Below are 72089 nucleotides of genomic sequence, written 5' to 3'. Positions count from 1 at the left end.
CTTTTTAAATGTATCTCCATATCTTTATTTCTACCAGTAGATATTTTAGCAAAATATGTGTCTGAAACTAAACAATGTTATTATATATAAGTAGCTCTGTACATCTTTACTTATGAAGTATTCCTTATTACATTAAAGGCAGCCCTTACCCTGTAGTCCATAGAATCATCTCTCTTGGTTGTAAAAGAGTGTCTCTGGTGTGTGTGCCTGTGCGTTTGCGTGTGTGTGTGTCTGTGTGTTGTCAGATGCCATGCCGGCTGACCACGAGCAGTACTACGGCTTCACTAAGTTTGCTATGGAGCTCAATGAACTGGACCCTTCACTGAAACTACTGCTGCTACACCCGGCTACGGCTCGACCAGAGGTGAGAGGCAGAGAGTGTTACTGTAAGACTCCATTGTCAAATAGTGTGACAACTCTGTCTGCACTGAGGGACGAGCATGGCGTAGGAATGTAGGAATGTGCGTTATACAGTTATGTATTACTGCGTCACATGACCATTGTTACACCAAACACAGTGATGTATTACTGAGTCACATGACCATTGTTACACCATACACAGTGATGTATTACTGCGTCACATGACCATTGTTACACCAAACACAGTGATGTATTACTGCGTCACATGACCATTGTTACACCTTACACAGTTGGGTTTGCTTTATTGTGTATCCAAATGAATCCAAATGTCCCTCTCTGTGTGTGCCTGTGTGTGCCTGTGTGTGTGTGTGTGTGTGTGTGTGTGTGTGTGTGTGTGTGTGTGTGTGTGTGTGTGTGTGTGTGTGTGTGTGTGTGTGTGTGTGTGTGTGTGTGTGTGTGTGTGTGTGTGTGTGTGTGTGTGTGTGTGTGTGTGTGTGTGTGTGTGTGTGTGTGTGTGCCCGTGTGTGTATATATGTGTGTGTATTTACTCCTGAGTGGCGCAGTGGTCTAAGGCACTGCATCGCAGTGCTAACTGTGCCACTAGATCCTGGTTCGAATCCAGGCTCTGTCGCAGCCGGCCGCGACCGGGAGACTCATGGGCGGCGCACAATTGGCCCAGCGTCGTCCAGGGTAGGGGAGGGAATGGCCGGCAGGGATGTAGCTCAGTTGATAGAGCATGGCGTTTGCAATGCCAGGGTTGTGGGTTCGATTCCCACGGGGGACCAGTATAAAAAATTATGTATTCACTAACTGTAAGTCGCTCTGGATAAGAGCGTCTGCTAAATGACTAAAATGTAAAATGTAAAATGTATCAGGCTGCTAGAGGAGGGCAACGTAGAGGCAGCAGAGGAACAGAAACAGAAGGTAGAACAGCAGCAGAGAGACAGACGCAGAGTCCTGGATGAAAACAGCATGACACATGAACCCAGATTCTTCAGGTGAACTCCTAGAGCTGGATAGAGGGTGATGCCTAAGCCGTCACAGAAGTGGCCACTGGATACACAAGAGATGAGCTCTCTAGTACAGGGGTTCCCAATCTAGGGGTTGCCAAAGTTTTCCTGGGGGGTCGCGGGACCTTCGATGATTTGAGGGGTCTTTTTTAAATAATATATAGTGTATTCGTTTATTTTACAAATTCGCAATCTATAACCGATCTATAACGACTCATAACTTCACAATGCTAGAAACAAGTGATAAACTCCCAGAGGAAGACTCTGATGCACATCAAGGATGATCAATGGAAACAGGATGCACCTGAGCTCAATTTCGAGTCATTTATTTTTAATAGATTAGCAAAAATTTCTACAAACCTGTTTTCGCTTTGTCATTATGGGGTATTGTATGTAGATTGATGAGGGGGGAAAAATACGTCCAACCGGCCTCACAACCGCAGACCACGTGTAACCAATCCAGCCCAGGACCTCCAAATCTGGTTTCTTCAACTTCAGGATCGTCTGAGGTCAGCCGCCCAGTGAGCTGATGAAACTGTTGGTTTGCACAACCAAAGAAGTTCTGCACAAACTGTCAGAAACAGTCTCCGGGAAGCTCATCTGCGTGCTCATCGTCCACACCAGAGTCTTGACCTGACTGCAGTTCAGCGTCGTAACCGACTTCAGTGGGCAAATGCTCGATAGCCACTGGCACACTGGAGAAGTGTGCTCTTCATAGATGAATCCCGGTTTCAACTGTACCGGGCAGAAGGCAGACATTGTATATGGCGTTGTGTGGGCGAGCGGTTTGCTGATGTCAACTTTGTGAACAGAGTGCCCTATGGTGGCGGTGGGGTTAAGGTATGGGCAGGCATAAGCTGCGGACAACGGACACAAGTGCACCGAGATACCGTGACAAGATTCTGAGGCCCATTGTCGTGCCATTCATCCGCCGCCATCACCTCATGTTTCAGCGTGGTAATACACAGCCCCATGTCGCAAGGATCTGTACACAATTCCTGGAAGCTGAAAATGTCCCAATTCTTCCATGGCCTGCATACTCACCAGACATGTCACCCATTGAGCATGTTTGGGATGCTCTGGATCAACATGTACGACAGCGTGTTCCAGTTCCCGCCAATATCCAGCAACTTCGTACAGACATTGAAGAGGAGTGGGACAACATTCCACAGGTCACAATCAACAGCCTGATCAACTCTATGCGAAGGAGATGTGTCACGCTGCACGAGGCAAATGGTGGTCACACCAGATACTGACTGGTTTTCTGGTCCATGCCCCTACCTTTCTTTTAAGGTATCTGTGGCCAACAGATGCACATCTGTATTCACAGTGATGTGAAATCCATAGATTGGGGCCTAATTTATTTCAATTTACTGATTTCCTAATATGAACTGTAAGCTCCATAACGATTTAATTAGCTTACACGTCTTTTTAAAAAGAAATACACTACTGGTCAAAAGTTTTAGAACACCTACTCATTCAAGGGTTTTTCTTTATTTTAAAAATGTTCTACATTGTAGAATAATAGTGAAGACATCAAAACTATGAAATAACACATATGGAATCATGTAACCAAAGAAGTGTTAAACAAATCAAAATATATTTGAGATTTGAGATTCTTCAAATAGCCACCCTTTGCCTTGATGACAGCTTTTCACACTCTTGGCATTCTCTCAACCAGCTTCACCTGGAATGCTTTTCCAACAGTCTTGAAGGAGTTCCCACATGTGCTGAGCATTTGTTGGTTGCTTTTCCTTCACTCTGCCGTCCGACTCATCCCAAACCATCTCAATTGGGTTGAGGTCGGGGGATTGTGGAGGCCAGGTCATCTGATGCAGCATTCCATCACTCTCCTTCTTGGTAAAATAGCCCATACACAGCCTGGAGGTGTGTTGGGTCATTGTCCTGTTAAAAAACAAATGATAGTCCCACTAAGCCCAAACCAGATGGAATGGCGTATCGCTGCAGAATGCTGTGGTAGCCATGCTGTTTAAGTGTGCCTTGAATAAAATAAAAAAATCACAGACAGTGAACAGAAAATCTCCAATTTGGACTCCAGACCAAAGGACACATTTCCACCGGTCTAATAATGTCCATTGCTCGTGTTTCTTAGCCCAAGCAGGTCTCTTCTTCTTATTGGTGTCCTTTAGTTGTGGTTTCTTTGCAGGAATTCGACCATGAAGGCCTGATTCACACAGACCCCTCTGAACAGTTGATGTTGAGATGTGTCTGTGACTTGAACTCTGTGAAGCATTTATTTGGGCTGTAATTTCTGAGGATGGTAACTCTAATGAACTTATCCTCTGCAGCAGAGGTAACTCTGGGTCTTCCATTCCTGTGGCGGTCCTCATGAGAGCCAGTTTCAGCATAGCGCTTGATGGTTTTAGCGACTGCACTTGAAGAAACTTTCAGTTCTTGAAATGTTCCGTATTGACTGACCTTCATGTCTTAAAGTAATGATGGACTGTCATTTCTCTTTGCTTATTTGAGCTGTCCTTGCCATAATATGGACTTGATCTTTTACCAAATAGGGCTATCTTCTGTATACCCCCTCCTACCATGTCACAACACAACTGATTGGCTCAAACGCATTAAGAATGAAATAAATTCCACAAATTCACTTTTAAGAAGGCACACCTGTTAATTGAAATGCCTTCCAGGTGACTACCTCATGAAGCTGGTTGAGAGAATTCCAAGAGTGTGCAAAGCTGTCATCAAGGCAAAGGGTGGCTACTTTGAAGAATTTCAAATATAAAATATATTTTGATTTGTTTAACACTTTTTTGGTTACTACATGATTCCATATGTGTTATTTCATAGTTTTGATGTCCTCACTATTATTCTACAATGTAAAACCAAAACCAAACACTGCATTCCACAGTAAGAACATCATACCAAAGGTCAAGCATGGTGGTGGTGGTGTGATGGTTTGGGGATGCTTTGCTGCCTCAGGACCTGGACGACTTGCCTTAATAGAAGGAACCATGAATTCTGCTCTGTATCAGAGAATTCTACAGGAGAATGTCAGACTATCCGTCTGTGAGCTGAAGCTGAAGCGCAGCTGGGTCATGCAGCAAGACAATGATCCAAAACACACAATGATCCAAAACAACAAATTGGAAGTTTTGGAATGGCCTAGTCAATGTCCAGACCTAATCCCAATTGAGATGTTGTGGCAGGACTTGAAAGGAGCAGTTCATACTTGAAAACCCACACGTCACTGAGTTAAAGCAGTTCTGCATGGAAGAGTGGGCCAAAATTCAGCGGCGTGAGAGACTGATCAACAACTACAGGAAGCATTTGGTTGGAGTCATTGCAGCTAAAGGTGGCACAACCAGTTATTGAGTGTAAGGGGGCAATTACTTTTTCACACAGGGGAATTGGGTGTAGCATAACTTTGTTTATGACATAAATATGTAATTGTTGTGTTATTTGTTCACTTATGTTCCCTTTATCTAATATTAGGTTTTGGTTGAAGATCTGATAACATTCAGTATCACAAATATGCAAAAGTAGAGAAAATTAGAAAGGGGGAAAATACATTTTCATAGCACTGTAAGAACGACTCCCCAACACTGCTTCACTGCCATGAGGATGGCAACACTTAACGAAGCTAAACCACATTATGCTTCCCTGTAACTTGGCATGTACCAAAGACATAACAATGGATGACAGACTGCTCTTAAACACAAAACAATACGGCATGTTGCTCATTGAGTTCTGCCTGCTTCGCGTGAAGTTATTTTCTCATAAAATAAAACAGAAGTGAAGAGCAGGTGTGGAAGAGGAAAGTTCCCCAAGGAGGAGATAAGATAGAGACTCCTCCTACTACTATGTAATGAACTCTTAGCTAATGCATTTCAGACATACTAGTATCTCATTCTTAAGAGCAAATCTCCACAACCTGTCAGAGTCATAAGGACCCAGAGGAAGAATTGGTGAGAACCTGGTATTGAAGCTCTTGCAGATTGTTGAAATGAAAACAATTTAGGAAAATATACAGCATGCTTTGGATAGTCTTGAATGATACACAACCAACATTTTGGTGTATTTCCTGTTTGCTACTCTGATCTGATAAACTATTTTTCACTGGAAAGTGAACCTTTCAAAAAGATTGTGTTTGCATTTTTGAGTGTCTTGCCATCTTTCATGTGTGTGAAATGTGTTTTGAATGCTCCTCAGAAGCTGTTGTATTGAATGAGTGTTCATGTTTTAAACCTAGTTTTGTTTATTAAATGTATTTCTCATTTGTGTCTGCTGCAGCCAGAAACACGATCCACAACCATCTCTCAGATGTTTTCCAAAGCCACAAAAGCCTTCGTGAAGGACACAGATCATGATGGACGCCTTATCCCTGTGTCCAGTCTGAACGACACAGACAAACTGAATCTCCGATCACTCATTGTCAAGACCAGGCCCAGATGCTTCTGGCAGAAACCCAAATACCAGTCCCCTGGCTTTACCCTCAGTGATGTCCTGAAGCCAAGAGAGCCTGGAGACTCACCTTTAAGCCCAAGTAAGCACCAGAGCAGCCCATTAGTGAAGAATAACTATGGGTTGTTGTTGTTCTAAGATATCTGACCATTGATTTTCATTATTTATCCTACTCTTGTCTTTCTGAATAGATTATGAAAATGATCGGGTTGTGGATGTAGCTGTTATATATATATATGTGTTGTGGTATAATAGCATAGAAGAGTCCTTTCTAATGTTGAATGTTCCTTCAGCTGTCAAGGAGTGTGACTTTGTGGACTACAGTGGGACATTTGGTGACAAGAAAGAAATGAACGCAGACGGAAACGTGCAGGCAAAGGTGGCTGGTTTCAAACATACCGTGGGAGGGAAATGGTTCACCAAACAGAAGCTGTCCCTTGGCAGCCTGAACAAAGAGAAGGTTGATGTGAAGGAGTTATATAACTACTCAAAAGACAGGTGAGTTACCCTATACTGGACGTATGTTCAATACAGTCATATACAGTCATAATACATCATACAGTTCACCTTCCCAAGGAGTCAATTTTTAGACCCAAGACCAGCGGGCAACAATGGTTGCAATGACATCAGACAAGTATATTTTATGTAAAAATGACATTTTCTGGTTGAAGTACTTTCAGATAACAAATAAGTGGAACTGTACTGGTTTAACAACTTCCTTAAAGTTGTTAAACTTTAAGGAAGTTAACTGAAAACGAACTGTTTTCACTATTAGTTTAGCTTAAAGGAACAATCTGTTATTGGTACATCAATTTTTTTACTTTTAAAGTATCTTTCCAGTGTTTCTAGATTTCTATGAAATCTGACGTACTGTATAATGGGTCCCTCCTGCAGAGTTCTGGACATGTCACATCCTGTGATCAAGCAGACCCGTGTAAATCCCAGGGCAGTGTTAGGCGTCTTGACAGAGAGGATTATGACATCACAACCTTGCCCGGTCACAACCAAAGTCCGGAAGCGCGGCAATGTAGGAGCCAACGTGAGCACCTGTGTGGCCCTGAGCGGGAAGGTAGGAGGAAAGATTAACAAGCGTTCTACTGAAGTGAATGATGTTTTCATCATATTTTCATGAGTGGAAAAACATAATAATGTATAACTGACAACTCAGATTTAGATGATCTCTGTTGTAAAATAGATTTTAAATCTCAATAATCTCACTTTATGATAGCTAGGCCTACATAAATAATGTAGATGTCAAGACCATATTGACAGATCACAGATGTCTGTTCAATAGTGATAATACCCACAGATGTCTGTTCAATAGTGGTAATACTCACAGTCTGTTTAGTAGTGATAATACCCACAGATGTCTGTTCAGTAGTGATAATACCCACAGATGTCTGTTCAGTAGTGATAATACCCACAGATGTCTGTTCAGTAGTGGTAATACTCACAGATGTCTGTTCAGTAGTGATAATACCCACAGATGTCTGTTCAATAGTGGTAATACTCACAGATGTCTGTTTAGTAGTGATAATACCCACAGATGTCTGTTCAGTAGTGATAATACCCACAGATGTCTGTTCAGTAGTGATAATACCCACAGATGTCTGTTCAGTAGTGGTAATACTCACAGATGTCTGTTCAGTAGTGATAATACCTACAGATGTCTGTTCAGTAGTGGTAATAGTCACAGATGTCTGTTCAGTAGTGGTAATAGTCACAGATGTCTGTCCAGTAGTGGTAATAGTCACAGATGTCTGTTCAGTAGTGGTAATACTCACAGATGTCTGTTCAGTAGTGGTAATACTCACAGATGTCTGTTCAGTAGTGGTAATACTCACAGATGTCTGTTCAGTAGTGGTAAATGCTGTAGCCCTGGTTTCCCACATAGATCATTTCCTGTTTTTGTCATTAGATCTACTTCCTGAAAATGAAATGGTGTAGTAGAGGTGACTGTCTGGGTTAGAATCTGGGTCGTCTGTGCACCAAACGTCTCTGACTGATTTGACATTTTCTCCACAGGCCTCTATGAAGCAGAGCGGCAGTACTCAGACAGAGAGTGATGTGTCACTGGTTATTCCTGCAAATACTGTCATGGCCTACAGTCTGATTGAACTCTTTGTCAAATGCAATGGACAGTTTGGTGAGGAAGTGTATGGTTTTTCAATTGCAATGTCCCAGGTATAGCTGCATGGTTAAGTACCATGGTAAAGTACACCGCCAGCTTCTATGTTCCTCAGTGTATTTAGTACAGCCACTGTATCTGTCTGTGTGTGACTGGTTATGGCTGTTGTCTGCTCTTGTCCACAGAGCTGTGCCTCATCTGCAACAAAGGGGGCTTTGAAATGGATAAGACAAAGGATGGGTTTGAAGTAGATGGAATTATGGACCTGGTATGTGACTTTGATGCCAACAGCCCCCTAAATCTGAAGAAAGGTAATAATGCCAATGGAGGCTAATGTCTCCTGTCTAGTGGTCAACATGCAGTCTACTGAATGGAACGTTTGGTCAACATGTAATGTAGTCTACTGAATGGAACGTTTGGTCAACATGTAATGTAGTCTACTGAATGGAACGTCTGGTCAACATGTAATGTAGTCTACTGAATGGAACGTCTGGTCAACATGTAATGTAGTCTACTGAATGGAACGTCTGGTCAACATGTAATGTAGTCTACTGAATGGAACGTCTGGTCAACATGTAATGTAGTCTACTGAATGGATCATCTGGTCAACATGTAATGTAGTCTACTGAATGGAACGTTTGGTCAACATGTAATGTAGTCTACTGAATGGAACGTCTGGTCAACATTTAATGTAGTCTACTGAATGGATCATCTGGTCAACATGTAATGTAGTCTACTGAATGGATCATCTGGTCAACATGTAATGTAGTCTACTGAATGGAACGTCTGGTCAACATGTAATGTAGTCTACTGAATGGAACGTTTGGTCAACATGTAATGTAGTCTACTGAATGGATCATCTGGTCAACATGTAATGTAGTCTACTTAATGGAACGTCTGGTCAACATGTAATGTAGTCTACTGAATGGAACGTCTGGTCAACATGTAATGTAGTCTACTGAATGGATCATCTGGTCAACATGTAATGTAGTCTACTGAATGGAACGTCTGGTCAACATGTAATGTAGTCTACTGAATGGAACGTCTGGTCAACATGTAATGTAGTCTACTGAATGGAACGTCTGGTCAACATGTAATGTAGTCTACTGAATGGAACGTCTGGTCAACATGTAATGTAGTCTACTGAATGGAACGTTTGGTCAACATGTAATGTAGTCTACTGAATGGAACGTCTGGTCAACATGTAGTCTACTGAATGGAATGTTCAACATTTCTCTTTGATTAGTAATTACAAAGTTACCACACTTTTGTAATATATAACAATTAATTGATTTCTTGCATGAAAATACCACACTTTGACAAAATGGTCTCTATGTTGTTTTTGTGTTGACAGAACTGGAGAAACTGAGTAGTCATTTCCAGCTGCTGTCAGCCCTGCCAGCGGCCAAACGTTCCTCTCTGCTGCAGCTCCTCAAGACAACCATGGAGGATGGAGAGGCAGTCAGTGTGCTGGAGAGTGTGGTGAGTGGGACGTACAGAAACACGGGCCAAACACAGACACACACAACTAATGGCAGGAATGAATATATCAACCAGAATATCTGTAACACACTCTCTGTTTTAAATATACTCTCTCTCTTGGCATGGGAAACATATGTTTACATTGTCAAAGCAAGTGAAATAGATAATAAACAAAAGTGAAATAAACAATAAAAAATGAACAGTAAACATTACGCTCACAAAAGTTTCAAAATAATAAAGACATTTCAAACGTATATACAGTATTGTAATGATGTGCAAATAGTTAAAGTACAAAAGGGAAAATAAATAAACATAAATATGGTGATTGTTCTTCACTGGTTGCCCTTTTCTTGTGGCAACAGGTCACAAATATTGCTCCTATGATTGCACACTGTGGTATTTTACCCAATAAATATGGGAGTTTATCCAAATTGGATTTGTTTTCGAATTCTTTGTGGGTCTGTGTAATCTGAGGGAAGTATGTGTCTCTAATTTGGTCATACATTTGGCAGGAGTTTAGGAAGTGCAGCTCAGTTTCCACCTCATTTTGTGGGCAGTGTGCACATAGCCTGTCTTCTCTTGAGAGCCAGGCCTGCCTTCGGGTGGCCTTTCTCAATAGCAGGGCTATGCTCACTGAGTCTGTACACAGTCAAAGCTTTCCTTAATTTTGTGTCAGTCACAGTGGTTAAATATTCAGCCACTGTGTACTCTCTATTTAGGGCCGAATAGCATTCTAGTCTTTTTGTTAATTCTTTCCATCGAGTTAAGTAATTATATTTTTGTTTTCTCATGATTTGGTTGGGTCTAATTATGTTGCTGTCCTGGGGCTCTGTGGGGTCTGTTTGTGTTTGTGAACAGAGCCCCAGGACCAGCTTACTTAGGGGACTCTTCTCCAGGTTAATCTCTCTGTAGGTGATGGCTTTGTTATGGAAGGTTTGGGAATCGCTTCCTTTTAGGTGGTTGAATTTAACGGCTCTTTTCTGGATTTTGATAATTAGCGGGTATCGGCATGATATTTTTGCAGAATTCTGCATGCAGAGTCTCAGTTTGTCCCATTTTGTGAATTCTTGGTTGGTGAGGTGGACCTCAGACCTCATAACCATAAAGGGCAATGGGTTCTATAACTGATTCAAGAGTTTTTAGCCAGATCCTAATTGGTATGTCGAATTTTATGTTCCTTTTGATGGCATAGAAGGCCCTTCTTGCCTTGTCCCTTCTTGCCCTTCTCTCTCTCTCTCTCTCTCTCTCTCTCTCTCTCTCTCTCTCTCTCTCTCTCTCTCTCTCTCTCTCTCTCTCTCCTCTCTCTCTCTCTCTCTCTCTCTCTCTCTCTCTCTCTCTCTCTCTCTCTCTCTTTCTCTCTCTCTCTCTCTCTCTCTCTCTCTCTCTCTCTCTCTCTCTCCTCTCTCTCTCTCTCCCTCTCCCCTATCTCTGTCTCTCTCTCTCTCTCTCTGGTCACAGCTGGATCAGACGTCTGATGGTGAGACTCCTGACCTGGGTGATCTGGAAGAGTCTGAGAGGGAGACAGTCCAGGCCATACTGGATGTTGTAGACCAATGTGTTGGGGAGGATGAGATCAGATCCTCACTTCTCACTGCCATCCACCTCATTGTCAGTGCCATGGACGGTGAGATAGAGAGCAGTTTCCACAGGATTCTGTGTTATTATTTGATCAGGTACTGGGAAACTAGGTTCACTACTGTGGTTTTATATGTGTGCATATTTATTTCTTCAGGAATGACAGATGAGGGTCTCTCTGTGTTGGGATCCTGTTGCAGTCCTCCAATCTTACAGGCCCTGCAGATCCTGGTGAGTTCACACCTGCTTGATTGAGCCTCTAGTCCTGTATGGCCATTTATAAAAGAGTGCATGTAAGCTTCTTCCTGTGCTGCTTGTCCTCCAGGTGCAGCATTTGGCAGCAGGGAGTGGGGAGACCCTCTCTCTGAGAGATGCAGGTCTGGCTGTTCTGACTGAGGAGGAGGTGTTTGGGAGGACAGAGAGTCTCTTTGCCCTCTCCAATGTGGAACTTGCAAGATTGAACACGGACGCAGAGTTCACAATGACTTCAATTATCTCTCCTGGACAACTTCCTCTTGTCACGAGTATCGCTGTGAACGGCTTGGCCTCTTTAGGATAGATTTAGCTGAATAAAACTATTCCTTGTGCTGCATAGGGGATATAGGAACTGCACCGCCAGGGGTGAATTTCAGAAATGTCACATTTTATAACATATTGTTGACGATTGCAAAGAGACTTGGAGCAGGAGTAAAAAATATCAAAAATAAGATAGTCTGTGAAGAAAAATGTATATAACAATATGAATAAACCAATGCATAAATTCCCACTACTGTACATTAATTAATGACACATTCCTATGTCATACTTCCGTGTTAATGGCTTTTCATCAAAACGCAGTTGTATTTACTGCTGCCATATGTCTTTCATGAAGTTACTGCGCTGAAGACCATTGCCCTACGTTTTGGCCCATTGAAGACCACTGTGCTATGTTTTGGCCCATTGAAGACCATTGTGCTATGTTTTGGCCCATTGAAGACCATTCAAAAAGCTTACAAAATTCAAAAATGACAAGGCTATTTGCTGAGTCACTTGCATAGCTTATTGTTGTATTAATGTTTTTTTTATGTAGTGTTAGGAAACCTATAACCAGCCTACAGATATTGTTGCACTGTCTTTGTCTAGGGGTCTTAGTCCTAGTTACCTGGTCTATAACCTGACTCATTATGTCTAGGGGGTCTTAGTCCTAGTTACATGGTCTATAACCTGACTCATTATGTCTAGGGGGTCTTAGTCCTGGCTACATGGTCTGTAACCTGACTCATTATGTCTAGGGGGTCTTAGTCCTGGTTACATGGTCTATAACCTGACTCATTATGTCTAGGGGGTCTTAGTCCTAGTTACCTGGTCTATAACCTGACTCATTATGTCTAGGGGGTCTTAGGCCTAGTTACATGGTCTGGAACCTGACTCATTATGTCTAGGGGTCTTAGTCCTAGTTACCTGGTCTATAACCTGACTCATTATGTCTAGGGGGTCTTAGTCCTGGTTACATGGTCTATAACCTGACTCATTATGTCTAGGGGGTCTTAGTCCTAGTTACATGGTCTATAACCTGACTCATTATGTCTAGGGGCCTTAGTCCTGGTTACATGGTCTGTAACCTGACTCATTATGTCTAGGGGTCTTAGTCCTAGTTACATGGTCTATAACCTGACTCATTATGTCTAGGGGGTCTTAGTCCTGGTTACCTGGTCTATAACCTGACTCATTATGTCTAGGGGGTCTTAGTCCTGGTTACATGGTCTATAACCTGACTCATTATGTCTAGGGGGTCTTAGTCCTGGTTACCTGGTCTATAACCTGACTCATTATGTCTAGGGGCCTTAGTCCTGGTTACATGGTCTGGAACCTGACTCATTATGTCTAGGGGCCTTAGTCCTGGTTACATGGTCTGGAACCTGACTCATTATGTCTAGGGGCCTTAGTCCTAGTTACATGGTCTGGAACCTGACTCATTATGTCTAGGGGCCTTAGTCCTAGTTACATGGTCTGTAACCTGAATGAATGTGTGCATTTATTTGAGAAATTAGCGTTTGAGGACAATGTTGGATGCACATTTGCCCAGGAGACAGCGACTTACAGAGTTCAGGGCCATCTCAGTCTTGACCACTTGGTCTGCCAGTCCAAGTGCATCATTATTTTTTTCATATGGTGATGAAACATAAATATGTCCACCAAACAAACCCAGCAGCCTCACGGCTTGCCACCTGGGACACGGACTGACAAGCACCTTAATTGGCAGCACCATGATGTGCTTATCAACCAGGCTCAGCACTTGGACAAAGTTGCAGCTCAAAGATGAGGGAACACTGGGAGAGAAACGCCCGGCTGGTTCCTGACTCTGGAATCCTTCCAGAAGACCTCTAAGGAACTCCACGTCTCCCAATGGTGGCTCCTTGGAACTCAGGATCAGGATCAGAACTCAGGATAAGACCCAGGTTGCAGACAGTTTGAATCACAGAAGTTTATTTACAAAACAGGGGGCAAGCAAACGACAAGGTCAAGGGCATGCAGAGGTCGGTAATCCAGGGCAGTGTCAAAAGGTACAGCATGGCAGGCAGGCTCAGGTTCAGGGCAGAATGGTCAAAACTAGAACTAGAAAACAGGGACTAAAGAGAACAGGGACTGAAGAGAAAAAAAAAAAATTGATTTGATTTGAATATAGCCTACGGGTAGCGGCTGATACAGTGAATTATGAATGCATAGACGTCTGAATGTTTACGAATAAGAACCACAGTATTTTTGAAGAGAACAGGGACTAAAGAGAACAGCAGTATGGAAAAACACGCTGGTAGTTTGACGAGACAAGACGAACTGACAACAAACAAACAGAAAACACAGGTATAAATGCACGGGGGATAATGGGGAAAATGGGCAACACTTGGAGGGGGTGGAGACAAGCACAAGACAGGTGAAACAAATCTGGGTGTGACATGAATAAGAAATGGAACACTAGTCACTTTAATAATGTTTACAGTCACTTTAATAATGTTTACATATCTTGCACTACTCATCTCATACGTATATACTGCATTCTATTCTATAATATTCTACTGTATCTTAGTCCATGCCGCTCTGTCATTGCTTGTCCATATATGTATATTTTCTTAAATTCCATTCCTTACTAGTTTTGTGTGTATTGGGTTTATGTTGTGAAATTGTTAGATATTACTTGTTAGATATTACTGCACTGTCGGAGCTAAAAGCACAAGCATTTCGCTACACCCGCTATAACATCTGCTAAACACGTGTATGTGACAAATCAAATTTGATTTGAATACAGCCTACGGGTAGCGGCTGATACAGTGAATTATGAATGCATAGACGTCTGAACGTTTACGAATAAGAACCACAGTATTTTTGATTAGTCTGTATAGCTAGGCTCCTAGCCCTGATTTCTGAACCTATCCAGTGTGCAACTCAGGTCATTAGCTATGGCTTTAACGTGTACTTGTTTATATATATGTTTTTGTATTTTTCATCTGATGTTCTTGTCGTATTTGTGTTATCAGTTGCAAACAGAGACATCATCCTCGACCATTTCTGTGTCTGTCTCCCATTGACGATGTTTGTTATGATGATGTTTGCTGATAATGATGGGAGCCTGATCCCTGTGTCCAGTCTGATTGACTCAGACAAACTGGTCCCCCTCTCATTGGTTGTCAAACGCAAGCGTTTCTGGATCTGGCAGAAACCCATATACCTGCCCACTTACTTTACTCTCAGTGATGTGCTGACTGGAGACATACCGACCGTTAACCCCAGGTAAACACCTCAGTTAAAATGATAGGCTGCTGCAGGTTGCACACCAGAGGGGTATCCTACGAAGCAAGCTAGTTCTACTCAGGGTTTTCTAAAGCTAACCAGCTTCAGTTAGCTTCACATTCCAGCTCAGGCTTCATTTGTACTATGACAGTGCATATTGCTCGTCCACCTGCTGCTAACTCTAGCAGGCTTGTATCTGTGATTGCATGTTGCACATGGCTAGTCTCTCCAATAGCATGTGATTGTTGCAATTTGGGGCGTTCCTGCATGTGGGCATCCCATGTGGGCTCGCCCCCCCCCCCTCAAGCATCCCATTGGTTCCTTCATGTGGCGTTTGGTTCCTGCAGATGCAGGAATGCCCACATGGAGGAATGCCCCGTTTTGCGGACTGCAATTGCACCCTTCTCAGTCAAACACCAAACTCTTCACTGTGCGTGAAGTTTCAAATGCATTCTAAATGCAAATGTATTACAAATAAAAAACTGAAATATCACATTTACATAGGAATTCAGACCCTTTACTCAGTACTTTGTTGAAGCACCTTTGGCAATGATTATAGCCTTGAGTCTCCTTGGGTATGACGCTACAAGCTTGGCACACCTGTATTTGGGGAGTTTCTCCCATTCTTCTCTGCAGATCCTCTTAAGCTCTGTCCAGAGATGTTCAATTGGGTTCAAGTCCGGTCTCTGGCTGGGCCACTCAAGGACATTCAGAGACTTGTCCCGAAGCCACTCCTGTGTTGTCTTGGCTGTGTGCTTAGGATCGTTGTCCTCTTGGAAGGTGAACCTTCACCCCAGTCTGAGGTCCTGAGCAGGTTTTCATCAAGGATCTCTCTGTACTTTGCTCCGTTAATCTTTCCCTCAACCCTGACTACTCTCCCAGTCCCTGCCTTCAGAGGTGACGCTTGGTATTCAGGCCAAAGAGTTCAATGTTGGTTTCGTCAGACCAAAGAACCTTGTTTCACATGGTCTGAGAGTCTTTTAGGTGCCTTTTGGCAAACTCCAAGCGGGCTGTCATGTGCCTTTTACTGAGGAGTGGCTTCCGTCTGGCCATTCTACCATAAAGGCCTGATTGGTGGAGTGCTGCAGAGATGGTTGTCCTTCTGGAAGGTTCTCCCATCTCCACAGAGGAACTCTGGAGCTCGGTCAGAGTGAACATCGGGTTCTTGGTCACCTCCCTGACCAAGGCCCTTCTCCCCCAATTGCTCAGTTTGTTCGGGAGGCCAGTTCTAGGAAGAGTCTTGGTGGTTCCAAACTTCTTCCATTTAAGAATGATGAAGGCCACTGTGTTCTTGGGGACCTTCAATGCTGCAGAAATGTTTTGGTACCCTTCCTCAGATCTGTGCCTCGACACAATCCTGTCTCTGAGCTCTACTGACAATTCCGTCAACCTCATGGCTTGGTTTTTGCTCTGACATGCACTCTCAACTGTGGGACCTTTATATAGATAGGTGTGTGCCTTTCCAAATCATATCCAATCAATTGAATTTACCACAGGTGCACTCCAATCAAGTTGTAGAAACATCTGAAGGATGATCAATGGAAACAGGATACACCTGAGCTAAATTTTGAGTCTCATAGCAAAGGGTCTGAATACTGATGTAAATAAGGTATTTCTGTTTTTTATTTTTAATACATTTGCTAAAATTTCTAAAAACCTGTTTTCGCTTTGTCATTATGGGGTATTGTGTGTAGATTGATAAGGACATTTTTTTATTTAATCCATTCTAGAATAAGGCTGTAACGTAACAAAATGTGGAAAAAGTCAAGGGGTCTGAATACTTTCTGAAAGGACTGTATAGAACATGTGGGCAAAGAAATACAATTATAAATAACAAACCAAAGAAAGTCTTTGTACTTGAAGCGCCTTTTTAGGGCTTTTTAGCTCCAACTCCTCTCCTAATGTACCAACAACAAAAAAACAGTGGATACATTTGAAGAAAAACTTCCACCTAAGTACTGTGGTCAGTTTGTATTACCTTATAATTTTCAATTAAAGTATAGTGGCTGGTGGAGGACTACTTGGGGTGAGTGGGTCCTCCGAGAGACTGAAATGGGATGAGTGGAGGCCCCACGCACACCTCAGGGAAATGTCTGATGCCCTCCCAGTCACCCCATCCCAATCCCCCGGATATAGCCCCTCTCCATTCTCACCAATAACCACCATTAAATCTTAGTTGTAATGACAAACAAGGAATAATAAATATTCAACATCCTTTCCTAATCTGTCCAGAACTCCTATTAATTTTGTAATGGATTTAAATTACATCGTAGTATAATTAAGTCCTTCCTTCCTTCTCTCTCTCCCAAACCAAATCCATCCCTCTCCACCACCCCCTCCCTGTTCTCCCCCCTTTACCCCACCAAAGCCAAGCTTAACCCCACCTCCCATCTTTACTCCCCCTTGGCCACCAAAGCCAAGATTGTCCCACCCTCTCATCTTTACTCCCCCTTGGCCACCCAAGCCAAGCTTAACCCCACCTTCCATCTTTACTCCCCCTTGGCCACCAAAGCCAAGATTGTCCCACCCTCTCATCTTTACTCCCCCTTGGCCACCCAAGCCAAGCTTAACCCCATCTTCCATCTTTACTCCCCCTTGGCCACCCAAGCCAAGCTTAACCCCACCTTCCATCTTTACTCCCCCTTGGCCACCAAAGCCAAGCTTGTCCCACCCTCCCATCTTTACTCCATCTTGGCCACCAAAGCCAAGCTTGTCCCACCCTCCCATCTTTACTCCATCTTGGCCACCAAAGCCAAGCTTGTCCCACTCTCCCATCTTTACTCCCCCTTGGCCACCAAAGCCAAGCTTGTCCCACCCTCCCATCTTTCCTCCATCTTGGCCACCAAAGCCAAGCTTGTCCCACCCTCCCATCTTTAATCCTCCTTGCCTCCCCAACCCAGTTCATCACCACCTCCCCTCCTTGTCCTGTCTTACGCACCAGACCCAGTTCATCACCACCTCCCCTCCTTGTCCTGTCTTACCCACCAGACCCAGTTCATCACCACCTCCCCTCCTTGTCCTGTCTTACCCACCAGACCCAGTTCATCACCACCTCCCCTCCTTGTCCTGTCTTACCCACCAGACCCAGTTTATCACCACCTCCCCTCCTTGTCCTGTCTTACCCACCAGACCCAGTTTATCACCATCTAAATATTTTTCCCCCTCCCTTCTTCTCAGACACATTTACACCCTCTATACATCTACGTCCTCATCCATTCTCCTTCATTCACACAACATATACACTATTCCTCCACACACCCATTCTCTCTGCCCTCCTACACATATTAATATTCACCCTCCTTCACTCTCCCATTCATATACACATACACATACCCACACACACCCTCTCTCTCTCTCACACACACACACACACACACACACACACACACACACACACACACACAGCATAAGGTTTCTGATGACAAAATGTATATTGTGAATCTCACAGACATCACAGGAATGGACCATCATACTGACTCCACATATTGAGCATTGGGGATGTTTGTTGAACTTTACTGAAAGCATTACAAGGATACATACATTGTTGTTCACTAGTTCTTTAGCTCAACTAGTGCAAGAGTAAAACATGGAATGGAATCGTGAGTGTATCAGTTCAAACATGATTTTCTAGCTCACTCACTCACTCTCTCTCAGCTTACACTAAAGAAGCCAGGCCTTTCACAGTGATACTCATGACAAGAGGAAGGTATCCAGGCTGGTCCTTCATCTCTGTCCTCAGTGTGTCCTCCTCTCTCTTCAGTGTAACTTTAGAGTGACCAAAGAGACTCTCTGTCCTCCCAAACACCTCCTCCTCAGTTAGAACAGCCAGACCTGCATCTCTCAGAGAGAGGGTCTCCCCACTCCCTGCTGCCACATGCTGCACCTGGAGGACAAGCAGCACAGGAATAACATTTATATGCTTTATTTTCTTTGTCATTCTTGAATTAAGGTGGCATTTGCATCCTTCGACTTTGCAACAATGAAAAACACTTTAAAATGACAATTAGTCCTTTATACTGCAAAACTTTATTTTTATGCATTGTTTAAAGTACTTAGTGAAAGCAAATTGGCTTGTCCCAGTAGTGATGAGTAGAGTGGTAGTGACATGTTTTGGGGATTTAGATTATTTGAATGCTATAAAATAAACATATTTAATATCATTAGTGTTACCGCCTTGTAAATCACTCATTACAAAGATATACAATGACCTTGAGCATTCCTTCCAGTGGCAAACTGTTATTAGGGTAGGGGTCTATATTAAATACAATTATTTGCTAATCACACCCTTTTAGTATGTCATAAATATAATGATTCCATTGATTATTTGGTGTGTTTAAATAAAAAGTGTAATTGGTGTAACTCAATTGAAATGAAGGGAAATTACACTCTGAGCAAAATGATGAATCAAATCTCTTTAAAAATAATTTACTTAATAATTTACTAAAGGTTAAATGACCTTAGATTTGAGATGGGTGGCCTCCATTTAAGAAAAACCTAATTTACTTAAATGTGTCATTGGTGTTACTGTCAGTGGCGACACGTCATTTAGGGCAGTCCCACAACTATCCAGGAGATGGCGATGTTTTGCATGTAATTCTGGCTTTCATTCATATCACAACATGATATTATATCAGTAAGCAAACACATTTGATTTGCTTGAGCTAATAAAGCATACGTCCTCGCTTCCCGGTTGTATTGTTATTTTGGTCAATTTTCATTGAGTAAGACAGCTCCCTAATGCAGCTGTTTCAGCCTCCTTCAGTGAAATGTTGTGGAGAGGCCAGCCAGGGGAAAGCCCTCATTGATCTTCTCTGGTTGCGCACAATTGGCTGCACATGATTGGCACATTCTCAAAGGTTCAGATGGGTGAGTGAATTCATTGGGACAGTGCAACAGCATGTACTGGGAGACTCAGGCAGCGGTTGCCCACTTGGGTGCTGCCATAGAGATTCATTAGTAGTGCCCGCCCAAGAAGGCTTGATGTCATTTGCCACAGATAAATCGACGTCTTATCTCCGGTAGCTTTGATTGGACTGATGTGTCAATTTCATAATTGTTTATCGTCTTCTAGCTAGCTAGCTGAAAAGTCTTCATGAATCATGTCAACTATCTCCTAGCAAATCATGTTCAAACTTTGCGTAATAAAGTAAATGTAGAGATAAGACATATTGGTGCTCATCAGCCAATGAACAGGCCTCCATTAAAATAAAGCAAGTTAGAAAATAATTCAACCTGAGTGGTTTGGAGAGAACTTGTGGTGGCTAACAGCTAGCTAGCTACAACGTGTTGTTAATGATTGATGTCAGAATTTAATAACCCATTGAACTGTTTCTATGCAATGGTTGAAGCGAGGGAGTAGCTTTATAAACGTTGTTGCTTTATTCATAACCGGAGCATCTTGTTAACAGGCAGATGCAACTACACTCAGAATGGTGTTACAATGATTAGCAATATTGCAGACCAATGCTGATATTGATTCTGAAGTAAAATGTACTTTACTCTATAAAAGTATGCTGGACTACCGTGGTCTTCCGTGCAATGAGAGCCAAAGATATGGGAAAGTAGCCTATAAACTGATCATAACCCATATGTTAGAACGTTTGTGTGTGTGGCTCTAAACTCATTTCTGTGAGTGGTAATTATTTATGATTGTGCATTCTATGGTTAGTGTAGTGTAGTAATGTATCGATTCATATTCACTTTTTTCATTGAGTTTGCCCCACCAATATTTTTGTTAAAAATGGCACTGGTTACTATCATCGGTGTTACTACCTCTACTGGTGGCACAATGTTATCATAATGGTAGAAATATTAGTTTATTTAGAATGGGAAGATATACCCAAATACATTTACATAAACAAAAATGTAGAAAAATGAAGTCCAGTCCATACAGGATTGGAGGCTCAATCAAGCAGGTGTGAACTCACCAGGATCTGCAGGGCCTGTAAGACTGGAGGACTGCAACAGGATCCCAACACAGAGAGACCCTCATCTGTCATTCCTGAAGAAATAAATATGCACACATATAAAACCACAGTAGTGAACCTAGTTTCCCAGTAACTGATCAAATAATAACACAGAATCCTGTGGAAACTGCTCTCTATCTCACCGTCCATGGCACTGACAATGAGGTGGATGGCAGTGAGAAGTGAGGATCTGATCTCATCCTCCCCAACACATTGGTCTACAAGATCCAGTATGGCCTGGACTGTCTCCCTCTCAGACTCTTCCAGATCACCCAGGTCAGGAGTCTCACCATCACACGTCCGATCCAGCTGTAGACAGAGAGACAGAGATAGGGGAGAGAGAGAGAGAGAGGAGAGAGAGAGAGGAGAGAGGGAGAAGAGTGAGAGAGAGTACATTTAAGAGCGAGAGTATGTTACAGATATTCTGGTTGATATATTCATTCCTGCCATTAGTTGTGTGTGTGTGTGTGTGTGTGTGTGTGTGTGTGTGTGTGTGTGTTTGGCCCGTGTTTCTGTACGTCCCACTCACCACACTCTCCAGCACACTGACTGCCTCTCCATCCTCCATGGTTGTCTTGAGGAGCTGGAGCAGAGAGGAGCGTGTGGCCGCTGGCAGGACTGACAGCAGCTGGAAATGACTACTCAGTTTCTCCAGTTCTGTCAACACAAAAACAACAGACAAACCATGTTACTTTGTCAAAGTGTGATTAATGTTTTTTTATATACCAAAAGTGTGGTATATTGAACAGACGTTCCATTCAGTAGACTACATTACATGTTGACCAGACATTCCATTCAGTAGACTTCATTACATGTTGACCAGATGATCCATTCAGTAGACTGCATGTTGACCACTAGACAGGAGACATTAGCCTCCACTGGCATTATTACCTTTCTTCAGATTTAGGGGGCTGTTGGCATCAAAGTCACACACCAGGTCCATAATTCCATCCTCTTCAAACTCATAATTTGACCTAACCTTTTCAAAGCCCCCTTTGTTGGAGAAGAGGCACAGCTCTGTGGACAAGAGCAGACAACAGCCATAACCAGTCACACACAGACAGATACAGTGGCTGTACCACATACACACTGAGGAACATAAGCTAGCTGTGTACTTTACCATGGTACTTAACCATGCAGCTATACCTGGGACATTGCACTTGATTAACCATACACTTCCTCACCAAACTGTCCATTGCATTTGACAAAGAGTTCAATCAGACTGTAGGCCACGACAGTATTCGCAGGAATAACCAGTGACACATCACTATCTGTCTGAGTACTGCCGCTCTGCTTCATAGAGGCCTGTGGAGAAAATGTCAAATCAGTCAGAGACGTTTGGTGCACAGACGACCCAGATTCTAACCCAGACAGTCACCTCTACTACACTATTTCATTTTCAGGAAGTGGATCTAATGACAAAAACAGGAAATGATCTATGTGGGAAACCAGGGCTACAGCATTTACCACTACTGAACAGACATCTGTGAGTATTACCACTACTGAACAGACATCTGTGATCTGTCAATATGGTCTTGACATTTACATTATTTATGTAGGCCTAGCTATCATAAAGTGAGATTATTGAGATTAAAAATCTATTTTACAACAGAGATCATCTAAATCTGAGTTGTCAGTTATACATTATTATGTTTTTCCACTCATGAAAATATGATGAAAACATCATTCATTTCAGTAGAACGCTTGTTAATCTTTCCTCCTACCTTCTCTCTCAGGGCCACACAGGTGCTCACGTTGGCTCCTACATTGCCGCGCTTCCGGACTTTGGTTGTGACGGGGCAAGGTTGTGATGTCATAATCCTCTCCATCAACACCCCTAATATTGCCCTGGGCTTCTCCCGGGTCTGCTTGATCACAGGGTGGGTCATTTCCAGACGTCTGCAGGAGGGACCCAGATAAATTATACAAAATATAGAGTGGGCGAGCAAATATTATTTAAAGGTGTTAGTGGTCCTCTGTAGCTCAGCTGGTAGAGCACGGCGCTTGTAACGCCAAGGTAGTTGGTTCGATCCCCGGGACCACCCATACACAAAAATGTATGCACGCATGACTGTAAGTTGCTTTGGATAAAAGCGTCTGCTAAGTTTTATAGTTAGGCTTCTTTCTAGAGGGTCATTCTTGAACTGCATTGGCTTTTGCGTCCCTCGCCTTTGCAACCATGAAAAACACTTTAAGGGCTCTCTTCAATCTGTAACACTGAAGCGTTACGGATTCCGCTAAATAAATTGAAAGGTAATTTCCGTTTGAGCCGATATATCCAGCGTTTACCGTGAATGCAGTTTCTGCCAAGTCCTGGTAAATTAGGGTAAAATAAAACAATGTCTTTACATTTCAATCACGCTTTGAAGCTGCATTTCTGTGATGCGGATTGAATACAACCCTAAAATTACAAATAGTTAGACATTATACATGTTTTAGTTGATATTGAACTGTTTATCAATGTGAAAACATAATGTAAGTCCTTTATACTGCAAAACATTATTTTTATGCATTCTTTAAAGTACTTAGGGAAAGCAAATGGGCTTGTCCCAGTAGTGATGAGTAGAGTTGTAGTGACATGTTTTGGGGATTTAGAGATATCTATCTATTATTTTGAATGATAGAAAGTAAATAAAAGTATTTCATATATTGTATAGATCAATAAAAACAAAGAAGGCTATTAAATTATTATTTTTTACAAATATAATATGTGTCCTTAAGTTTTATGTCATTAGTGTTACCCCCTTGTAAATCCATAATTAAATAAATATAAAAGGACACTCAGCATTCTCTCAAGTGGAGAGACAGAGAGAATTACTAGCTAATCACACCCTTTAAGTATGTCAAACATTTTAGGATTTCATTGATCATTTGGTGTGTCTAAATAAAAAGTGTCATTGGTGTTTGTGGAACTGTACTGGTTTCAGGGAGGTCCTTCAGAGAGGTGTCTATGGATTTCACCCCCAGGAGGTAACACTAATAAAGCTTATAAGCTAAAACAACATGTTTTCTCTTTTCTGATTTACTGAAATTAGATACCATACTCTAGTGTTGTCTCTGTATTCCCCCCCCCCCCCCTATATTTTAAGCCGGTCTCTACCAGTGGACCTGCTGGGCCAGCACCTACAGCTCCGCCAGCGTCTGGGTCTGCTGTTCAGACTCCTGCATTGAGGACTGCATTGAACTTGTTGTCAATTTAAATGACAACATTTCGTATGATATGTTACGAATTACAATTGGTATAACATGTTACTAATTGCAATTCGTACAATATGTTATGAATTTGCAATACGTATGATATGTTAGGAATTTCACTTTGTTGTGGCTAACGTTAGCTAGATGGGCAATGTTAGCTAGTCGCTACGGGTTAAGGTTAGGGTTAGAGGTTAAGGTTAGGGTTAGGACTCCCGAGTGGCGCAGTGGTCTAATGCACTGCATCGCAGTGCTAGCTGTGCCACTAGAGATCCTGGTTTGAATCCAGGCTCTGTCGTGACCGGGAGACCCATGGGGCGGTGCACAAGTTGTCCAGGGTAGGGGAGGGAATGGCTGGCAGGGATGTAGCTCAGTTGGTAGAGCATGGCGTTTGTAACGCCAGGGTTGTGGGTTCGATTCCCACGGGGGGCCAGTATGATAAATATAAAATAATGTATGCACTAACTGTAAGTCGCTCTGGATAAGAGCGTCTGCTAAATGGCTAAAATGTAAATGGTTAGGGGTTAGGAGAAGGGTTAGCTAATATGCTAAGTAGTTGTAAAGTAGCTAAAAAGCAGTAAGCAGTTGCAAAAATGTTAAAGTTGTCTGTGATGTGATTTGAACACGCAACCGTTGGGTTGCTAGACATTCGCGTTATACGCCACCCAATCTCCCTCCCTCTTGCTTAAGTAACCGTACATATCATACTAATTTGAGTGTCACAGATATACGTTTACTATGTTACGTCATTGAGGCCAGGCTGAATGTACAAAACATTTCAACCTTACTAATATTGAGCTGCACCTCCCCTTTTGCCCTCAGAACAGCCTCAATTCATCGGGGCATGGACTCTACAAGGTGTCGAAAGCGTTCCACAGGGATGCTGGCCCATGTTGACTCAAATGCTTCCCACAGTTGTGTTAAATTGGCTGGAAGTTTTGATTACTTATCTAAGGCCTTTGATAGAGTTCTAGCCCCAGACCCATTGATCGCTCTGTTTGGTACAGTTGATGGGAATAACCAGGAGGGGAAAGCTGTCTCTATTTGTACTCTATTAGCCAAAAGGCTCATATTGCAATTTTGGAAATTGGAGACTGTACCTACCTTTGAAATGTGGTTACGGGATTTAGGGAATGTAATCCATATGGAAAAGATTCGATACAACACCTCCAATAGAAGTCCATTGTTTTACAAAATATGGCAGCCGATACTGGATAAATGGTCTAGTCCCGCTTCATAACTGGGCTGACGATCTGCTGCTACTCTGTGCTGTACTCCACTCAATATTTATTTTTGGCTGAACTACACTGCTTGTAATGACTATATGCTGTCTTCTTATACACGTACCACCTAATAGGATTTTGTTTTATTTTGTGTATGTGTGAGTTAACTTTTGTTTTGTCCTCTAAACTGGCCATCCCATCCAACAGTACAATGAATGTCATTGTTTGTATTGCTGTCTCTTTTACTTTATTTTTATTGGAAAATAATAAACATATTATAAAAATAAAATAAAATTGGCTGGAAGTCCTTTGGGTGGTGGACCATTCTTGATACACACGGGAAACTGTTGAGCTTGAAAAACCCAGCAGTGTTGCAGTTCTTAACACAAACTGGTGCGCCTGACACTACCATACCCCGTTCAAAGGCACTTACATTTCTTGTCTTGCCCATTCATCCGCTGAATGGCACACATACACAATCCATGTCTCAGTTGTCTCAAGGCTTAAAAATCCCTCTTTAACCTGTTTTTCTCCCCTTCATTTACACTGATTTAAGTGGATTTAACAAGTGACATCAATAAAGAATCATAGCTTTCACCTGGATTCACCTGGTTAGTCTATGTCATGGAAAGAGCACGTGTTCTTAATGTTTTGTCCACTCAGTGTATTACAGTATAGGGCAACTCACATGTCTTTCGAGTAGTTAACCAACTCCTTCACTTCCACCTCCTCTTTCTTCAGTCTGCCAAAGGACGACTCTTGTTCATTGGAGCATTTTAAGCCCACGTTAAGTTTGAAATCAGCCAACAATCCCTCCACATTTCCTTCTGCGTTTATTTCTTCAGTGTCACCAGATGCCCCACTGTGGTCCACAAAGTCACACTCCTTGACAGCTGAGGGAAAGTTCAACATTAGTATGGACTCCTCGATGCTATTATACCACAACACATATCTATAACAGACACATCCATGACATGATCATTTTCATAATCTTTTCATAAAGGGGGGAATAACTTATTTCACTTCAATGCACTTTTCTCTCTACACGTATTCTGACCTTGAACTTAAGCATGGGGAAACGCATGTGTCAGCCAGGTATTCATTTGGGGTGGAGATCACAGAAATGGATGTGTGTCTACAGATACGCTGTATTCTGACCTTGACTTAATTCCCTCATAATTCCACCACCTTCACACACAAGGAAACCATGAATAAGGTTGAGCAACCTGTCGGTTCCAAGTGGAAAAACATTGACTTGGTCCTCTGTAGCTCAGTTGGATGAGCATGGCGCTTTGGCGCTATTTTATTCAATTTAGTCTGTCAACTATGTCCAAGCACCCACCATCTCCATGTCCATGTTTCAAAAGCCAATCATGTATAGCTTCTCATTCTTTGGAAGAAGGACACAGCCTATAGTGACGCTATTGGTTGACTCAGCCAACCTCCTGGAAAAAAAGCATATAATTTGGTGATGTTACAGTAGCATTCACTTTCAATGGGAGGACCTGTCAGAGTTAGTCACCTGATCTTCTTCTGGCTTTTGTAGCTAGCTAGCTATATTATTATGACAGCTAAGTTAGATAATGCTTTGATATCCAGGGGATTAACTTTGTTATAAACATGTTTAGCCATAGCTCACATTACCTATATACCTATGCGGGGTGGCTGGTAGCATAGCGGTTAAGAGTGTTGGGCCAGTAACCGAAAGGTTGCTGGTTCAAATCCCCAAGGTGAAAAGTCTGTCGTTCTGGTCTTGAGCAAGGCAACAACTGCTCCCCGGGTACCGATGATGTCGATTAAGGCAGCCCCCCACATCTCTCTTATTCAGAGATCAAATTGTCATATGGTAACATAGAGACTATACACAGTGTCAAAGTCTCAAGCTATGATCTTTTCAACCAATCACAAAAGGTTAAGGAAAGTTCCAGAAAGAGCTAGAGTTTCATCACCCCTTGACTCCTGGATTCGGGTGTGGGGGATGTGTAGTGGGGTGAGTGCTGTGAGATGGTGAAGTCACCAGCAGGGGACTTCCTAACACAGGCTCCCTTATGTATTGTTACAGATAGAGAATTGCCCAATGTATGTCTGTGGACAACTCTGCTTGGGGAGCTTCAGAGAGGTGTCTATGGATTTCACCCCCAGGAGGTAACACTAATAAAGCTTATAAGCTAAAACAACATGTATTCTCTTTTCTGATTTACTGAAATTAGATACCATACTCTAGTGTTGTCTCTGTATTTCCCCCCCCCTATATTTTAAGCCGGTCTCTACCAGTGGACCTGCTGGGCCAGCACCTACAGCTCCACCAGCGTCTGGGTCTGCTGTTCAGACTCCTGCATTGAGGACTGCATTGAACTTGTTGTCAATGGTAAATATGACATTTTTTGTTACATTATTTTTCCTCAACTACTATGGCTCTGCTGCCATGAGAGAACACTGATTCAGATAATCATTTTGACAGGTGACTTGGTTTCCTCCTCCGTTCATTGTGACTATTAGGTTTTTCTCTCTCTTTTGCAGTTCAATAAGCAAAGGTTTTGGGGGCTCATGTCTGCAGCAAGACCAAACTTTAACTTGGCAAGGAAGCCTGCTCAGGTAAATAAAATACAAGCTAACCTGTCAAAAGCGTGATTTGTATTGATCTGTTTTTATAACAGTATGACCTTCAATAATCTTAATGCAACTACATATATTTTACAGACACAACATGTCCGTAGCCCGGCCAAGTTGTCTACAGCCTCTGTGAGTGCCTCAACCCTTCCTCTGGCCTCTGTGAGTGCCTCAACCCTTCCTCTGGCCTCTGTGAGTGCCCCAACCCTTCCTCTGGCCTCTGTGAGTGCCTCAACCCTTCCTCTGGCCTCTGTGAGTGCCTCAACCCTCCCTCTGGCCTCTGTGAGTGCCTCAACCCTTCCTCTGGCCTCTGTGAGTGGCCCAACCCTTCCTCTGGCCTCTGTGAGTGCCTCAACCCTTCCTCTGGCCTCTGTGAGTGCCCCAACCCTTCCTCTGGCCTCTGTGAGTGCCCCCACCCATACACAGTGTCTGCGAGTGCCCCAATCCCTGCACCGCTGTATGTAAATGGAATTTTACCTATTACATTGTGTGTCATGTTTTAAATATCACATGACCATATTGTCGGTATTCATATAAAAATGTTTATTTTTCATTTCAGGATGATGTGCCTAGGAAGCCTGTTCGGGTAAATATTATATAGCTTAACCTGTGAAGAGCTTGTTTAAATATATTTGTTTTTAATACTGTTTACCCTCAAATAATTTTCATATTATTATATAATACTCTTTTACCATTTCCCCTTTCTCCCGGCCCCTCTCCAGCCCTGCTACAGCCTCTGTGAAGCCCACCTGGTCCTTCTCCCAGACCCCCTCTGCTACAGCCTCTGTGAAGCCCACCTGGTCCTTCTCCCAGACCCCCTCTGCTACAGCCTCTGTGAAGCCCACCTGGTCCTTCTCCCAGACCCCCTCTGCTACATTCTCTGTGAAGCCCACCTGGTCCTTCTCCCAGACCCCCTCTGCTACAGCCTCTGTGAAGCCCACCTGGTCCTTCTCCCAGACCCCCTCTGCTACAGTCTCTGTGAAGCCCACCTGGTCCTTCTCCCAGACCCCCTCTGCTACAGCCTCTGTGAAGCCCACCTGGTCCTTCTCCCAGACCCTCTCTGCTACAGCCTCTGTGAAGCCCACCTGGTCCTTCTCCCAGACCCCCTCTGCTACAGCCTCTGTGAAGCCCACCTGGTCCTTCTCCCAGACCCCCTCTGCTACATTCTATGTGAAGACCACCACTGCCTCTGCTGTCTCTCAGGGCACCTCCAGCTCTGTTATAGCCTCTGTAAGTGCTCTCCTCTGCTACAGCCTCTGTAAGTGCTCTCCTCTGCTACAGCCTCTGTAAGTGCTCTCCTCTGCTACAGCCTCTGTAAGTGCTCTCCTCTGCTACAGCCTCTGTAAGTGCTCTCCTCTCCTACAGCCTCTGTAAGTGCTCTCCTCTGCTACAGCCTCTGTAAGTGCTCTACTGAATTCCATACTGCCTCTGGAAGCAACGTCAGCACAAGAACTGTTCGTCGGGAGCTTCATGAAATGGGTTTCCATGGCCGAGTAGCCGCACACAAACCTTAGATCACCATGCGCAATGCCAAGCATTGGCTGGAGTGGTGTAAAGCTCGCCGCCATTGGACTCTGGAGCAGTGGTAACGTGTTCTATGGAGTGATGAATCACGCTTCACCATCTGGCAGTCCGACGGACTAATCTGTGTTTGGCGGATGCCAGGAGAAAGCTACCTGCCCCAATGCATAGTGCCAACTATTAAGTTTGGTGGAGGAGGAATAATGGTCTGGTGCTGTTTTGGGAAGGAAAATCTTAACGCTAGAGCATACAATGACATTCTAGACAATTCTGTGCTTCCAACTTTGTGGCAACAGTTTGGGGAAGGCCCTTTCCTGTTTCAGCATGACAATGCCCCCGTACACAAAGCGAGGTCCATACAGAAATGGTTTATCGAGATGGTTGTGGAAGAACTTGACTGGCCTGCACAGAGCCCTGACCTCAACCCCATCAAACACCTTTGGAATGAATTGGAACGCCGACTGCGAACCAGGCCTAATCGCCCAACATCAGTGCCCGACCTCACTAATGCTCTTGTGGCTGAATGGATGCAAGTCCACACAGCAATGTTCCAACATCTAGTGGAAAGCCTTTCCAGAAGAGTGGAGGCTGTTATAGCAGCAAAGGGGGGACCAACTCCATATTAATGGCCATGATTTTGGAATGAGATGTTCGACGAGCAGGTGTCCACATACTTTTGGTCATGTTGTGTATGTGTCAGTGTTTTGATTTGATGACGATATTGTGAGTAATCATATTCATCTATTATTGTCTTGTTTTGCATTCTGCTGTCTTTTTCATTTTCAGGAGAGCTGATTGGTGTGTGGACTACCTGCTCAGGACAGCTGATTGGTGTGTGGACTACCTGCTCAGGCAGACTGGGAAGGCCATACAGGACATGGACACTGACTTGGAGGAGACTGATTTTGAGGACTCTGCAATGGACCCCACAGTTGGTAATCTTCTGGATGACTTCACCACCACCCCTGCTGACTTCTCTGCTGCCAGCCCCATCCAGGCTGCTTCCACTACAGTCCAACCTGCTGCCAGCCCCATCCAGGCTGCTCCCACTACAGTCCAACCTGCTGCCAGCCCCATCCAGGCTGCTCCCACTACAGTCCAACCTGCTGCCAGCCCCATCCAGGCTGCTCCCACTACAGTCCAACCTGCTGCCAGCCCCATCCAGGCTGCTCCCACTACAGTCCAACCTGCTGCCAGCCCCATCCAGGCTGCTCCCACTACAGTCCAACCTGCTGCCAGCCCCATCCAGGCTGCTCCCACTACAGTCCAACCTGCTGCCAGCCCCACCCAGGCTGCTCCCACTACAGTCCAACCTGCTGCCAGCCCCATCCAGGCTGCTCCCACTACAGTCCAACCTGCTGCTAGTCCCATCCAGGCTGCTCCCACTACAGTCCAACCTGCTGCCAGCCCCACCCAGGCTGCTCCCACTACAGTCCAACCTGCTGCCAACCCCATCCAGGCTGCTCCCACTACAGTCCAACCTGCTGCTAGCCCCATCCAGGCTGCTCCCACTACAGTCCAACCTGCTGCCAGCCCCATCCAGGCTGCTTCCATTACAGTCCAACCTGCTGCCAGCCCCATCCAGGCTGCTCCCACTACAGTCCAACCTGCTGCCAGCCCCATCCAGGCTGCTCCCACTACAGTCCAACCTGCTGCTAGCCCCATCCAGGCTGCTCCCACTACAGTCCAACCTGCTGCCAGCCCCATCCAGGCTGCTTCCATTACAGTCCAACCTGCTGCCAGCCCCATCCAGGCTGCTCCCACTACAGTCCAACCTGCTGCCAGCCCCATCCAGGCTGCTCCCACTACAGTCCAACCTGCTGCCAGCCCCACCCAGGCTGCTCCCACTACAGTCCAACCTGCTGCCAGCCCCACCCAGGCTGCTCCCACTACAGTCCAATCTGCTGCCAGCCCCATCCAGGCTGCTCCCACTACAGTCCAACCTGCTGCCAGCCCCACCCAGGCTGCTCCCACTACAGTCCAACCTGCTGCCAGCCCCATCCAGGCTGCTCCCACTACAGTCCAATCTGCTGCCAGCCCCATTGTTAGAAATTACGTAATTCAAATCTGGTATTGGAATAAGAATCAAGAGATCTTCAATCCAAGCTAAATTTATTATATGCAAAATGTATGTATGATAAGTATGGTGGTTCGTATACGGGCTCCCTGAAATACCTCGCAGGGCAGACAGAGAACTAATCCATTGTTTTAGATTGTTCTTCAAATACTCTGACAGTTCTCAGTTCCCGCTCTCTGCTGGGCCTATCAGAGTAGAGGCTGAGCGTGGTTTAGACTTACTCAGCCAATCCGTTGGCGCACGGGCTAGTCCCAGACCCTTGGCGCATCCCTGTTGCCAGGCATAAGTTTATCATAACAACCTGTCATGGTGAGAAGAGCCAGCTCCCCTAGACACCATTCCTACATCCAAGGATGGTTCACAGATCACAAAGGACCAGTATAGTCTAGTATTTGGAGACACAAATTATTATCTTATCTTACCCCCTAAAACAGCTCTTCACATAAATCGCAGCTTGCCAGGTGACACAACCTACATCAGCCCAGTCTAGAATGCATTCTTTCTAAGTTAGTCATCCCATCAATTATGAGAATGATAAATCCCCCACACCATCCAGGCTGCTCCCACTACAGTCCAACCTGCTGCCAGCCCCATCCAGGCTGCTCCCACTACAGTCCAACCTGCTGCCAGCCCCATCCAGTCTGCTCCCACTACAGTCCAACCTGCTGCCAGCCCCATCCAGGCTGCTCCCACTACAGTCCAACCTGCTTCCTCCAGTGCCAAGTCTGCTGCCACGAGCACCTGGCCTGCTTCACCCACAACCCAGTCTGCTGCCAGCCAACTCCACCCATGCAAAAAACTAGATTCCATATAGACTGTGTTTCCAAATAGACAAGTTTCCATATAAACTCTGTTTCCATATAGACTCTGTTTCCATATAGACTAGTTTCCATATAGACTCTGTTTCCATATAGACTAGTTTCCATTTAAATTAGTTTCCATATAGACTCTGTTTCCATATAGACTCTGTTTCCATATAGACTCTGTTGCCATATAGAAAAGGGTTAACACTGAAGAGAAAAAAAGATCCAATCAGGATTTTTCTTTGCTCTCTCTGGGGAGATAAATCTAGCTAGCTAAGTCAGCCATTGGCTAGGCCATCAGAAGCTAGATAAAGGCATCTGCCATTCAACTGTATTAGGGCAACATTTTGGAGTGACAGTGGAATCAACTAATCACATTTTGACTTAATGAGTGGGACTGTTTTTACAAAAACTTATGGAAACTTCTGCCTTCTTGAAGGCCAAAAGGTCACTCCGCAATAGCGAGCAGTAGTTTTCCCACGGTCTAGCTAGCTAGTTTTTGTTGTCAGTTAGTTTGCAGAGGCTGCAGCAGGTGTTATCAAAGAGGATGTTGTTAATAATTTGTTAGCTTCTCCTTTTTCAAGAATAACTGGTTTGCATACCCACTGTTGCCTTAGTTAGCATTTTCTGGTAGATATCATCAGTTGGAACGTCTTTCCTATCCTACCGGCTACCGATGTCATTCTTCTTTAAGCTGCTCCATGCACCAGTTGAGAGCCGCAGATTATATTCAGTTGTAACTAGCCTGTGTGGGGCGCGCGCATGTGAATACATTTCACGTGCTTTGTGATTGTGTAGGCTACTTTGTGCATGATTTCTCTTTGTACATAATTGATAAGTCGTATACCCTCCACTACGCTACTAGCCCTTTGTGTTTAACTAAAAGTGCACTCTCCTACATCAGTGCGCTTGCATTACGGTTGATGTTCTTTCAGAATCACCAACCTGTCACACACTGAAGGCCTATAGGTTCGCCACTGCACAAACATGTATATAATAGATATAAAGGCTGTTAAGATATGAATGTTTTAAGAAAGAGTGTATATATAATTATGAGCTCTTTACACCGTTGGTCTCGGCTGGTCTCGGGAAGAAATTATGAGTCCTCGCTGTCCGAGACCGAATCAAGACCGAGTACAAATGTACACTCAATATGTAGTCTCGAGAACAGACTTGAGAGGTTAGCATGTCTCGGGGGTATGATTTTTGACCCTCTGTAAATTTCTCACTCATCATTATTCACAATGCATTCAGGATTATCCATAATCATGGTAGCATCCACATTAATGTATACGTGTTTAGAAACATATTCTATTCTTATTTATAATAAAAGTGCCTCGAAAATGACACAACACATTATTTACCATTCATTTCTATTGGACACAAAATAATCTGAAACACAACCAAAACAAACTGCAAATGCATGTAACAAGTTTTTAGAGTCACAAGCTTGATGTAGCCATTGCGTACTAGGAATATGGGACCAAATACTAAACTTTTGACTACTTTATTTATAAGAATCTTTAGGGGTGTCAATAATTTTGACCCCTACTTTTTAAAGATTTTTTCAAATTACTTGTTAAACAAAATCTCTGAGCAATTGTATTAGTATAAAATTATATAATTTCCCCCTTTTTTTTGGTTACAATATAGCTCAGTATTTGAATTATTTATTTTATACAGTCATTATTGCTAATCTTTATCAAGGGTATCAATCAATTCGGACCACACTATATATTAAGTCTGAATTTCTTGAAATACATAAAGGTGCACCACAGGGGTCGATTTTGGGACCCATTCCCTTCACTATTTATATAAAAACCATTGGTCAATCTGTATTTATTTTTTTAAATAACTTCATCTACAGTACATTCGGAAAGTATTCATTTCCATTTCCATTTCCATTTACATAATTTAGCAGACGCTCTTATCCAGAGCGACATACAAATATTCAGACCCATTGACTTTTTCCAAATTTTGTTACGTTATAGCCTTATTCTAAAATGGATTAAATCGTTTTTTTCCCTCATCAATCTACACACAATACCCCATAATGACAAAACAAAAACGGGTTTTTAGATTTTTTTACAAAATTTCACATTTACATAAGTATTCAGACCCTTTACTCAGTACTTTGTTAAAGCACCTTTGGCATCGATTACAGCCTCGAGTCTTCTTGACAAGCTTGGCACACCTGTATTTGGGGAGTTTCTCCCATTCTTCTTTGCAGATCCTGTCAAATTCTGTCAGGTTGGATGGTGAGTGTCGCTGCACAGCTATTTTCAGGTCTCTCCAGAGATGTTCGATCGGGTTTAAGTCCGTGCTCTGGCTGGGCCACTCAAGGACATTCAGAGACAATCCTGCGTTGTCTTGACTGTGTGCTTAGGATTGTTGTCCTGTTGGAAGGTGAACCTTCACCCCAGTCTGATGTCCTGAGCGCTCTGGAGCAGGTTTTCATCAAGGATCTCTCTGTACTTTGCTCCGTTCATCTTTCCCTCGCTCCTGACTAGTCTCCCAGTCCCTGCCGCTGAAAAACATCCCCACTGCATGTTGCTGCCACCAACATGCTTCACCGTAGGGATGGTGTCAGGTTTCCTCCAGATGTGACGCTTGGCATTCAGGCCAAAAACTTCATCAGACCAGATAATCTTGTTTCTCATGGTCTGAGAGTCCTTTAGGTGCCTTTTGGCAAACACCAAGCAGGCTGTTGTACCTTTTACTGAGGAGTGGCTTCCGTCTGGCCACACTACCATAAAGGCTTGATTGGTGGAGTGCTGCAGAGATGATTGTCCTTCTGGAAGTTTCTCCCATCTCCACAGAGGAACTCTGGAGCTTTGTCAGAGTGACCATCGGGTTCTTGGTCACCTCCCTGACCAAGGCCCTTCTCCCCCAATTGCTCAGTTTGGCCGAGAGGCTAGTTCTAGGAAGAGTCTTGGTGGTTCCAAACTTCTTCCATTTTAGAATGATGGTGGCCACTGTGTTCTTGGGGACCTTCAATGCTGCAGAAATATTTTGGTACCCTTCCCCAGATCCGTGCCTCAACACAATCCTGTCTCGAATCTCTACGGACAATTCCTTCGACCTCATGGCTTGGTTTTTGCCCTGACATGCACTGTCAACTGTGGGACCTTATATAGACAGGTGTGTGCCTTTCCAAATCATGTCCAATCAATTGAATTCACCACAGGTGGACTCCAATCAAGTTGTAGAAACAACTCAAGGATGATCAATGGAAACAGGATGCACCTGAGCTCAATTTCGAGTCTCATAGCACAGGGTCTGAAAACTAACGTAAATAAGATATTTCCGTTTTATTTTTTTATACCTGTTTTCACGTTGTCATTATGGGGTATTGTGTGTAGATTGATGAGGACATTTTTTTCTTTAATCAATTTTAGAATAAGGCTGTAACGTAACAAAATGTGGAAAAAGGGAAGGGGTCTGATTACTTTCCGAGTGCACTGTATGTTCAACATCAGCAGTAATTTCCACTGAGAAAGGTTCAGTGTGAAGCCATTCGGCTATGGATTTCACAGCCCTATAATAATGATACAAGTTATATCACCTTAAATAGGGTTTATTTACAACCTCTGGGGTATAACATGTTGGGGAAAGTGGTCTGACATATAAGCCCTAACTTGAGTTCAGTCTTCACCGATGAGAACCAAGAGGGGCCTAGCTTCATCCTTCATGACTGGGAAAGGCCTCGATTCTAGGCCGTAGAAAATCCTACATCCATCTCATGAGATCAGAACAGGATGGTTTAACAGTGATTCATATTACTGGTTTGCATCCTAAAAAAGGATAGTTGTGTTTTGCTGCATAACACACTTACATTATTTGTCTACCCATAGGATGTGGATCATTGTCAGGATATTTGATATAAGCTTCAGTAACAAAAGAACACCATGGTTGTAATAACACTTTAAACAAGTAGTTTGTAAATGTGTAGAATGTGTTTGATTTGGGTCCACACTGGTAAGTTAACTTACGTAAATTAGACAGTCACAGAGGATTTTCTTCTGAATAACTGTTCAGGGCATAGCACTTTCCATTCAGCTTCAGGCAGCTTTTATGTAAGGCTTGATCACACTTGTAGTGACTACTTCTATCCATCACTCCCATTGTTGCTTATCCATTATTAACTAGATACATCAATGTAATTACACCCAACACACTGTTGAAAAACAGAATGCTTCCCACCACTAGATCACATAACTAGACGTGAGCTGAGCGGGATGCTAATGCTGCCACCAATGTAGCCACCAAAAGCTACAACAGTGACTCTAACCAGGGCTCATACGTGGCAAAGTGTGCTCTAACGGCCGTTGCCATGAAATCCTAGTAGGCCTCTGGGCAGAAGCAGTAGGCCTACAATGCTGGCATATGCCTCGTTACAATATATAACATGATTGACACGACTATATTAACCATCATGAAACGGCCTTGGAAGTGCCATAAATTTAAGCCAACATAATTCATTATTTTACATTTAACTGCAGTTCAGACTCGTTATAGTTGTAAATACCATGCAGTCTCACCAGGTCAATTTAAAGCAAACAGATTTTTTTTGCAGGTCTTCTGTTTCCCCACATTTATTGGTGAATAAATGTCCCATCATGAAAATGTATCCCCATTCCCCAATCAAATACCTTCATCGATACCACACAAAAAACAAACAAATAGAGCTTTGTACACCAATCTGGCAACCCTCATAAAATCGGACATAACACCAGTATCCAAAAGTATTAAGCGAAAACATGCATAGAAAACAGCATTGGCATTAATACATAATAAAAAAGCGTAAGGCTACTATAATATTATAAATATTTCGGTGAAAACCTGGTTGATTAACAATATTGTGTTAACACATTTGTTTTTTATATATAAATAAATGTGGGACACAAAAAAAGGTAGTGCATTACTTCAATACATTTCAAAAGTTTCCCCACCAAAACTGTATTTTCCTATGAATGAAGTTGCACAAAAATGTGTGTATTTTCACACGAATTAAGCCACACAAAAACGCACGAAATCTGCTAAAATACTTTTGGTACATATTTGCACGAATTGAGTGTGAGATTGTGTTACTTTTCCTTGACAGAATAATTATTCTCCACTTTGACCGTGCACTTTCGCCAATAGAGGCGATCGGCCGATTTCTGGGGGTCTGTACTCCCAAAATTGACTGCTTTTGTGCCTGCCAGTTAACTAGCAGTTCTCAGCTGTTAGAAGGCAATGACTAGCAGTTTTTTACTCGCGATAAAACCGGATGATTGCCATCATTTTTTCCCGAGTTATTACTAGTTTATTTAATGTAACAAACCAAACATAAAACCTTGTAAACGTTTCATGGTCACCTCATAAACAATGCATTTACACCTGGCGTTTCCTTGAAACAGGCATTTATTTGCAGAAATGTGTGGCGTTGCTAGGCTATTAAAAGAGACAGGCAGCTATTTCAGACTGCGTTTAACAAGTTTTACGGTAATAGAAAGAGGACACTGTAAGCAAATTGTTCCCGGAAGGCAGGGTTGCCATGTTCGCTAATTTTCAAGCCTTTGGGCTACATTGATGACAACTTTCTACCAGTTGTATGTAGGCTATTTAGAATCATTATGGAGACACCTATTTTGTTCCAACCCTTTTACAATAAAACATATTAACACGCTAGAAATGATGCGCATCAAGAAATAACGGCCACAAAACACTGGAAGACGACTTTGGGTGTACTAGAGCGCATTAGAACAATTTGCGTGGAGATGTTTTAAACTACATTCTAATATCTACTTTGCTTATGGAAAACAGTTTCAAGCAAAGTGTTTTACACATGCTCAGTTCTAGGGTCTGGGGGGATGTACTAGTGGACATTTGAAATGGACGTTATGGAACTCCCTAGCGTGACTCTGTTATGCGGAAAAGTCCTCAATGAAACGGACAAATGTGGAAAATGACACCTTTGCATCTGTTGGCCTATTAGCCTATTCATTGATATGCCATTGTAGGCTACTGTTGGCTACCATTTGGCACAATAAATATGTTGAAATGACTATATCCCTGGAGTCATTGCAAATCAATTTGTGCCACTTGTGTAGCCTACCTGGAGCTGGCACACGGATTTAATAAATCGCCCATAACTTCAGTTTATTGTTGTTGTAACCTTGTGTTATTATGCAATTATTAATGGACATGTTTAGTTAATTAAAATGTAAGTTATCAAAGCTCTATCGCAATTGCCGATCAATTGTTTAGGCTACAGGTAAAAAATAAAAAAAGAAACACTGGCTGTTGTTGACAAGCATATTCAGTTAATATACATATTATTAATATTTAATTCAGTGATTGAAATTATGACCCCATCCTCAGTAGCCTATTCCAGCTGGCTATTGGGAAACACAAGCACTTCTTAACTCGAAATCGCCTCGCTATTCATGTTGAATAAATTATTCTGCTAATTTGAACTAAGCAAACTCCTAAATCGTTCAGTTTACATCTTGCCTACATCTTGCCTACGCTACTGTAGACTATCTGAAATAAGATGTAGGCCTATCAGGGGCTATAGGCTACCTGCATCTATCAAGCAAACCATGGCAAAGTTGAATCACAATCATAAACCCATATTTTAGTCTGTAGCCTATGCCTATACCTAATGAAAGTCAATCTCGCAAATGGGCCATTTATAACTGTTTGTAGTCTTAACATCTGGCACAAAATAATGGCACAATTGCCAGAAAATAGTCTAACATTCATTTTTTTAAAGTTAGTCCAAGTGTTTGAGATCCTCGATTCAACTTTCATCACTCAAACTCTCCTGGCAGATTTATCTATAGTTATGCACATGCGCAAAACAGATTTATTTAGGTACATTTTAGCTAGACCTGGCAACCCTGCTGGAGGGGCTGCAGTGTTTACCTGGGTTAAAAGGTTTGTCTTTAGGTTCTTCAAGCTTTCCAGGCTTCAGCACATCACTCAGGGTAAAGCCTCTGGACTGGTATTTCGGTTCCTGCCAGAAGCATCCCAATCTGGGCCTGGTCTTCACAATGAGTGAGAGGAGATTCAGTTTACCGGAGCTGTCGTTCAGACTGGACACAGGGATCAGCCTACCGTTATAATCTACTTCCTTCAGCATGGATTTTACGGCCTTGGAAATCATGATGGTTGTGGATCGTGTTTCGGACTACAGCAGATGACAAAGACATCAAAGAAACAAAACTAGGATGAACACATGAACACTCAATCAATACAACAGCTTCTGAAGAGCATTCTAAATACATTTCACACACACATGAAAGTTGGCAAGACACTGTGGTAAACAAGACCGAGCCTTTGCTGGTAATGCTGTAGTGATAAGAAGATCCGCCGACACTGTACTCTGTTTTCAAAGGTTTATTATAACAAAGGTTCCAGCATCAGAATTTGACAGATTCTGCAGATATCTGTGAGACAGCACAGCCAATCAGTATTTTGCTGTTCCCCCCTCTCTGTTCAAGACATGGCATTTATATCATACATGGCCAGAGCATGGCGTGATTCTAACATCCAATCCCTGGCCATTACATATCCTCTTTTCCAGGAATTTAGTAATGCTTTCCAGATGTTTCCAGCACAGTAGAGTACACCATTTTGCCACATCAGCAAGATCTTAGGGCCAAGTTCCCTCTATCACACTTTAAGCAACGGTCAGCATTTCTAGACTGTTTAAGATACTACATATTCCCCCCTTCGAGACTAATTAAGTCTCGAAAACAAAAAGAATAGGATTATGACAAATAACAATTCTTGCTCTTGAGTAACTTTAACAATAAACCAAAATTAATGGAGATTAAACACATGTTTATATAGACACATTTTTGTATGTAGTGTAAATACATTATTATGGAGTGTAAATAAATTGTCATGGAGTGTAAATGAATTGTCATGGAGTGTAAGTGAATTGTCATGGAGTGTAAGTGAATTGTCATGGAGTGTAAGAGCGAAAAACCTGTCTGGCAGCTTTCATTCCAAATATCCATCAGTCAGTCAAGACAGGAAAATTCTCTCACGGCCCCTCTGCCCTAGGCGACCACCTAAGTACTCCAGATCAATTCACACATCTTCATGAATACATTTTAAGCTATGATGCAATTGAATACATATGAAAACCCCAGCAAACAAAATACAATCAAAATGTCCACATTCAGGCTGGTCGACCCATCGGACCCTCCTGTGGATTCTCTCTGTCCTTGCCTAGACCCCATATCCCTAAACTTCAACGAAATAAGCAAAAACATCTGAGGTCCCCACATGTACCCAACACAGAAAACATAATTGTCCAAAAATTAATACAGAAAGAATATAACACTGGAATGTAGTCCACTACACTTCATCTCCTCCACAGTGTCGTCTTTCAATGCGACGTTGATGATGGAATCGGAACATTTCCACTCCTTCCTTGTTCCACTTCCTCCAGTCCATTCATATTGTCCATGTTTGAGTATTTGAGTCCCTCTACATATTCCCCCATATGCTTCTGGAAGAAAAGAAAATACCAAACAGTATCTTTTGCAAAACAACACATGCAAATTAAAACATCAATGTCAGCTAAAAATATAAGAATGTATATTTAAGATTATATATAAAATGAATCACATTCCATTTCCCCCCTTTGATTCATCACAATAATATAATCATCCCACAATCAGATATTCCAAATTTCCTAGAGTTATTTCAACCCTAGTTTAAATAACATTTTAGTCTGACTTTTTCAAATTTTTATTTTTCTCTAATTTTTCAAAAACCCATTTCACTGATTTATTCACAAAACTCTTTCCCATTTTCTGAGGATATTAAATCGGGAAATTCCCACCTGCTTATGACTTCTTTACACAAGAACTCTGCAACCGACTGAGCATCTTTTAGCTTAGTTGAACATCTTATGAACCTCTTGGTATATGAATGTAACCAAGAATAACAGTCACACATTATTTTTCAAACAGATTATGCACCTACCTATGACATAGTCAATCTATTCAAGAAAATATGGTTCCCAAAAACTCTACTCCTTTGTGATCTTTATCCTAATCTCCCCTTTTACAACATTAGCTAACCCATAGCTTACTAAATCATCATGGTTTCTCCAAAACAATAATTGATTGCTACTCTAACGATTTTTCTATCGTCTTCAAAACACTTGCTTTTGAAAGTCCTTCAATTCCTGGTTCAATCCCTTGGATTGCTTCATTTTTCAATGGATACTGATTCTTCCAAGGAGGTCTGGCTCCTCAACTTTCACCTCAATTGGGCTGATTTCACAAATCCAATATCAGTACTACTTTGATATCTCAAACATTCTTGAACTTTTTTCAACATCTCTTCTTCCATAGATTCTCAATCCATCTTCACACTTCAAATATATTCATTTGTCTTCCGTACAGCTTATGACTCTCCTTGTCCTTGAGGCAAAATCATCATTTTCAGAAATCGTGATCTTCACTCCTCCAAATCCTTCTCCTAATTTAGTTGATTTGTCATAGTGAGATGTGTAACCTCTTCAGGCTGAACACAGATAAAAGCCTTTCTGCTATCCATCATCACTTCCCATAGTCCATTGTTTATTTTCACTTCAATTGTTGGATCTTTTTCTCTTCTTCTCTAATCGGTGCTATCAGCTGAAACTCCTCCTTTTAGGATCTTCTGGGCACCTCTAGAATTCTTGCTCCTTTCTCCTATAGGGTTCACCTGGAGGACAGGTGATCTTCACTTGCTCCTGTATCTTCCTCTGAAATTCTTTCTTTCCAGAAACTATCTATGGATATGAAACAATTGGTACCACTATTGGTGTCTGGTACGATTGTATTTGACCTTGTTCAGTTGAAACTGTAGCAGTGATTGTTGATTTGGTTTACACTGATTCTGCATAACCAAAGCTTCTTTTCTCCTTCTTCTTCTCCAGTTGTATTTGATTGAGTTTTCTGAGAGTTTCTTGGTCCTGTTCTTTCTGGTTGTGTTCCTTTTTCCGGTACAGATCCACTTGATGGGCTATATGATCTGTATAGACGCCTTTTGTCATGCTTCCAAGTCCAATCACTTCTGCCAGTTTGCTCCTTACCGGTAAGGGCAGTCCCATCTGTAGTTTAGCTCTCAAGATTGACTGCTCAATTTGACTCACATCTGGATCATTTCCGGTAATATTTCTCCACACTTGATGAACTCTTGACACGTAGGCTCTCGGATTTTCTTGTTGTCCTAGTGGGTCAATCAGAATGTTGTCAGGATGCACATTTGTTGGAAACGTATCCTTCAGTGCTCTCCACAGCCGATTCCTGCTTGCAGCCAACAATTCGGGATCATTCACAGCAGTTCCCACGTATCTATGAAGTCCAGCTCTCTGAAAAATTTCTTCCATGCCTGGAATCCCAAGGAGATTAGCCAAAAGTCTCTTAATGTCTCCTATGGCAGACTGTGTTCCCACCGTAATTTCTTCCAACTTTGAAATCCAAGGATATGCTCCATCTTGAAGAGTAGGCAGCTTCTCAAGTATATCTGACATATCGGTATTCTGCAAAGGCTTATATTCTAGGTTTTGTCCTCGAATGATCACCGGCATAATTTTCTTACTAGTGCCATCTTTCCTTGGCCTCAATGTATATCTCTTCTCAGATTCTTGGGATTCTTTTCTCAGCAGCTTCTTCTCCTTTGTCTTCAGCTTTTTGAGTCGTTCTTCCAGTTCTTTTACTTCTTCTAAATCATTGGCCTTATACAGGTATGATACGCATCGGTCTATATCTCTTTCTATTTCTTCTGTGTTAGTCATTGGAGGATAAAATCCTCTTGAATATGAAGCACCTTTAGTCTCCAAATCTTCATCGCTGTCTCCATCTTCATTTTCACCAGCACTCGAATCACTTGTATTCTTCTTCTTCCAACTTCCATCACCCCTTCTTTCCGCTCTGGCCAACCTCTGTCTGATGACAGGGTCATATCCACCTATGATCTCTTCTGAATCACTCTGATCATCATCATCATCATCATCATCATCAAGTTCCATCCTCCTTGATCTCACTCTACCCTTAGTCTCCAGACGTCTCGTTGTCTTCCTGCCTTTGGAGTTTGGATTCATCTTTATGGTCGTTTCTGCTTGTCCTCTCTCTATTATTCGTTCATCCTTATCTCTGATGCAATAATCACCTTCCTGAATGATCACTGGAAGCTGAGGATAAACGTCCTTAAACTTGGCTTCTTTCTCATAAGGTGGGGGTGTTTTTGCTGAATCCATATATGAGAAAGGTGTATTGACTTCTGCAATCAGTTTTTCTGTCACCTTCACCTCTTTTGCCATTTTCTCTGCACCTCTGTCTCTCTTATCTTTTGTGTCTTTTATCAGTTTTTGTCCTTCATTTTCAAAAAGCTTAAGAACACCCAGCTCTCTTTGTCTTTTTTCTTTACGAAGTTTTCCTTTCTTCCCCTTCTTTTGATCTGTCTTATACGTGGATACAAGCACTTGCATTATCTTGATGACGTCTGGATTAAGCGTGCCTTCCAATGGCCATGGTTGTTCAATGTCAGGCCAACGTTTATTCCATTTTTCAGATAATTTTGCTATACCATTAACTAGTGGATTACTATTCTGTACTACATGAAGAGGAGTAATTGCTTTTGTAGTTTTGATGTCCTTTTTCCCCATTGTAATGACTATGTTATGGGTTTCCCTCTAGTTTCCCCCCTTTTTTTTTTTTTTTTTTTTTTTTTTTAAATTAAAAAATAATTAATCAATTAATCCAATCAATCAATTAACCAATTCAAATCAATACATCAATCAACCAATTCAATCAATCAATCAATCAATCAATCAATTACCAATGAAATCAATCAATCAATGAAATCAAATCAATCAGTCAATCAATTACTAATGAAATCAATCAATCGATTAATCCAACCAATGAACTAATCAATTACTAATCAAATGAATCAATCAATCAATAAATCAATCAACTAACTTAATCAAATCAATCAATCAACTAAGTAATCCAATCAAGTCAATCAATCAACAAATCAAATCAATAAATCAATCAACTAACTTAATCAAATCAATCAATCAAATAATGAATTACTAATTATTCTGTGAATTTTATTTTACCAAATTATTGATTAGTGGCAATCTTACCACATCCGATGAGGAAGAGTAAAGGAAAGTAGTCAACTCCAGAGCAATTCAATAATAAAAAATAAAATAAAAAGCTGTACCAGCAACACTACCCAATTGCTTAATAAGCAATTAATTACCTTAATTTTACAGAATAATTTCAATGCTGGATTTCCAACACAACTCTAATCAAAACAAGTCATTGACAAAAACTCTAATGTGCAATTATCAATTACATGAATTCATCAGTCTGTTGCCAAGCTCTTGCGAAATGGTCACAACATGAAATATTCTATGTAAACACAATGTATCAATTATATCCTGTAAGGGAAAGTAGATTTGTGAATAATAACAGCACTGGCCTTGATTTGGACTGGGTTGCCGTCTCTGATGTCAGTTGATGTCAGCCCCTCCTCTCTCTCTCTCTCTCTCTGTCTCCTCCTTCTCGTCTCTCGTATGACAGAAGGACAAAAGGACAAAGAAGAGTTTAGTTTATACTTTTTCCACATTCACGCTAAGAAATAAGCAAACAGCCTAACTCAGGAATATTATAAATAGCTCAATAACATTTTATTTTATTCATTTATTTTATTATTATTATTTTAAATCCGTCAATATATCTCTCATTCACCAACTCAATCGATTATCAACCAAACAGTTTTACAGTCAAGCAATAGTTAATTCAAAAGAAGATTTCACTTGTGTGCAAAATTCCCCCTCCCGTTTTCTTTTTTGGCTGCACTGAAGTAGACTCTCCCAATCAGTTCAGTGCAGGGGAGTGGCTAAAGTCATAAATCCTACGCGTGCGCAGTTCAGTCACCAATGTGATTTCAGAGTGTAAGGAGCGGACAGAGCAGACTGTTGCTCCGTTCTCTCCTCCCATAGACAATAACACTTAAGACTTTAACAGAGCTCACAAGCTGAACACATAGAACATACAAGACATACAATAAGACTTAAGACATTAACAGAGCTCACAAACTGAACACATAGAACATACAAGACATATCCAACTTCGAAGTTTGTTATCACTTATCTGCAGATTTATAGTAATGATGTTATCAAATACAAAACATCTCTATACACTCTTAAAAAGTCCTCCCTGTAGGCTCATGATTAGTTAGTAAACGTTCTCTTTTTATAGAGAGTCATAAGATTTTTAAACTTATTGTCCTTCCAGGGGGCTCATAGTTTATATAGTTTAAGAATTACAAACGTTGTCACAAACAGAGACTCATAAGATGTTTAACCTTAACTGTGTTGTAGGGGCTTTAACTTTTTACTCTAGGGGCTTAACTTTTGAAAACAAAAAATACCTAACACATTTATTTACAAGAGACTAAAAACCCATGGTCCTTAGTCTTAGTCGACACACATCTGGAACTCATCAAGCACGCAGCCACACTCACTCTGTTTCACACACACACACGCTGACAGAGAGAAATTGTCACACACACACAGAGAGAAATTGGATCCATTTATCGCCGTTCCTTTGTCTTATATATTCCATTTGCTAAATTTCTGCTACCTTCCGGTTTTAGACATTCAAAAGAGAGGATTACTTCAGACAGATGTTTCGTCAAACAAATTCAGAGCGGTAAACTTACAATTGAATATATTGTCTTAAACCAGCAGTCCCGAGAACTGACTTGAGAGTTAATCTAATAACTATCAAGATTTATGGCCCATCTCTAATGATCGCCTCGTTTGAGGGCTTCCTTAAATTAACGGCGCCCTAAAAGTATACTGTCAACTCATTTCAAACGTTATCCTCTAAGCCTTTCCTTGGACACTCCTTGCACTTTTATTCAAGCCAAAACATCGGTGTCCTGTGGTGTGCCCTACAGACACTCCCAACTTTTTGCGTTGTTCTCAACGCAAACTAATTTAGAAAATTTAGAACGGAATTCCTATCACACAGCAAAAAAAGAACCAGCAAAACGCACACACAAGTTCTTAGACGGTGCATCCCCCCCAGCGCACACACACACAGCCACACGAACCGGCCAGCGCCCAAAGTTTGTGAGAAAACTCACCGTTTCAGCATGCCTCTTGAGCAGGAGTCACTTCGTAGCCCATGAGTGGAACGCTGAGAAAAGATGCAAGACGCCCCAACCCTCGTCGCCATTAAATGTGGTAAACAAGACCGAGCCTTTGCTGGTAATGCTGTAGTGATAAGAAGATCCGCCGACACTGTACTCTGTTTTCAAAGGTTTATTATAACAAAGGTTCCAGCATCAGAATTTGACAGATTCTGCAGATATCTGTGAGACAGCACAGCCAATCAGTATTTTGCTGTTCCCCCCTCTCTGTTCAAGACATGGCATTTATATCATACATGGCCAGAGCATGGCGTGATTCTAACATCCAATCCCTGGCCATTACATATCCTCTTTTCCAGGAATTTAGTAATGCTTTCCAGATGTTTCCAGCACAGTAGAGTACACCATTTTGCCACATCAGCAAGATCTTAGGGCCAAGTTCCCTCTATCACACTTTAAGCAACGGTCAGCATTTCTAGACTGTTTAAGATACTACAACACTCAATAATGCAAACACAATCTTTGAAAGGTTCAATTTCCATGGGAAAAGAGTTGATCAGAACAGCGTAGCATTGCTTTTGACAAGACAGGAAATCATTTCAGTCAAAAATGTTGGTCATTCAAGACTATCCTAAGCATGCTGTATATTTTTCTCATCGCAACACTGCAAGACCTTCATTACCAGGTTCGCACTGCTTCTTCCTCTGGGTCCTTATGACTTGGAGATATGTTAAGAATGAGATACTAGTATGTCTGAAATGCATTAGCTAAGAGTTCATTACATAGTAGGAGGAGGAGTCTCTATCTTAACCCCTTCTTGGGAAACGTTCCTCTTCCACTCTTGCATTCCTGCTCTTCACTTGTGTTTTATTTCATGAGAAAATACTGTAACTTTACTAGAAGCAGGCAGAACTCAATGAGAAGCAGACTACATGCCAAATTACTGGGAAGTATATGCTGGTTTGATAAGTGTTGTCATCAGTTTACCAGAGAATAATGCTCCTGTTCATACGTGTAATAGCTCAGTAACTTATCCACATCATCTTTCAGTTTCTTCAGGCTACCGAAGCGCACAGCTTGTGCAATGAGGAATGTTCTCTTTAAGGCCCTGTTCACACTGAAGTTATAGAACTAATGCACAACGCATTTGGTAAAACTGTTATGATACAACAGAGTGTTTCTACACAAACAGTGTTGTGGAGACATTGCACAATGGTTGTGTGAAATATTTTGTGTAGATGAACTACAGTAGTAGCTTACTGTATCATGTGTCCAATGTGTGGTGAATCAGTTGTACAACCTGAGTGTGAACGGGGCCTAACTTTTACTACAGGGTCAAAAATTCACATCCACATACTTCACCACTGTACTGTAGGAGAGTCAAACACTAACAGATGGTTATCAGTTCCAAACTGCAATAACAGTTCAAGGGTACGTTTTAGTTTCAGTTTGAACAAATCACAGGAGCCTTGCAGTAATAACATACTGTAGTATTCTGATGACAAAATGTCTATGTTGATCAAACACTGTGAATCTCGGCAACATCACAGGAATGGACCATCATACTGACTCCACATGTTGAGCATTGGGGATGTTATCTTTGAGTATACAATCATTATTAAAAAGAAGAAAAATATCACACTGGTATTCTAGGCATCAATATTACCAGGGTACTGGAGTTCATCTTTGTTTTAATAAGTATAGTTTTTGCACCTGGTAGCACGGTAATGTGAGAAAGTTTACACTTTCAAATGACTGTACAGTACAATAACAGTCTTCACAGAAATATTTAGGATTTTTTTGGAGACGTGATTCTGGTGAACAGTAATTTTAACAGGATTCTGTTTCTGTTCTTGTCATGTGGGTCACTAGACAATGCTCTAAATGTAGGACCCCCCCCACCCTCCTCCCACCAGTTTGCCTTTATGATATATTATCTTATGATTAGAAGAATGGAGGCCGGGACATCTGATATTGTTTGTTAAACTTTACTGAAAGCATTACAAGGATACTGTAGTAACTAAATAATGATGCTAATTATGCTGTGAGAACAAGGAATCCGCTGACACTGTACTTTACATTTTACATTTACATTTACGTCATTTAGCAGACGCTCTTATCCAGAGCGACTTACAAATGTGATTATAAAGGTTTATTATATCAAAAGATTTCAGCGTCAATTTACAGACATCTGGAGAACAACCGACCCAATCTCTAATATGTTATTCTCCCCTCCTTTGTTTCAATCATGGTATTTATATCCTATGCCCTATGTAACATAATATGGGTGTTTTCCCATAAACCAATCCCAGGAGGCCACCTAACAGACTTCCTCTAACACACCATTTGCAAACATCAACAAAGTCATAAACTGTTTAGACACTACAATAAATACATACATTGTTGTTCACTAGTTCTTTAGCTCAACTAGTGCAAGAGTAACACATGGAATGGAATCGTGAGTATATCAGTTCAAACATGATTTTCTAGCTCACTCACTCACTCACTCTCTCTCAGCTTGCACTAAAAAGGCCAGGCCTTTCACAGTGATACTCATGACAAGAGGAAGGTATCCAGGCTGGTCCTTCATCTCTGTCCTCAGTGTGTCCTCCTCTCTCTTCAGTGTAACTTTAGAGTGACCAAAGAGACTCTCTGTCCTCCCAAACACCTCCTCCTCAGTCAGAACAGCCAGACCTGCATCTCTCAGAGAGAGGGTCTCCCCACTCCCTGCTGCCACATGCTGCACCTGGAGGACAAGCAGCACAGGAATAACATTTATATGCTTTATTTTCTGGGTCATTCTTGAATTAAGATGGCATTTGCATCCCTCGACTATGCAACTATGAAAACCCTTTAAAATGACAAATAGTTAGACATTATAGATGTTTTAGTTGATATTGAACTGTTTATCAATGTGAAAACATAATGCAAGTCATTTATACAGCAAAACCTTATTTCTATGCATTGTTTAAAGTACTTAGTGAAAGCAAATTGGCTTGTCCCAGTAGTGATGAGTAGAGTTGTAGTGACATGTTTTGGGGATTTAGAGATGTCTATTATTTGAATGCTATAAAATAAACGTATTTAATATCATTAGTGTTACCGCCTTGTAAATCACTCATTACAAAGATATACAAGGACCTTGAGCATTCCTTCCAGTGGCAAACTGTTATTAGGGTAGGGGTCTATATTAAATACAATTATTTGCTAATCACACCCTTTTAGTACGTCATAAATATAATGATTCTCATTTCTGGGAGTGGTAATTATTCATGATGGTGCATTCTATGGTTAGTGTAGTGTAGTAATGTATCGATTCATATTCACTTTTTTCATTGAGTTTGCCCCACCAATATTTTTGTTAAAAATCGCCACTGGTTACTATCATCGGTGTTAATACTGCTACTGGTGGCACAATGTTATCATAATGATAGAAATATTAGTTTATTTAGAATGGGAAGATATACCCAAATACAATTACATAAAAAAAAATGTAGAAAAATGAAGTCCAGTCCATACAGGATTGGAGGCTCAATCAAGCAGGTGTAAACTCACCAGGATCTGCAGGGCCTGTAAGACTGGAGGACTGCAACAGGATCCCAACACAGAGAGACCCTCATCTGTCATTCCTGTAGAAATAAATATGCACACATATAAAACCACAGTAGTGAATCTAGTTTCCCAGTAACTGATCAAATAATAACACAGAATCCTGTGGAAACTGCTCTCTATCTCACCGTCCATGGCACTGACAATGAGGTGGATGGCAGTGAGAAGTGAGGATCTGATCTCATCCTCCCCAACACATTGGTCTACAAGATCCAGTATGGCCTGGACTGTCTCCCTCTCAGACTCTTCCAGATCACCCAGGTCAGGAGACTCACCATCACACGTCTGATCCAGCTGTGACCAGAGAGAGAGAGATAGAGGGAGTATATTTAAGACAGAGTATGTTACAGATATTCTGGTTGAAATAGTAACCCCCTAGAGTCAATTGACACACCGGTGCGTCAATCTAAGTTGCATAACAAAAACATTCTATCAAAATCCTTCAGATTAAGCTAGAGATTTCTGCAGCATCTGCCAGTGTCGCTCTTCCGCATCTGCGGTGAAAGGTGGCAGAGCTAGAGCGGTGTTTGTCAGACCATGAGACATCACGAAAATCGGTCGTCTCACAAAAACATCTGTAGCTTCCAAACTGTTGGACCTACAAACTACTCTATGGAAAGGGGAGACGCCCACGAACACGATGGTGATCTCTATTTTGCCCTATGGCCAGCACAAGTGTCAGGAGACTAGTCTGAAGTCGGTTATGTCGATCTGTCAACTTCTGTTTGGTAGAGTCTGAACCGTTTGGGCTACAAACTAATGCGACCCCACTGTGTAAATGGGAGATTCTCACGAGCACGATGGTGTTCTCCGTTTTGGCTATGTCCCCCACAAGTGTCACGGGACTCGTCTGAATGTAATGGTACTGGATTAAAAAAAACTAATGCAAGTACGAAGGTACTTTTGTGCCTACCCCAAAAAAGGGGTTAAATGTGTAAAAAAATAATTATATATATATATATATATATATATATATATATATACACATATACACATACAGTGGGGAAAAAAGTATTTAGTCAGCCACCAATTGTGCAAGTTCTCCCACTTAATAAGATGAGAGAGGCCTGTAATTTTCATCATAGGTACACGTCAACTATGACAGACAAAATGAGGGAAAAAAAATCCAGAAAATCACATTGTAGGATTTTTAATGAATTTATTTGCAAATTATGGTGGAAAATAAGTATTTGGTCAATAACAAAAGTTTCTCAATACTTTGTTATATACCCTTTGTTGGCAATGACACAGGTCAAACGTTTTCTGTAAGTCTTCACAAGGTTTTCACACACTGTTGCTGGTATTTTGGCCCATTCCTCCATGCAGATCTCCTCTAGAGCAGTGATGTTTTGGGGCTGTAGCTGGGCAACACGGACTTTCAACTCCCTCCAAAGATTTTTTATGGGGTTGAGATCTGGAGACTGGCTAGGCCACCCCAGGACCTTGAAATGCTTCTTACGAAGCCACTCCTTCGTTGCCCGGGCGGTGTGTTTGGGATCATTGTCATGCTGAAAGACCCAGCCACGTTTCATCTTCAATGCCCTTGCTGATGGAAGGAGGTTTTCACTCAAAATCTCACGATACATGGCCCCATTCATTCTTTCCTTTACGCGGATCAGTCGTCTTGGTCCCTTTGCAGAAAAACAGCCCAAAGCATGATGTTTCCACCCCCATGCTTCACAGTAGGTATGGTGTTCTTTGGATGCAACTCAGCATTCTTTGTCCTCCAAACACGACGAGTTGAGTTTTTACCAAAAAGTTATATTTTGGTTTCATCTGACCATATGACATTCTCCCAATCCTCTTCTGGATCATCCAAATGCACTCTAGCAAACTTCAGACGGGCCTGGACATGTACTGGCTTAAGCAGGGGGACACGTCTGGCACTGCAGGATTTCAGTCCCTGGCGGCGTAGTGTGTTACTGATGGTAGGCTTTGTTACTTTGGTCCCAGCTCTCTGCAGGTCATTCACTAGGTCCCTCCGTGTGGTTCTGGGATTTTTGCTCACCGTTCTTGTGATCATTTTGACCCCACAGGGTGAGATCTTGCGTGGAGCCCCAGATCGAGGGAGATTATCAGTGGTTTTGTATGTCTTCCATTTCCTAATAATTGCTCCCACAGTTGATTTCTTCAAACCAAGCTGCTTACCTATTGCAGATTCAGTCTTCCCAGCCTGGTGCAGGTCTACAATTTTGTTTCTGGTGTCCTTTGACAGCTCTTTGGTCTTGGCCATAGTGGAGTTTGGAGTGTGACTGTTTGAGGTTGTGGACAGGTGTCTTTTATACTGATAACAAGTTCAAACAGGTGCCATTAATACAGGTAACGAGTGGAGGACAGAGGAGCCTCTTAAAGAAGAAGTTACAGGTCTGTGAGAGCCAGAAATCTTGCTTGTTTGTAGGTGACCAAATACTTATTTTCCACCATAATTTGCAAATAAATTCATTAAAAATCCTACAATGTGATTTTCTGGATATTTTTTTCTCAATTTGTCTGTCATAGTTGACGTGTACATATGATGAAAATTACAGGCCTCTCTCATCTTTTTAAGTGGGAGAACTTGCACAATTGGTGGCTGACTAAATACTGTTTTTCCCCACTGTACATACATACATACACACACACACACACACACACACACACACACACACACACACACACAGTGGGGAAAAAAAGTATTTAGTCAGCCACCAATTGTGCAAGTTCTCCCACTTAAAAAGATGAGAGAGGCCTCTAATTTTCATCATAGGTACACGTCAACTATGACAGACAAATTGAGAAGAAAAAAAAATCCACAAAATCACATTGTAGGATTTTTAATGAATTTATTTGCAAATTATGGTGGAAAAGAAGTATTTGGTCAATAACAAAAGTTTCTCAATACTTTGTTATATACCCTTTGTTTGCAATGACACAGGTCAAACGTTTTCTGTAAGTCTTCACAAGGTTTTCACACACTGTTGCTGGTATTTTGGCCCATTCCTCCATGCAGATCTCCTCTAGAGCAGTGATGTTTTGGGGCTGTCGCTGGGCAACACAGACTTTCAACTCCCTTCAAAGATTTTCTATGGGGTTGAGATCTGGAGACTGGCTAGGCCACTCCAGGACCTTGAAATGCTTCTTACGAAGCCACTCCTTCGTTGCCCGGGCGGTGTGTTTGGGATCATTGTCATGCTGAAAGACCCAGCCACGTTTCATCTTCAATGCCCTTGCTGATGGAAGGAGGTTTTCACTCAAAATATCACGATACATGGCCCCATTCATTCTTTCCTTTACACGGATCAGTCGTCCTGGTCCCTTTGCAGAAAAACAGCCCCAAAGCATGATGTTTCCACCCCCATGCTTCACAGTAGGTATGATGTTCTTTAGATGCAACTCAGCATTCTTTGTCCACCAAACACGACGAGTTGAGTTTTTACCAAAAAGTTCTATTTTGGTTTCATCTGACCATGTGACATTCTCCCAATCCTCTTCTGGATCATCCAAATGCACTCTAGCAAACTTCAGACAGGCCTGGACATGTACTGGCTTAAGCAGGGGGACACATCTGGCACTGCAGGATTTGAGTCCCTGGCGGCGTAGTGTGTGACTGATGGTAGGCTTTGTTACTTTGGTCCCAGCTCTCTGCAGGTCATTCACTAGGTCCCCCCGTGTGGTTCTGGGATTTTTGCTCACCGTTCTTGTGATCATTTTGACCCCACGGGGTGAGATCTTGCGTGGAGCCCCAGATCGAGAGAGATTATCAGTGGTCTTGTATGTCTTCCATTTCCTAATAATTGCTCCCACAGTTGATTTCTTCAAACCAAGCTGCTTACCTATTGCAGATTCAGTCTTCCCAGCCTGGTGCAGGTCTACAATTTTGTTTCTGGTGTCCTTTGACAGCTCTTTGGTCTTGGCCATAGTGGAGTTTGGAGTGTGACTGTTTGAGGTTGTGGACAGGTGTCTTTTATATTGATAACAAGTTCAAACAGGTGCCATTAATACAGGTAACGAGTGGAGGACAGAGGAGCCTCTTAAATAAGAAGTTACAGGTCTTTGAGAGCCAGAAATCTTGCTTGTTTGTAGGTGACCAAATACTTATTTTCCACCATAATTTGCAAATAAATTCATTAAAAATCCTACAATGTGATTTTCTGGATTTTTTTTCTCAATTTGTCTGTCATAGTTGACGTGTACCTATGATGAAAATTACAGGCCTCCCTCATCTTTTTAAGTGGGAAAACTTGCACAATTGGTGGCTGACTAAATACTTTTTTCCCCAACTGTATAACATTTTTGAAATGCGTTTTTCTGGATTTTTTTGTTGTTATTCTGTCTCTCACTGTTCAAATAAACCTACCATTAAAATTATAGACTGATCATGTCTTTGTCAGTCGGCAAACGTACAAAATCATCAGGGGATCAAATACTTTTTTCCCCTCACTGTATTATGACTGAATTGAACATATGTCCAGTATAGGGTAACTCACCTGTCTTTTGAGTAGTTATATAACTCCTTCACATCAACCTTCTCTTTGTTCAGGCTGCCAAGGGACAGCTTCTGTTTGGTGAACCATTTTCCTCCCACGGTAAATTTGAAATCAGCCACCTTTGCCTGTACGTTTCCATCTGCGTTCATTTCTTTCTTGTCACCAAATGTCCCACTGTAGTCCACAAAGTCACACTCCTTGACAGCTGAAGGCACGTTCAACATTAGAATGGAATCCTCTATGCTATTATACCACATCATATACACAATACACTCCGTTTACAAAAGTATGTGGACACCCCTTGAAATTTGTGGATTTGGCTATTTCAGCCACACCCGTTGCTGACAGGTGTATAAAACCGAGCATACAGCCATGCAATCTTCATAGACAAATATTGACATAGAATGGCTCGTACTGAAGAGCTCAGTGACTTTCAACGTGGCATTCCAACAAGTCAGTTGGCAAAATTTCAGCAAATTTTCATGGCCGAGCAGCCGCACACAAGCCGTAGATCACCATGTGCAATGCCAAGCGTAAAGCTCGCCGCCATTGGACTATGGAGCAATGGAAACACGTTCTCTGGAGTGATGAATCACGCTTCACCATCTGGCAGTCCGAAGGACGAATCTGGGTCTGGTGGATGCCAGGAGAACACTACCTGCCTCAATGCAGAGTGCCTATAAAGTCTGGTGGAGGTGGAATAATGGTCTGGGGCTGTTTTTCATGGTTCAGGCTAGACCCCTTAGTTCCACAAAGCGAGGTCCATACAGAAATGGTTTGTTGAGATATGTGTTAGAACTTGACTGGCCTGCACAGAGCCCTGACCTCAACCCTATCGAACACCTTTGGGATGAATTGGAACGCTGACTACGAGCCAGGCCTAATCGCCCATCATCAGTGCCCGACCTCACTAATGCTCTTGTGGCTGAATGGAAGTCCCTGCAGCAATGTTCCAACATCTAGTGGTAAAACTTCCCAGAAGAGTGGAGGCTGGTATAGCAGCAAAGGGGGGGTCCAACTCCATATTAATACCCAAGATTTTGGAATGAGACGTTCGACGAGCAGGATGTCCACGTACTTTTGGCCATGTAGTGTATCTATAACAGCCACATCCACAACATGATCATTTTCATAATTTATTCAGAAAGACAAGAGTAGGATAAATAATGAAAATCAATGTTCAGATATTTTAGAACAACAACCCATAGTTATTCTTCACTAATGTGCTGCTCTGGTGCTTACTTGGGCTTAAAGGTGAGTCTCCAGGCTCTCTTGGCTTCAGGACATCACTGAGGGTAAAGCCAGGGGACTGGTATTTGGGTTCCTGCCAGAAGCATCTGGGCCTGGTCTTGACAATGAGTGATCGGAGATTCAGCTTGTCTGTGTCGTTCAGACTGGACACAGGGATCAGGCGTCCATTATGATCTGTGTCCTTCACGAAGGCTTTTGTGGCTTTGGAAAACATCTGAGAGATGGTGGTGGATCGTGTTTCTGGCTGCAGCAGATGACAAAGACACAAATGAAAAATGCTTTTAATAAACAAAACTAGGATGAACACATGAACACTCATTCAATACAACAGCTTCTGAGGAGCATTCTAAATACATTTCACACACATTTCACACACGTGAAAGATGGCAAGACACTCAATAATGCAAACACAATCCAGTGAAAAAGAGTATCAGAACAGAGTAGCATTGCTTTTGACAAGACAGGAAACAGGATATAAAGACAAACAGGATATAATTTCTGTCAAAAACATTGGTTGTGTATCATTCAAGGCTATCAGTAGCATGCTGTATATTTTTCTTACTTAATCTTTATATATTGCAAAAATCAGCAAGAGCTTCAATACTAGGTTCTCACCGCTTCTTCCCCTGGGTCCTTACGACACTGACAGATTGTAAAGATACAATATGTTATTAAGAATGACATACTAGAATGTTTCAAATGCAGGGTGCAGGGAATTGGTCATACATTTTGATGTCCTTGGTACATGCCAAATTACCGGGAATTATAATCTGGTTTGTACGTAAACTATGTAAAGAGCCCTGTACAAATTTAAAGGAGAATGCCACCACTTTTATACCTCATATTCATAATAAAATGTTCCTAACAGATCATTTGCTGATTATCTGACTCCTAAATGAGGATTTCAGGTCAGGATCTTTTCAAATTAGAAATATGTTTAAGACAACAGAGATCAACAGAAAGCCAACAACCTAACATTCACTACTAATTCAAGTTTTCTGTAAAGCCAAATACTCTTACACCAAGGGTATGAAATAAACAATCAAATGAAACTAAAATAACACCTCTTACCCTGGACTTTGAGAGTTGAAAATAGTTTGATCTTGATCCAAATAAGCAATGAACAGATACTGTACTATTAGATAAGATGCGAGGTAACGTGTTTTAATTTGGCATATCTACCAAATGTGGTTGAAAATGTCAGTCCAACTTCTGTTACTAACGAATTCAGAAAGTTGACCCCCATGCTTTGTGCTTACCACAGACGTGTAGCCTACCACTTTAGACAGCCTACATCTGTGGTTATGCATGTGCGACTACACCCATACACAGAAATCTAGGAGAACCCTTTTTGGTTTCAGGTAGAACCATTTTGGGTTCCATGTAGAACCTTCTGTGGAAAGGGTTCTACATGGAACCCAAAACAGTTCTACTGGGAACCAAAAGGGTTCTAACTGGAACCAACAATGGTTCTTCAAAGGGTTCTCCTATGAGGACTTTTAGGTTCTAGATAGCACCTTTTTCTGTGCATGGCTGTGCTTCCGACATTCTATTATCAATGATGTCACAGCTGTCCGACGCATATATGTATCCAAAGCATAACCTCAAAGAGCAGTAATTCATTATAGTATTTAATAACCTGCAATAGCTTCAATAGTTACCAGGTTTTCACAGTTTCTTCCTCCAGGTCCTAGAGATTCTGACAATTATTGACTTCAATCGCTGTGTAACATCATGGGTAACTCTGGGTGTCGCCTTTCAGTTGAAAACAATTTAATTTCCACTCTTTTAGTACTTTAAACCAGCACAGCAGGTTTCACCGATCATAATGTGTGTGTTTATAAAGATGTTACTTTCCTTTTTAAACATCCTCTCCCCCATATATAAGAGGGTAGCTTTGTTATCTTTTGAGTCGCTAAATAACCCTTTCACTTCCTCTTCCTCTTTCTTCCGTCTGCCAAAGGACGACTCGAGTGTGGAGGCATGTTGAGTCCCAGAATTAAAGTTTAAATCCACTGCATCTGTCGCCAATTGTGTCCCCACATCTACGCTGGCTTCTCTGCTGTCACAAAATGTCCCACTGTAGTCCACAATGTCAGTCTCTTTGACAAGTGAGGGAAAGTTCAACATTAGCATGGACTCTATTATGCCACAAAACACATATCTGTAACAGCCACGTCCATGACATGATCATGTTCATAATCGATTCATACATAGAGTAGCATGAATAATAAAATCAAAGATCTTTCACAACAACTTTCACACAACAGCCTACTGCGGTGAAGAGAACATACAGGTTGTATAAATCAGCAAGTTTAAATACATGTGTGTAGCCTAGAACATTTCTGTGTTAAATGATGGGCTGCTCTGGTGTTTACCTGGGGTTAAGGGTGTGTCTCCGGTGAGCACATTACTGAGTGTAGTCAGTCGGCACGCATTTGTTTTGTTTTTTTCCAGAAAAAGAATGTCCGTGGCAGGCGTTTGGAACCAGTGAGAGAGGGGTCAGTTTGCCTGAGTTGTTCAGAGAGGGCACAGGTATCAGGTTGCCATCAAGATCCATGTTCTTCACTAAGTGATGTGTCACTGAGGCAAACGTAGGCAAGTCCACAGGAGACAAGGAGACAGATGAGGAGATGGTCGAGAATGGTGTCTCAGGCTACAACAGATAAACAGAAAAGACAGACAAAATAAAAAATGAGTCTAAACAAGCCTTCTCAATATAGCATTGAACCTAGTGTAAACTACATTTTACAAAAAGCTATCCAAAGCATGCATTTCATATCTCTGTTGAAGCAATCTGCAAGAGCATCAATACAGACCAGCTTCTCACCGTTTCTTCCTCCAGGTCCTTGGGACTCAGTCAGTGGTCAATCTCTGAGGGGGATGTGTCAGTCGCAAGCCTTTTGGAGGAGTGTCTTTGCCACACCCACTTCTCACAATTACACAGGAGCTGCATTCCAAATGCCTCCACAGTTTGTTTGCACATTTTTGCAAATATATTGAAAATGAAATACAGAAATATCTCATTTACATAAGTATTCACACTCCTGAGTCAATACTTTGTAGAATCACCTTTGGCAGCAATTACAGCTTTGAGTTGTCTTGGGTATGTCTGTATCAGCTTTTCACATCTGAATTTGGGGATTTTCTACCCATTCTTCCTTGCAGATTTTCTCAAGCTCTGTTAAATTAGATGGGGAGTGGTGGTGAACAGCAATCTTCCCGTCTTTCCACAGATTTTCAACGGTATTCAAGTCTGGGCTTTGGCTGGGCCACTCAAGGACTTTCACATTCTTGCTTTGAAGCCATTCCAGCGTTGCTTTGGCTGTATGCTTGGGATCATTGTCCTGTTGGAACGTAAATCTTCACCCCAGTCTAAGGTCGTTTGCACTATGAAGCAGGTTCTCATCAAGGATTTGCCTGTATTTGGCTCCATTCATTGTTCCCTCTATCCTTACCAGTCTCCTAATTCCTGCCGCTGAGAAGCATCCCCATAGCATGATGCTGCCACCACTATGCTTCACGGTAGGGATGGTGTTAGACGTGTGATGAGCTGTGCCTGGTTTGGTTCAGGCATAGCTCTTTGCATTCAGGGCAAAGAGATACATTTTTGTCTCATCAGATCACTGAATCTTTTGCCTTATGCTCTCAGTCTTTCACGTGCCTTTTTGCAAACTCCAGACGTGCTGTCATGTGCCTTTTTCTCAGGAATGACTTACTTACATATAGACAGGTGTGTTTCTTTCTAAATCATGTCCAAACAATTGAATTGGCCACAGGTGGACTCCAATCAAGTTGTAGCAACGTCTCAAGGATGATCTAGGGAAATTGGATGCACCTGAGCTCAATTTGGAGTGTCATAGTAAAGGGGTCTGAATACCTATGTAAATGAGATTTCTGTTTTTCATTTTCAATCAATTTGCAAACATGTCGAAAAACATGTTTTCACTTTGTCATTATGGGGTATTGTGTGTAGATGGCTGAGTGAAAAAATCTATTTAATCCATTTTGAATTCAGGCTGTAACAACAAAATGTGGAATAAGTCATGGGGTATGAATACTTTCTGAAGGCACTGTAGGTATTGGCTGGTGCAATAACATTTCCCCAAATCTTATCTTATCTCATACATAGCATAAGTATACATAGCATGGTTGGGGTTAATTACATTTTAATTTAGAATTCCAATTCAATTATTTAATCCATGAATCAAGTGGAGAATTTATATTGATTTCAATTCTAATTTCAACAATCTTCAAGTTATGGAATTTAATTTGAATTAGAATGTTTAGACAGTTTGAATTGGAATTTAATTGGAATTCTAAAAATGTTTTATTTTGGAATTTAATTGGAGTTCAATATTATTCCCAGTTAATGGAATTAATGCACTTAGTATAAGCATTTTACTGCAAGATTTGTTTTAAGTCATTTCAACTTGTATTTCTATATTTCCAGTGTAGCTAGGATATCTGAACAGTGAAATGATCAGCCCGAAAGCCTGAGTGAATTGTTGGGGATAACATTGAATTGGGAATTGAATTCTTGGAATGTACCCAACATTAGAATTGAGAGGATTTTTATTATCTATGAATTCAAAGACTGGGGCAGCAGGTTAGAGCGTTGGGCCGAAAGGTTGCTGGTTTGAATCCGCAAGGTAAAAATCTGTCTGTGCCCTTGAGCAAGGCATTTAACCCTAATTTGCTCCAGGGGCTCTCTACTACTATTGCTGACCCTGCAAAACAACACATTTCATTGCACCTATCCGGTGTATGTATTAATAAAAACATATTACTAACCTGGAATTTGAATTGAATTACATGGAATTTCCAGGGAGAGGGAATTTAATTAGAATTGAATTTGTGGAATGAACCCCAAACCTGATACATATTATAATATGTGAACTGTTTACCACTCACTTTCAGGCACTGGAGTTAAGATTGACATATTTAGTTTAGGTATATATTTTTCTTTAGTATCTTGTGCATATTATGCAAGATCTTCAACAGGATTCTATTTAGAAAAATACTTTATTGGACGTGATTCCGTTTTTAGGAAAGAAGAGGAGGACGCTCAACCAACTTAAGTCGAGGTGCAATCAAAAAATGTAATTGTCATTGCAAAGGCAAAGGCGCAACACTTGCTCACCATTAGAAATTTGTTTTATTTAAGCAAGGTTAAAAGACAAACTTTGGGCCTACAATGGCCTTCATCAGAATAATCACTCAAAGTTTTATGTAGGGCATGGGGAAGACGATTAGGGAGAAAACTCTATTCAGCTGGTGGTGCTATGAGAAAAGGTGTGGTAGGCTACACAGGTAGGTCCTCAGGGTGAGGTCTATGGCTCCACCTAGAATTCAGAAACGGATCCAGCAACGGATCCAGTAAAACAATTGGGAAGACAGGGCAAGCATATTTCAACTACAGTCAATATAATTGATGTAAAACCTTTACTATAGAATACATGTTGAATATGTTAGGTATTGGGAAATAAACAACAGGGCTAAACTAGCGATAACAAAAGAACATCAAAAGCATACCCAGATGGTCATGTGTCGCCGCACCCTTTGCTCTCTCTCCTCTTTATCCTATCCTCTCTACCTTCTGCTAAATTCTTCTAACTTCTGTATCCTGACACTGCCTCTTTGAACCTACTCTCCTCCCTTTCTGCATCCTTTGACGCTCACTGTCCCCTTTCCCCCCAGCCGGCCCGACCTTCCCCTCCCGATCAGTGGCTGAGTGACTCACTGCATGCTAACAGAACACGGCTTCGGGCAGCTGAGCGGAAATGGAAGAAAACTCAACTTCCGGAGGACCTATCATCCTTCCTCTCTCTCCTCTCTTCCTTCTATTCCTCCGCTGCTAAAGCCGCTTTCTATCACTCTAAATTTCAAGGTTCTGCCTCCAACTCTGGGAAACTCTTCTCCACTTTCTCCTCCTTCCTTAATCCTCCAACTCCTCCCCCTCTCTCCTCCCTCTCTGCGGATTACTTTGCCAACCACTTTGAACAGAAGGTTGACGACATCCGCTCCTCTTTCACTCAGCCTACTGAGTCCACTGGTCCCACTCACACACGCCTTGACCTCTTTCTCCCCTCTCTCTCCAGATGAAATCCTACGACTAGTGATGATCCTGCTGCCCGACAACCTGCCCACTTGACCCCATCCCTCCTCCCTTCTCCAGACCATCTCTGGAGACCTTCCTCACTTCCCTCATCAACTCATCCGTGACCACTGGCTGCATCCCCTCTGACTTCAAGATGGCCAGAGTTGCTCCCCTCCTCAAGAAACCAACGCTCTACCCATCTGACGTCAAAAACGACTACTTCTTTATTTTCTTTCCAAACCACTTGAGCGTGCCATCTCTGACCAACTCTTTTGTTATCTTTCTCAGAATGATCTTCTTGACCCTAACCAGTCAGGCTTCAAAGTGTCTCACTCAAGTGAGACCGCTCTCCTCTGTGTCACAGAGGCTCTCCGCATAAGAGCATAATGAATCCCAAAGCTGGGACAAGAAGATGTGGTAGAAATATTAGTTCAATAATATCTCTCAGAAACCGGAGCTTGTGAATTCAGAATAGACTTTAATACAAAGTAACAAAGCCAAGCTGATCTATGGAGCAACTGTCTGCCCTGACTCGGAGCTCTCCTTTTATACAGTTTCATGCTTACACAACGTACATAGTTACTCCTCTTTATGTAAATTATTAACATCTTTCAGTGCCACGCCACCATTAGCTTCCAAAGTCCACGTGTCGTCTCTCTAGGCAGGGCCTCTGCCCCTTATCTCATTGTATTGGTGGTGTCACTCGGACAATAATATACGTACATACATTAAGGATAATTACATAATGTGTTGATTATATTCCCTATCCAGGCATGCATCTGGATTACAAAGTGTCAATCATGTTTATTCTGTTTTGCCCTTATCACTAGAAAATTACGCATAAAGACCAGCTACATTTTCACAGAGGCATAGGCAAATAAATAAAAAAATACAGTACCAGTCAAAAGTTTGGATACACCTACTCATTCCAGGGTTTTTCTTTATTTTTACTATTTTCTCCATTGTAGAATAACAGTGAAGACATCAAAACTATGAAATAACACATGTAGTAACCAAAAAAGTGTTAAACAAATCAAAATATATTTTAGATTCTTCAAAGTAGCCACCCTTTGCCTTGATGACAGCTTTGCACACTCTTGGCATTCTCTCAAACAGCTTCATGAGGAATGCCTTTCCAACAGACTTGAAGGAGTTCCCACATCTGCTGAGAACTTGTTGGCTGCTTTTCCTTCACTCTGCGGTCCAACTCATCCCAAACCATCCCAATCGGGTTGAGGTCAGGTGATTGTGGAGGCCAGGTCATCTGATGCAGCACTCCATCACTCTCCTTCTTGGTCAAATAGCCCTTACACAGCATGGAGGTGTGTTGGGTCATTGTCCTGTTGAAAAACAAATGATAGTGTAAAAGCCTGGTGTAAAAGGTCCAGAATGGTCTGGACTGTCTGCTTCTCACTCTCATCCATAAGATCCTCCATGTCAGGTGTCTCATCAACCAAATATTTTCTATGGGGTTGAGATCTGGAGACTGGCTAGGCCACTCCAGGACCTTGAAATGCTTCTTACGAAGCCACTCCTTCGTTGCCCGGGCGGTGTGTTTGGGATCGTTGTCATGCTGAAAGACCCAGCCACGTTTCATCTTCAATGCCCTTGCTGATGGAAGGAGGTTTTCACTCAAAATCTCACGATACATGGCCCCATTCATTCTTTCCTTTACACGGATCAGTCGTCCTGGTCCCTTTGCAGAAAAACAGCCCCAAAGCATGATGTTAAAACCCCCATGCTTCACAGTAGGTATGGTGTTCTTTGGATGCAACTCAGCATTCTTTGTCCTCCAAACACGACGAGTTGAGTTTTTACCAAAAAGTTATATTTTGGTTTCATCTGACCATATGACATTCTCCCAATCCTCTTCTGGATCATCCAAATGCACTCTAGCAAACTTCAGACGGGCCTGGACATGTACTGGCTTAAGCAGGGGGACACGTCTGGCACTGCAGGATTTCAGTCCCTGGCGGCGTAGTGTGTTACTGATGGTAGGCTTTGTTACTTTGGTCCCAGCTCTCTGCAGGTCATTCACTAGGTCCCTCCGTGTGGTTCTGGGATTTTGCTCACGGTTCTTGTGATCATTTTGACCCCACGGGGTGAGATCTTGCGTGGAGCCCCAGATCGAGGGAGATTATCAGTGGTCTTGTATGTCTTCCATTTCCTAATAATTGCTCCCACTTTCTTCAAACCAAGCTGCTTACCTATTGCAGATTCAGTCTTCCCAGCCTGGTGCAGGTCTACAATTTTGTTTCTGGTGTCCTTTGACAGCTCTTTGGTCTTGGCCATAGTGGAGTTTGGAGTGTGACTGTTTGAGGTTGTGGACAGGTGTCTTTTATACTGATAACAAGTTCAAACAGGTGCCATTAATATAGGTAACGAGTGGAGGACAGAGGAGCCTCTTAAAGAAGAAGTTACAGGTCTGTGAGAGCCAGAAATCTTGCTTGTTTGTAGGTGACCAAATACTTATTTTTCACCATAATTTGCAAATAAATTCATTAAAAATCCTACAATGTGATTTTCTGGATTTTTTTCCTCAATTTGTCTGTCATAGTTGACGTGTACCTATGATGAAAATTACAGGCCTCTCTCATCTTTTTAAGTGGGAGAACTTGCACAATTGCAAGAGAGGGAGAACTTTTTTCCCCCCACTGTATCTACCAACATAGGAATTTGTTTTCCCTGTATGTTTACCATAATGTTTGGGCCAGATTGATCTACCTGTGGGCATTGCTGTATCAAAGATGTTGTTTACCCTAAGGGGTGTTCCTGTTCTGAGCTACCTCCTTTCCTCTGTGGTTCCAATCTTTTTGGACACTCATTTCTCCAGTGGTTTGTGACAATGGAAGCAGTCTTCATCTCCATTATTCCTATTCCTATTGTCCCCATCTCTATCCCCCCTGAACAAGAACCCCATGGTCACTCTGACAGAGCTCTAGAGTTCCTCTGTGGAGATTGGAGAACCTTCCAGAAGGACAACCATCTCTGCAGCACTACACCAATCAGGCCTCTATGGTAGAGTGGCCAGACGGAAACCACTCCACAGTAAAAGGCACATAACAGCCCACTTGGAGTTCGCCAAAAGGCACCTAAAGACTCTCAGACCATGAGAAACAAGATTCTCTGTTCTGATGAAACCAAGTTAGGGGAGCTGATGAGCTTCTGTGGGCCCAAGAGCACCCAAGTTCCCCCCTCCTTTTATAGGCCCGCGGACCAATTTAAATTGATGTTATTATTATTATTATTATTAGATTTTTGGGGGGGGAACTCAGTCTGGGTCTCAATTTACTGTTGAGAGATAGATTAGTAGAATACACAAGGTGCAGTTTCGACATTTGGTTGTGCATTAGCAGTTTCTGTCTTGTTTTGTCAGTCACTGACAGTCACTCACCCATGTCAGCTAACATTTTTTAGATTGGTAAATCAGTCTCGCCTGCTATCTAAACTTGTAGTCATCATGTTTCGAATTACCGACCGGGGGTCCCCCATTGATTTTGTTAGTCACTCTCACTCAGATATCATATTAAAAACTGCAAACATTGTTGCTTAGGCAAAATATGACTGCATGTGTGTGTATGGATGTGGGTCCGCAGACCCGCGAGCCACTGAGGACCCTCATGATGAGTTCAGACCCGCGAGCCACTGAGGACCTTCATGATGAGTTCAGACCCGCAAACCACTGAGGACACTCATGATGAGTTCAGACCCGCGAGCCACTGAAGACCCTCATGATGAGTTCAGACCCGCGAGCCACTGAGGACCCTCATGATGAGTTTAGACCCGCAAACCACTGCGGACCCTCATGATGAGTTTAGACCCGCAAACCACTGTGGACCTTCATGATGAGTTCAGACCCGCAAACCACTGAGGACCCTCATGATGAGTTCAGACCCGCGAGCCACTGCGGACCCTCATGATGAGTTTAGACCCGCGAGCCACTGCGGACCCTCATGATGAGTTCAGACCCACGAGCCACTGCAGACCCTCATGATGAGTTCAGATTGTTTGTGGCCACCACCCCCATCAAAGTTCCCCATCCCTGGTCTAGTGGTTGACGGATACTGAATGGAATGTTACATGTTGTTCTTTATGTGAAACCCTTCATGGCCCTGTCACACTCAGGTTGTAGATGTGATTTACAACACATTTGACATAATGGTTGTTCATGAGTTTGTACAGGGCCAATGTCTAGCGTGTCCTACAGTAGGACCATTAAGGTCCAGAGGTTGTTTGTGTAGGTCATGTTCTATCAACAAAGGATATCATACGGAGGATCATGTTGCTTCATGTAAAAGGTTCAGGGTCTTAGGAAGGCACTGCCTTGTAGAGATCATTATGTTTTCTCTAACAATAGATTTTTTACACATTATTTATGTCCCATTGTGGTTGCAGTCAAATCGTACTTATGATAGTTTTCTGGTTGTGAAATCTCTGTGATACGGTGGCAGCTGAGTCAAACTTCCTCTAGATGCAAAGTGTCTGTTGTTTGTGTGTTGGCAGAACTGGAGAAACTGAGTAGTCATTTCCAGCTGCTGTCAGCCCTGCCAGCGGCCACACGTTCCTCTCTGCTCCAGCTCCTCAAGACAACCATGGAGGATGGAGAGGCAGTCAGTGTGCTGGAGAGTGAGTGTGGTGAGTGAGACGTCCAGAAACAGGGCCCAAACACACACACACACACACACACACACACACACACACACACAAACACACACAGTCCTACAGTAGACAGACGCACTGTTTGTTTTCTATGAGCGGATTACTGGACATGAATCAGCAGAGCTTTCTGAAAATGCTGAACATACTAACCTCTCATTACGTCCTGTCTGTTGTCATTATAGTGCAGCATAGAATCCTAAATATCTTCTGTCTCTAACCTTCACTCTTTTGTTTACATTTACAGTTGAAGTCGGACGTTTACATACATTTAGGTTGGAGTCATTAAAACTCGTTTTTCAACCACTCCACAAATTTCTTGTTAACAAACTATAGTTTTGGCAAGTCGGTTAGGACATCTACTTTGTGCATTACACAAGTAATTTTTCCAACAATTGTTTACAGATAGATTATTTCATTTATAATTCACTGTATCACAATTCCAGTGGGTCAGAAGTTTACATGCACTAAGTTGACTGTGCCTTTAAACAGCTTGGAAAACGTGACTCAGTTACACCAGCTCTGTCAGGAGGAATGGGCCAAAATTCACCCAACTTATTGTGGGAAGCTTGTGAAAGGCTACCCAAAACGTTTGACCCAAGTTAAACAATTTAAAGGCAATGCTACCAAATACTAATTGAGTGTATGTAAACTTCTGACCCAATGGGAATGTGATGAAAGAAATAAAACCTGAAATAAATAATTCTCTCTACTATTATTCTGACATTTCACATTCTTAAAATAAAGTGGTGATCCTTACTGACCTAAGACAGGGACGTTTTACTAGGATTAAATGTCAGGAATTGTGAAAAACTGAGTTTAAATGTATTTGGCTAAGGTGTATGTAAACTTCCTACTTCAACTGTAGTAGAGAAATGAACATTACATTCTAGTGGACATTCCTGCAGTCGGCATGCCAATTGCACGCTCCCTCAAAACTCCCTCAAGACATCTGTGACATTGTGTTGTGGGACAAAACTGCACATTTTAAAGTGGCCTTTTATTGTCCCCAACACAAGGTGCACCTGTTTAATGATCATGCTGTTTAATCAGCTGTCAGGTTGATTGGCAAAGGAGAATTGCTCATTAACAGGGATGTAAACAAATTTGTGCGCAACATTTAAGAGAAATAAGCTTTTTGTGCATATGAAAAATTTGGGGGATCTTTTATTTCAGCTCATGAAACATGGGACCAACGTTTTACATGATGCGTTTATATTTTTGTTCAGTATAGATACAGTGCCTTCAGAACATATTCATACCCCTTGACTTATTCCACATTTTTTGTTACAGCCTGAATTTTAAATGGATTAAATATTTTTTTCCTCACCCATCTTGACACAATACCACATAGCAAAGTGAAAACATGTTTTTAGAAATGTTTGCAAATATATTGAAAATGAAATACAGAAATATACCATTTACATACGTATTCACACCCCTGAGTCAATACTTTGTAGAAGCACCTTTGGGAGTGATTACAGCTGTGAGTCTTTCTGGGTGGCAGGTAGCGGCAGGTAGCTTAGTGGTTAAGAGCGTTGTGCCAGTAACCGAAAGGTCGCTGGTTCTAATCCCCGAGCCGACTAGGTGAAAAATATGTCGATGTGCCCTTGAGCAAGGCACTTAACCCTAATTGCTCCTGTAAGTCGCTCTGGATAAGAGCGTCTGCTAAATGACTAAAATGTAAAATGTAAATGTGAGTCTCTAAGCGTTTTCCACACCTGGATAGTGCAACATTTGCCCATTATTCTTTTCAAAATTCTTCAAGCTCTGTCAAGTTGGTTGTTGATCATTGCTAGACAACCACTTTTAGGTCTTGCCATATATTTATGTAGATTTAGGTTAAAACTGTTATTTGGCCACTCAGGAAAATTCACTGTGTTGGTAGGCTTGCCATCACAAAGGGGATGAATTCTTATTGACTCAAGACATTTCAGCTTTTCATTTTTAGTTACATTTACATTTACATTTACGTCATTTAGCAGACGCTCTTATCCAGAGTGACTTACAAATTGGTGCATTCACCTTATAGCCAGTAGTACAACTACTTTACAAATTTTTTATATATTTTTTTTTATTTGTTAATGTTTTTATTATTTATTCGTTTTATTATCTTTTTTATTTTTTTTAATTTTTTTTTCTTCTTTTTTTTTTTTGGGGGGGGGGGGGGGTAAGGGGGGGTAGAAGGATTACTTTATCCTATCCCAGGTATTCCTTAAAGAGGTGGGGTTTCAAATGTCTCCGGAAGGTGGTGAGTGACTCCGCTGTCCTGGCGTCGTGAGGGTTCATTTGTAAAAATGTCCCAAAACAGAATTCCACTTTGACATTATGGGGTATTGTGTGTAGGCCATTGGCAAAAAAATCTAAATGTAATAAATAAATAAAAATCAGGCTTTAACAACAAAATGTGGAAAAGGTCAAGGGGTGTGAATACTTCCTGATGGCACTGTAACTACTGGTATTTAATGAACTAAGCCAAATGGTTGTTTCTATTGATTAACATGGGAGACATTTCTACCTTTGAAAAATAAACAAATGTTACACTTGTGAAACAAATTAAGTCAAATTTTTCTATGATGAAAGTCATAAAAACAAAACAAAAAAAACACCAGTTAATTTATTTGACATCTGAAAATACAATGTTTTGCTCTGTTGAAATTGTAAAATCTATAACTTTTAAGTAGATATGGCAATTAGTTAAAAACAGTTAAGTTTCAGTAATATCACATCAAAAAGCGATATCATCTCCCTCCTCCTCTCTCCCTCCCTCCTCTCCTCTCCCTCACCTCCTCTCCGCTCTCCCTCCCCTCCTCGCTCGCTCTCCCTCCTCTCCTCTCTCTCCTTCCTCCTCTCCTCTCCTCTCTCCCTCCTCCTCTCCTCTCTCCTTCCTCCTCTCCTCTCCTCTCTCCCTCCTCCTCTCCTCTCCTCTCCTCTCTCCCTCCTCCTCCTCCTTCCTCCTCCTCTCCTCTCCTCTCCTCTCCTCTCCTCTCCTCTCCTCTCCTCTCCTCTCCTCTCCTCTCCTCTCCTCTCCTCTCCTCTCCTCTCCTCTCCCCCTCTCTCCCTCCCTCCTCTCCGCTCTCTCCCTCCCCCCCTCCCCTCTCCCTCCCCCCTCCTCTCTCTCCTCCTCTCCTCTCTCCCCCCTCCTCTCCCCCTCTCTCTCTCCCTCCTCCTCTCCTCTCCTCTCTCCCCGCTCCTCTCTCCCTCCCTTCCTCCCCCTCTCTCCCCCTCCTATCTACCTCCCTCCTCCTCTCCTCTCTCCCTGCTCCTCTCCCCCTCTCCTCTCCCCCGCTCTCCCCCTCTCCTCTCCTCTCCCCCCTCCCCCCTCCTCTCCTCTCCTTATATTTTGAGTTCCGATGGGATGAGAAAGCTGCGGGGAAAAAGCCTACTCTTCAAGAATCTATGCGTATATATCCATAATTTATGGCTAGATGACAGTGTAATGTTGATATACTGATCTGCACCCTCTCTTCCTTCCTCAACGGATGGAGGGGGCACATAGGAGGAAAACTTGGGTGTGGCTTCAGTTCTTCAACTCAAGAAAAACGCTTCGTCTTCTGATCATTTGAAGACTTGCAGCTTTCCTAAACACTAATTCCTGGTAAGCCTACTAATCATACAGGGGTGGTAATTGTATAATGTTAGTATAAAGTGCCCATTTGTTGTTAACCTAAAGCCTGGTTTCTTTGGCTAATGTATTTTATCAGTATAACGATGCAAATATTTTTATTTGTACAAAGGAATGTCAATTTGAAAGTAGTGCACAATGTGAGTGTTCTAGGTCGTCACACAATGTAGGGAAATCATATTACCAGACCTGGGTCAAAAATGTTTTCTGAATTTCAATTAGGCTACTTTTTATTGGCATTTGCAAATACTTCAAATATGTGTTTGTGCTAGTATTTGAAAGGCTGCATGTTCAATGATTTGTATTTAAATGTCTGGGTAGTAATTGGAAACTCACCATTATTTACACATTTCTATCAGCATTAGCAATAACTACTCCTACATACTTTATGCTAAAAATACAATTTAAACATTATCATGTACTTCTTCAAGCTATAGTTTTTCTTTTTGATAGTATTTATACTAAATGGCGGCCAGTCAGTGTTATGTTTGCAAGGATTGCTGCACATTTATTCCTAATAATACTGCCCCAGTGTCACGGTTTCGGCCGAGGCTGCTCCTCCTCCTGGTTCGGGCAGGCTTCGGCGGTCGTCGTCCCCGGAGTACTAGCTGCCACCGATCTATGTTTCATGTTCGTTTGGTTTTGTCTTGATGTTGTACACCTGTGTCTAGTTAGTCCTCGTTAGTGTCCTATTTAGTTCTCGTTGTGTGTGTCTGTGTTTGTGTGTGATTGCTCTTCTGTTTTGGTGTTTGAGCTACGTACTTCCCTCCAGTGTTTGGAGAGGTTTTCGCACATGTTAGTGCGCCGTTTGTTTGACGCCTGTGTGCGCCGTTATTTCGCCTCCGGGCTTATTGTGCTCATTTTCTACGTGAATATTTCACTAAAGTCTTTTGGACTGAGCTTCTGCGTCCTGCGCTTGATTCCTGCACCACACCCACCTTCAGCACCCCTTGACACCCAGGAGGAACATTCTCTGAGGCAATGATCAAGCTTAAAGGATTGAGACAGGAAGTCAAGAACAATGCTGGGCAGGACGTGTTATGTTTGGAAGCGAGTGCTGCATGTGTCACGATCGTTCACGGAAGATACGGACCAAGGCGCAGCGTGATAAGCGTACATTTTATTAAGTACACAACACTCGACAAAAACAACAAACAAACGATACGTGAAGTCCTAGGTTATACAAAACAAACCTTAACGGAACAAGATCCCACAACTAATTAGTGCCAATCGGCTACCTAAGTATGGTTACCAATCAGAGACAACGAGCTACAGCCGTCTCTGATTGGGAACCACCCTGGCCAACATAGATATACATGAACTAGAACCAAACATAGAAAACTAAACATAGAACATCCACACCCTGGCTCAACATTTAAGAGTCCCCAGAGCCAGGGCGTGACAGTACCCCCCCCCCAAAGGCGCGGACTGCGACCGCGCCAACCAAACACAACAGGGGAGGGGCCGGGTGGGCATTCCACCTTGGAGGCGGATCCGGCTCCGGGCGTGACCACCACTCTTTCGCTACCCCCCCGTAGCGCCCCTGGTCTGGACTGGAGCCGCTGGCCGGAGCTGGACTGGACACCGGTGGAGCGGATTTCTCTGGCTCCGGAGTGGATCCGCTGACTGGAGTTGGACCGGAGCCCGGTGGAGCGGATTGCTCTGGCTCCGGAGTGGAGCAGCTGACCGGTGCCGGACCAGGCACCGGTGGAACAGGCACGGGCCGTGCCGGACTGGACACACGCACCACTGGCTTGGTGAGGGGAGCAGGAACGGGCCGGACTGGGCTGTCGACGCGCACCACTGGCTTGGTGCGGGGAGCAGGAACGGGCCGTACCGGGCTGACGACGCGCACCACTGGCTTGGTGCGAGGGACAGGAACAGGCCGGACCAGGCTGGGAACACGCACCATTGGCCTGGTGAGGGGAGCAGGAACAGGCTGGGCTGGACTGGGACCACGCACCACTGGCTTGGTGCGGGGAGAAGGCACAGGCCGGGCTGGACTGGGAACACGCAACACTGGTTTGCTGCGGGGAGCCGGAACGGGCCGGGCCGGACTGTGGAGGCAGACTG

The 72089-nt window shown here is 42.4% G+C and overlaps 3 protein-coding genes across 7 annotated transcripts; 1 reads left to right on the top strand and 2 right to left on the bottom strand.

Moving 5' to 3' along the window:
* Positions 1-5657: 5657 nt before the first annotated feature.
* Positions 5658-14758, top strand: LOC311139284 (gasdermin-E-like; the record flags this gene model as incomplete). Its single annotated transcript, XM_084174170.1, has 10 exons — positions 5658-5886; positions 6098-6302; positions 6699-6873; positions 7830-7950; positions 8118-8243; positions 9287-9414; positions 10873-11038; positions 11147-11220; positions 11315-11463; positions 14611-14758. Exons 1-10 carry the CDS (start codon positions 5664-5666, stop codon positions 14756-14758), a joined length of 1515 nt encoding a protein of 504 aa, XP_084030296.1. The 5' UTR covers positions 5658-5663.
* Positions 14759-18253: 3495 nt separating this feature from the next.
* On the bottom strand, positions 18254-58493 carry LOC311139722 (gasdermin-E-like). 5 transcript variants are annotated; one of them, XM_084174645.1, is made up of 12 exons: positions 58455-58493; positions 58014-58291; positions 56251-56277; positions 55627-55879; positions 54385-54589; positions 22445-22619; positions 21905-22025; positions 21612-21737; positions 21250-21377; positions 20864-21029; positions 20682-20755; positions 18254-18637 (listed from the first exon to the last, which is right to left on the bottom strand). In XM_084174645.1, the coding sequence occupies exons 4-12, from the start codon at positions 55847-55849 to the stop codon at positions 18410-18412; spliced, it is 1446 nt and encodes a 481-aa protein (XP_084030771.1). In that variant the 5' UTR covers positions 55850-55879; positions 56251-56277; positions 58014-58291; positions 58455-58493; the 3' UTR covers positions 18254-18409. The 5 variants fall into 5 exon arrangements, with proteins under 5 accessions (XP_084030771.1, XP_084030772.1, XP_084030770.1 ...); XM_084174646.1 differs by having other exon boundaries at positions 56198-56277; positions 58455-58486; XM_084174644.1 differs by lacking the exons at positions 58014-58291; positions 58455-58493 and adding an exon at positions 57297-57942.
* LOC311139219 (gasdermin-E-like) lies at positions 48813-50464 on the bottom strand (the record flags this gene model as incomplete). Its single annotated transcript, XM_084174124.1, has 4 exons — positions 48813-49055; positions 49865-49938; positions 50047-50163; positions 50455-50464. 4 exons carry the CDS (start codon positions 50462-50464, stop codon positions 48813-48815), a joined length of 444 nt encoding a protein of 147 aa, XP_084030250.1.
* Positions 58494-72089: the final 13596 nt, after the last annotated feature.

The sequence above is a fragment of the Coregonus lavaretus genome (genome assembly GCF_964263955.1).
Source record: "Coregonus lavaretus genome assembly, chromosome: 13".
In the NCBI taxonomy this organism is placed as follows: Eukaryota; Metazoa; Chordata; class Actinopteri; order Salmoniformes; family Salmonidae; genus Coregonus; species Coregonus lavaretus.
Note: the sequence above shows the minus strand (reverse complement) of the source record. Positions and strands in the feature narration are given on the sequence as shown.

What these genes read in the sequence shown, in the direction of transcription:
- LOC311139722 (XM_084174645.1), bottom strand. Translation starts at nt 55,849, where the DNA reads ATGTTTTCCAAAGCCACAAAAGCCTTCGTGAAGGACACAGATCATAAT. An exon ending in CCCCCTAAATCTGAAGAAAG is followed by an intron (nt 21,378 to 21,611) that starts GTAATAATGCCA and finishes TTGTGTTGACAG; the next exon opens with AACTGGAGAAACTGAGTAGT. An exon ending in CATTGTCAGTGCCATGGACG is followed by an intron (nt 20,756 to 20,863) that starts GTGAGATAGAGA and finishes TTATTTCTTCAG; the next exon opens with GAATGACAGATGAGGGTCTC.